General features: G+C 38.6%; 3 protein-coding genes and 1 pseudogene across 3 annotated transcripts; 1 reads left to right on the plus strand and 3 right to left on the minus strand.

Moving 5' to 3' along the window:
• Positions 1–2,882: 2,882 nt before the first annotated feature.
• On the plus strand, positions 2,883–3,293 carry LOC149198297 (uncharacterized). Its single transcript, XM_089408997.1, has one exon. It carries the CDS (start codon positions 2,883–2,885, stop codon positions 3,291–3,293), a length of 411 nt encoding a protein of 136 aa, XP_089265123.1.
• An 894-nt stretch (positions 3,294–4,187) lies between these two features.
• On the minus strand, positions 4,188–5,119 carry LOC149198298 (uncharacterized; annotated as a pseudogene).
• A 17,052-nt stretch (positions 5,120–22,171) lies between these two features.
• On the minus strand, positions 22,172–22,690 carry LOC149198299 (uncharacterized). The gene has a single exon (XM_089404115.1). It carries the CDS (start codon positions 22,688–22,690, stop codon positions 22,172–22,174), a length of 519 nt encoding a protein of 172 aa, XP_089260241.1.
• Positions 22,691–41,063: 18,373 nt separating this feature from the next.
• Positions 41,064–41,618, minus strand: LOC149198300 (uncharacterized). Its single transcript, XM_089408998.1, has 2 exons — positions 41,441–41,618; positions 41,064–41,344 (listed from the first exon to the last, which is right to left on the minus strand). The coding sequence occupies exons 1-2, from the start codon at positions 41,616–41,618 to the stop codon at positions 41,064–41,066; spliced, it is 459 nt and encodes a 152-aa protein (XP_089265124.1).
• Positions 41,619–72,089: the final 30,471 nt, after the last annotated feature.

The raw sequence follows: 72,089 nt of genomic DNA on the forward strand, positions 1-72,089 counted from the left end.
CTACAACCCCCTACTTCTTTTCTTACAAGGACCACTTTTCATAAATTTTCAAACTGGATCCATAAGCATCAAATGATCATAAAGTATAAGAAAATCACCCAGTCAACTGTAGTAACCAGATCAACAATAATAGAACCAAACCCAAAACACAATAATGATAAACAAAGATCTTAAGAGAAGTAAGCACCCTGTTCAACTGCTCGCCTGCTTACGTAAGCACCCTGCTCAACTGCTTGCCTGCTTACAGTACGCACCTTGCTCAACTGCTTGCCTGCTTACAGTACGCACCCTGCTCAACTGTTCGCCTGCGTACCTCGCTCTGAGTCCATTGAACTGCCTGCGGACCTCCGCACCTGCAACCCTTCTGTGCCTGCGTACCGACGCACCTGAAACCCTTATGTGCCTGCGTACTGGCGCACCTGAAACCCTTCTGTGCCTGCGTACCGGCGCACCTGAAACCCTTCTGTGCCTGCGTACCGGCGCACCTGAAACGCTTCGTTCCTGCGTATGCACGCACTTTTCTTTCACTGTACCTGCGTACCTTCGGGCATAGATGATTTCAAGACTTCAGAAATAACCCAGACAGTCAGATCTACAGATCTGAACATGCGCCGAAGAGATCTCAGTCCATCAATAGATTCGCCTTATTTAGATCTAGAGCAGATCTAGCCTTCATAAGATATTCAACCCAAAACATGCTCAAGCCAAATGATCTCCTTTGCTTTATATAGGAAAGCTCTTCCTTAAAACATGGATCAATACCACGAGCCGACACCATAATAACCCAATACCGTTGGCTAAATACCAAGAGTAAAACATAAGAAAACCCCACATGTGAATTTCTTTGCCTTGAAATGTGTGCACTGGGGGTACGCACCTCCTGAACGGGATAACTGTGGGTATGTACGCACTTTATGTAACACTGACCTGCGTGTACGCACCTTATGTAAGGTGTACCTGCGTACCCCTTATTTTCTTCAATATTTGATAGCTGATCATCAATCTCTGCTGCTGACTTGAAGTACTGTGATCTATCACCTAAATGGGTTGCCATCAAGGACAACACTTTAGCCATAATGCCAACACACATCTCTTCTCAGGGATAAGCTACCATCGCCCTAGCTGGTTTATTTCCATTACTGTTTGTAAGCATATTTCAGTATTTTACATTAATGAAATGAAGTATTATTTCCGTTGCATATTTGTGTTTATGGTTATCTCTGTAATTTGTTGTGTTCCTATTTAAGTCCGAATCAATAAATATTTAAGTGTTATTAACACAAAAAGAACTAAACATATAAAAAGATATCACCTAATACCAACGTTCATATTCAAAATTTTAAATTAAAATATTAAAATCCAAAAACTTCACAATAATAATAATAAATTTGTTTTAAAAAACTATAATTTTACTCATGAAAAACATTAACCATAAAAACTTTGTTGTTGATTATTTTATTATGTTTAAATAAAACTTGAAACTTGAAAGAAAGAAAATAATAATAATAATAATAAATCACAACAAAAGCTTATCTTATATATATATAAATTGCATAATTTTGTTGTTGATTATTTTACCGTGTTTAAACAAAACTAAAACTACAAAAATTTGAAAAAATAAAATTGAATCAACAAAAACTTATTTTATATATATAAAAACTAGCTCATTATTCTAAAATATATAATTTTCATTTCACTATATTATGATTACATACTTTTTACATCTTCAGAAATTATTGCTATTTATGGCTTGTTTTAAGATTGACTTGAAACAAACTCACAGATGCTATTTGCCTATGTATCATAACAATCACCATGTGGAAGGTCTCATGCACAAATTTTAGAAAGCAGTTACTTTTGGTGCACGTTATCAATGATTTTACAACAATATACGTGATTATTGATTTTAGAACAATACTATAGAGGTTGTTCAGCTCTCTAAATTTGAGATTTAAATTGTAATGGTTAATTTTATCCAAAGTTGTTGATAAGTATGTTATAGTTATGCTATTTAAAGTTTAATTATTTTATATTAAATAATTACTTTATTATATTTTTTTTAATTTAAAATATTTTAAAATTTAAATAATATAAATAGTAAATTTAAAAAGTTTAAATTCCAATAATATTATTTCAAAATATTGAATTTTATTTTTCCACTCATAACATTTTTTATTTTTACCAATTTTTGACCCATGAAATATTCATCTTCAAAACAAAATAATAATTATTTTACTACTAACTCGATATGCTCTCTGTAATTATGAGGATGGCCCCCCTGAGCGAACGACAAAAGTGCGCTATGAATTGAATCCCACTTTCTTTCATTAAAACGCCACGAAAATTATGGGATGACAACTGCCAAATGTCTTGTCTCGATGCAACTCGAACCTAAAAATAACGGAAATAAATAAATTGAGGACTCTTTTTTTTTTTTTTCCGAAGGTGGCAAAAACTATCAAACTCAGGTGTCAAATCAACAGTGAGGACAGCCATCTCTGGCTGCTATCCGCGAATGTTGGTTTGACTCATCACTGTTATCAAGGAAAACCACCCCACCTGTAATAAATTGAGGACTACTTACGACCACGTCACATAAAAAATAAATCCATTATTATTATTAAAGATAGAAAATTTTAAATGTGGTGGAGGAATTGTCCACGCGCTATTTTTAAGATTCCCACGACAACGTTATCGCCAACTCCAAAAGTTTGGGTATCACTTCCCTTCTGCTGCCTTCGGCGTTAAATCCCTCTTCTTGATTTGACCACCCCTATAACATTCATCTCATATCCGGCTCTCACATACACATTCATTGAATATTTTCCAAGTCTCCACCACTCGCTCTCAGAGTCTTGGATAAGTTTTTCTCAATTGCAAAGATGGGGATTTGCGTTTCTTCAAATGCTACTTCCCCTGTTCCACCAGCGACTGCAAAGCTCATATTGATGGACGGGAGCATCCAGGAGTTCTCTGAAGAGGTGAGAAGCCAAGAGATTCTGCGAGCATATTCGGGGCACTTCATCTGTAACTCAGATGGCCTTTACGTAGGTCAAAACATCTCCCAGGTTCTGGGCGATCATGATCGATTGCAGATTGGGCAGCTTTACTTTCTTCTTCCTAACCGGAAGTTACAGTTTTTGTTGACAGATTCAGACATGGCTTCTCTTCTTTTGAAGAGCAACAATGCTTGGCTATCAGCAGCACAAAAGAAGAAGCGGCGCAGAAAATTATCATATGGGTTTGGTAAAGAGCAAGCTCAAGTGCAGCCCTTTTTCGACATCTGTAACTGACATTCATAACATTAATAATCCAATTTCAAGGGGAAGAGGGCCACTTCAGCGGCAATGTAAGTCGGAGAAGATTGTGGAGACAGTGTGATCGATGGTAATTGTGATATTTGTATGGATCAATTATTTATAAATCAACAAACAAGACTGATCTGGTTATACATAAATGAGATTTCTACTTCAGTTATAGTCATAGGTTCGGATGATTGGGTACATTAGTAATAGGTTCGGATGATTGGGTGCATTAGTAATGGGATATAATGTTCATATTTTTAATGGAAAGAATAAAATATTTGGTAAGATTATTTAGCCAAGAACAGAGGCAATCACTGAATATATGCTCAATTAAATTTTAGAATTGGAAATTAGATACATAATTCCAGAAAGCTTTTAATAATACAAATAACCAGAAAGTCATCACTAATTTAATCAAGAAAACAAATAAAAGCTAAACCTTATCTTCAATTTGATCCTTTAACAAACACAAACAACAATTCTACACTAAAATAAACTATTTTAAAAAACACAACGAATTTCAATTAATTATATAGTGATCACTCTCCTGTACAATTAAATCCAATCAGACATTGAATTATGTACATTACTGAAAATCAACCTAAAAAATTTCATGCTTATGAAAAGAAATACAGAGCAAAAATGTTGAGTGTAGGTTTTTTTGGAAGGTTGTTTCAACATAAACCACCCATTTTTACTGCTAGGAGGTATTCCTTCACGAGAATATTGTTGTCTTCTTTCAAGTAAGACCATTATTAGGTACACTGAGAATGGAACCTGGACCAATTGAATAAAATCAGGCCGATTATGGTAAACTCTGATTCAACTGATCATTTTGATTTTACTAAGGTGTAAGATGGGTGCATGATCTGGCCAGTTAAGTTATGTATTTGTGTCAATTAAGTTATGTATTTGTGTCTTTGTTTTATAGATCTCTTCAAACAGTGGATTATTTTGTTAAAAAATTTAGGAATAACACTCTTACACATGTCCAAACTAAATTATGTGTTATTCCAGAAATCTGTAACCATATAACAAGCTATAAAAATCTTCCATCACTCACAAGATCATGTTATTATTATTTGTTTGCCAATCCAATGGAACTGCATTACTGTAATAACTACTATATGAAGTAGATGTTACCGTCGCTGCAGTCAAAATTATTACTGTTGGACTCTTCTTCGAACAAAGAGGCCAGTTTTTGTTGTTGCTGTAACTTCCACTACAAATCCGCAAGTGCAACCAGCAAGATTCAAACTACCAATCAAATCGTCGAACGAGCACGAACTGGAGTTTAGCAAATCTCCCAAATTGAGAAACTCAGGGTCTATATGGATTCGTTGATCCATGGTGTCCATTGATCCGTAGTCGAGAGCTACAAGGCCGGTAAATGGCGTTTGGATGAGGAGCGTGCTGCATTTCTCTGCAGGAACGCTGCAATGCACCTGTTTTGTTAAAACCTCGTGTAATTCTAAACTAAATCCATAAAGGCTAGCAGTTCCGTCTACAGCAGCAGGGCATTGACATGCAAATTCTAAGAAGAAGAAAGTGCGCCGGTGACGGTCGAATTTTCGCTGTTGCTAGCAGCGGCAAGGGAAATAGAAGAGGATTTCACTGGGTTAGGGTTTCACCGCCGACGGGTATGCTTCTTGAAAAACTACCAAAAATTGTATGCTAGTGCATTTGATCTAAATATCATTTATCATTAAGTATGTTGTGGAATAGGATTCATAGTTCAATTCATGCTTTCAGATATTCGTAACTCCAGTATTGTCGCAACCCTTACGCACCAATGTCGACTGTTTCAAACACATTGCAGAAACCGAATTATTAGACGCCAAGGATTCCAACAAGTTCGGTGTAACAAGTGATGACCAGTGATGATAAAACGATTGTACTAAAACAAAATAAAGATGAGTCGCTGATAAATTTCCCACGTACAATTCAGTAAACCATTGTTTCAAATTCAAACTATCACTCACGAATTTAATTTTCCTCAAAGAATGGGAACACGTGTTTGATTTGGTGGTTAGCAAGTGGTGTTGGCCAACTAGTAAATCACATACCTAATCTTCAATGATATCATGCCCCTTATAAACATGCATCTGGCAACAACATAGATCCCATGAGCCAGTGGGTGTGACTAAGTGGGTGTGACTAAGTGATTAGAATGTAACATTGCCTCTAGTGATTCACCAAACTTCTTTGCATGATGTTATACACACACCATTCTGTGCTTGTAAGCCACTAATAATTTCAACGTGGATTAATGAAGAAAATGTTTTAAAGGAGCGAAGGTTCAAACCGAATTTTAGAGTAGGAGTTTGTTCCTATTTTTTAAGGTGTTGTTTTAACTTCTCTAAATTTGTGTTTCAGGTATGCCGTGGTGCAAATCCGATCAGCAAATTGAATGGATCGCTGGCGGGTTTTTTGGATCGGCGTGGAGACTACAGGAGGCCAAGACTGTCGAGGAAGAGGTCGCTGCTCACGCCTGTGTGAGGGAAGGATTGTTTGTTTTTGTGATCCGTGATCACTGCGTCCTTCGAGTCACGGAGGGATCGATAGCAGCGGATGCGTGGTAAGTCACTGCTTCTGCTATTTTCGCGTTTTCGAAGAAGAGAGAGTGCCAAAACCAGAAGCACCGTAACCCCCGAGCACCACTGTCGTGAGCCATTCTGCGATCCGAGCTGCTGCCATCCGATTTGCTTATGGGCAGGAGAATTGTGGCAAGAACGCAGCCTTGGAGGTAGCGTGTGTGTGTGAACGCGCAGATCGGAGCAATTTGTATGTGTTGTTACGGTGAATAATTTGTGTGTGTTGCATGCGTGTTAAGTTGTTATCAGAGTTGTTGTCACAGCGGAAGCGTGGGGGTGGAGAGAACACACACAGCCAGCGTGAGCGGCCAGCACAAGTACTTGAGCAGCCAGCATGAGCGGCCTGCCAGATCAACACCGATGCGATCAGGAGATTGACGTGAGTTGCACCACCTGGTGAGAAGGGCCCACGTGATCCGAGGCCGACACGAGGAGTGAAATTGTTCGCTGCTGTTGGAGGAGGCCGCACTATGTTCTCGGACTGTGTGATCAACATCGTGCTGCTAACAATGTTTTTTAAGACAGACTGGAGTTGGAGGAATGGTGCCCAACATGATTATGATTCTGATTCTGATTCTGATTTCAGTGAAAGGAGATTGGAATTTGTTTTTTAATTGAGTTTTTTAATTAAAGTTTTTAAATTAAAAAGTTTTTAATTTAATTTTTTAAATGGAAAAAAGCTTATTATTTGATAAAAGGGGCATATTTTAGTTTTTTAATAAGGAATTGAAGTGATTTCTTAAAATATAAAAGGGGATTTGGGCTTAGTTTTTATTGGATATGGCATTTGTAGTAGTTTTGAAGATCTTGGTTGTTTTTTTTAATTTTCGAGGTTGAAGTTTTTTATTCATTCAAGATGAATAATCAGTTAGCAGAAGCATACCTCAATGAGAATAACAAGCTAGATGGATCCAATTACTTTGGTTGAAAATTTAAATTGCAGACCCTGCTTGAGGGACACAATGCATGGGCCATTGTGAATAATGATGAGGTGAAGCCAAACCTGATTGCAGGAGGAACAACAACAACAATCCAAGATTGGGACAAGCGGGAGACTGAGGCGAGAATGCTCCTGAAATTGTCAGCCAAATATTGCGTTATTCCCCTATCCGTGATTGCAAGACTGTACCAGAAATATGGAAGACGCTCAAGGATCTCTATGAGGTCAAGAAAACCAATCGATTGTTGTTCTTGAAGAGCAAGATTATCTCCATCAAGATGGAGGAGAATGAGAGAGTTGTAGCATTTATTTCGCAGATCAAGGAGCTCAAGAACAAGCTGGGTGACATCGGTGAAGCTGTGTCAGATACAGATTTGGTCACGATTACCATGAATGGTATGACTGACGAGTATCAAATGTTTATCACTCGCTTTAATGCAAGAGAAAAAACCCCCTTGTTTGAAGAATTGACTGGGATCCTCATGCAAGAGGAGGAAAAGCGGTTGACTCATAAACCTCAGAGTTCAGATCTGACCTTAATGGCGAAGAAGAAGCCCTTAAGAGGAAAGCCAAATGCACCACAGAAGAATAGTGCAACCCCATAGATAAATATGCCCCTACCTCAAGGTATCTCTTTCAATAGAAATGACTATGACCAAATGTTTTTATTGTGGTAGAACCGGACATATAGCTAGATATTGCATGAAGAAGAAGTTTGATGAAGGTCGCAAGCGACATAAACAAAATGCAGGTCATTTTGTTGATGAGGAATAGGGTCAGAACCTCAGACTGTTCATATCTAACTCTGCGCTCTCGGCTAAGGATGATGAAGCAGATACCTGGTTTGTGGACTCGGGTGCATCCATCCACATGACATGGAACATACAGTGTTTGAAAACTTCAAAGAGACTAGCAGTGGAGCAAACATCTAACTTGGAAATGATAAAGGTTACCAAATCAAAGGTTATGGTAATATTCCTGTTGTTTTTCCTGATGGAAATATTGGACATATTCATAATGTGATGTATGTACCCAGGATAAAAAAGAATCTGATCTCTGTTTCTACTATAACTGATTAAAATCTCAAGGTAGAGTTTTATAAATCATATTGTGTCATTAAAGACCTCTTGGATTGTATGAAGCATATTGCATCAGGTATTCCTGTGGGAGGATTGTACAAGTTATATGTCAAAAGTGCACCACATCAGGCATTGACATCAACTGCCATGACTACAATTGACTTATGGCATTAGAGGTTCAACCATATTAACTTCAATGATCTGTTGTTATTATGGAAAAGAGGTATGGTCGAAGGTATTCCTGTTTTAAAACCTGTTCATATTGATTGTGATGCATGTGCACTAGGAAAGTTGCACATAGATGAATTTCTTGTGAATACTAATAGAAGGAGGAGATATATACTTGAGCCGGTACACACAGATCTATGTGGGCCTATGCAGACAAGGTCGTTAAGCGGTGCATACTATTTTTTATTGTTTATTGATGACTGTACTAGATTTACTTGGGTGTATTTCCTCAGGAAAAAGAGCCACACTTTTGAATACTTCAAGGAGTTTAGAAGTATGGTTGAAAAGAAGACAGGTAAATGCATCAGGATTCTCCGCTCGAATCAAGGGGGACAGTACAAGAAATCTTGTGTCATCAAATATTGCAAGGATAATGGGATACAATAGTAGTTTACAATACCTCACACTCCTCAACAGAACGAGGTTGCAGAGAGGAAGAACAGAACCCTTGTAGAGTGTGCTCGTAGTATGTTAAAAGGTAAGAATCTTTCTAATGGGTTTTGGGTTGAAGCAATTAACATTGCAGTGTATCTAAAGAATAGGAGTCCAACAAGAATTTTAGATTTCAAAACTCCTTTTGAAGCTTTATTTCGCTATAAACTTGCAATTAAGCATTTGAGAGTTTTTGGCAGTAAAGCCTTTGCCCGTGTCCCAAAGGAAGATAGAAAGAAACTGGATTCAAAGGCCATCAAATGTATTTTTGTTGGGTATTGTCCAGAATTTAAAGCTTACAAACTATTTAATCCATTTACTCATAAAGTTTTTGCGAGCAAAGATGTAGTGTTTCATGAGCAGGTTAATGATGGAATCCATGAGAGTGCTAATGAAGAATGGGACATTGCCTTGTTGGTGGAAGAAGGAAGTGATGAATCACGTGACAACAATGAGCAACAATAGTAGGACGGGAAAGAAGATGATGTAGCTGTCAAGCCAAGTCCAGAAAATGATGATCAAACAAGGTTTTGAAGCTACCCCACCACTCAAGAGATTAGGTAGGAAGGTTTAGTTGCCAGCAAGATATAGGGAAAATTCTTTTACAACTAGTATGATGAATGCTGTTGAACCCTCTAGTTATAAAAAAGTCAATCAATATAGTGAATGGAGGGCTGCTATGGAAGAGGAATATTAATCAATCCTCAAAAACAAAACTTGGGATTTAGTTAAAATACCTAAAGGCAAACAACCCATAGGATGCAAATGGTTGTATAAGCCTAAATTTAAAGCAGATGGGAGCATAGATAAGTACAAAGCTAGGCTATTTCCAAAGGGGTATTCGCAACAAGAAGGCATAGATTATGATGAAACATTTTCCCATGTAGCTAAACTAAACACAATCAAAATGATAATTTCTTTAGCTACCAAACACCATTGGATGATTCACCAGTTAGATGTTAAATCTGCATTTTTAATGGGGACTTAAAAGAAGAAGTCTACTTAGTGCAACCTGAGGGGTTTGTCAAACAAGGTGAATAACATTTAGTTTGTAGGTTGAAGAAAGCGTTGTATGGACTAAAACAAGCACCCAGGTCATGGTATGACAAAATTGATTCATTTTTCCTACAACATGGTTATATAAGGAGCAAAAAATGACCCTAATCTTTATACCGTGTTTCATAAAGGGGGAAGGATTGTTTTGATTTCTTTATATGTAGATGATCTAACCATTACAGGGAATGTTGATAATCTCATTAAGGAAATCAAGGAGCAGATGTCACAATTCTTTGAGATGAAAGGCCTTGGAGAGCTACATTACTGTTTGGGTTTGGAAGTCTGGAGGGATTTTGGACAAAATTTTCTGTCACAGAGTAAGTATGTCAAGAGCTTACTGGAAAATTTCAGAATGGATCAGTGCAAAGATGCAGCAGTACCTTTACAACAAAACTTAAAACTTCAGAATGATGATGGATCTAAGGAGGTAGATGTGACCTTGTATAGACAGCTGGTTGGGAGTCTAATCTACTTGACTACAACTAGGCCAAATTTGGCTTATGTAGTCAGTTCATTGAGTCAATTTATGTCAAAGCCCCTTGAGAGGCATTGGGTTGCAGCAAAAGGTGTTTTGAGGTATCTCCAAGGAACCTTAGATTTTGGTATTGTTTAGACTGATTCATGAGATGTTAGATTGACAGGTTTTTCAGACTCCGATTGGGCTGGAAATGTAGATGATAGACGATCCATAACAGGCTATGCATTTAGCATTGGATCCGGGGTCATTACATGGAGTAGCAAAAAGCAGAATAGAGTATCCTTGCCTTCTGCAGGAGTTGAATATCAAGTTACGTGTGCATCAACATGTGAAGCAGCTTGGTTGAGGAGACTTCTCCTTGATGCTGGAGAAGGACAAAAGGTTGCAACAGTGATCAAATGCGACAACCAGAGCTCCATCAAACTTTCCAATAATCCAGTATTTCATAAGAAAACAAAGAATATTGATACACAGTTTCATTTTGTTAGGGAGAAAGTTCAGTCAAAAGAAATGCATATTGAGTATTATAATAGTTGTGACAATGCTGCTGATATTTTTACCAAACCTCTTGGTAGAATCAAATTTGAATTGTTTAGGGAAGTCTTAGGCATATGTGTGAATCCATTTCTCTATTAAGGGGGAGTGTTGAGATTAATTAAGAAATGTCTTAATAGAGCGACGGTTCAAACCGAACCTTAGATTAGGAGTTTGTTCCTGTTTTCTAGGGTGTTGTTCCAAATTCCTTATATGTGTGTTTCATGTATATATTTCTCATGTAATCAATTGTAAGTGAGTGTGTGTTCTGCAGAGGCAGTGTTACAGGTGGTGTTCCACACTTGTGAGCTGCTTAGGTTGTTTAATAAAGTTGATAATGATATTTTTGACATTTTCCAATTAGTAAATCACATACCTAATCTTCAATGATATCATGCCCCTTTTAAACATGCATCTGGCAACAACATAGATCCCATGATCCAGTGGGTGTGACTAAGTGATTAGTATGTAACATTGGCTCCCGGTGATCATAAATTCAGTCGAAAGTCACTAAAATTCCTTGCTTGATGTTATACAAACACCATTTTGTGCTTGTAAGCCACTAACATTCTCAACGTGGATTGGGAGGTCTGCTCAAGAGGCTCATGAATTTTTGATCATCAAAGTTCATATGTTTACAACATCACTCTGCTAGTCTTAGAGGTTATCGTCGAAATTCTCTTTGTTGAGAATATTAACGGGATGCTTCCAGGGAAACGATTTTATTTTTATTCCTGTATGTTTTTTGCAAACTGTGTTGGGAACACTTTTCAAGCTCAACCACTTTTTTGTGAGAATTCATAAAAAAATTCGTCTACTGTACTCCTCAAAAGAATTACTGAAGCAGGGCAATATTTTGTGGAAATAGTTGATGATAACTTGGATATTAAAAAATATACAGATTTAGTAAGGAGTCCAGTAGCAGAAGACATAGCTACCTTTATTGGAACAACAAGGGATGCATTTGAGGATAATCAAGTTCTGGGCTTAGATGCAAGGTTTATATCCCTATGGCCCTTAGATAACTCAAAGCCATATGCTCTATAGCTAGAAACCAATGGAAATTATTGAGACTTGCATTGGCGCATCGTCTGGGCATTGTACCTCTTAGAGAAGAAAGTGTTTTTGTTGCAGTGTCCTCTATCCACATGAGAGATGATCTTGAACCCTGTGATTATGTTATAGATGAAATCAAAGCATTAGTTCCTATTTGGAGAAAGGAAGTTTATACTAATGGTGAAGTCTGAGAGGAGAATTTCAAGTTTTTCTTGCGAAAACCAGAGGAAAGTGGAAAGGAGTCAAGTCTGAAACAACATAAAGATCATCAACATTCTAGGTGTTGTGGTTGTAAAGAAAGAGTGTTTGAGAATGGTACTGATGACAATAGCCATTCCATATTCGAAGTTGTGCAGGAGACTGAAAAGGAACCAAACGGAGATTCACATTGTGCAGGGGGGTGTTATTTTAAATAGTCATATAGAGAGGCAGAAAGCTGATGCTTTTGAACTTGTAACTACCTTACTGTTGCAACCCTTATGCACCAATGTCAATTGTTTCAAAGAAATTATAGAAACCGACTTATTGGATACCAAGGATTCCAGCAAATTCGGTGTAACAAGTCTGAGCAAGACAAATGTCATTGATGTACCAGAAACTGACTTATTGGATGCCAAGGATTTCGACAAGTTTGGTGTAACAAGTATTAGAAAGAAAAATATCATCGATGTACCATCAAACACATGCCACTCAATAAGAAAAATGTAGACTCACAGTAGACAAGTTAACCCTGGAAAACCAAATTAGTGGTGATAGCCCTATGATGGAAAACGAAAAGGTAGACGGTCTTAGGTAGCTAACTGATTCAAAAAAGACACTTTTTGTGTAAATATCTCCAAGGAAAACCATGCTAATGAGCAACGTATTACACTATGTAAATATCTCCACTGAAAGTCATGGTAATGAGCAACGTATTACACTACTACATATGAGAGGTGTTTAAAACAATTTTTGGGTAAATTGTCAACTTGAGACCAAACAAAAAAAAAATGTATTGTCTTTAAGCAGGTGTCTCAAATTATTGTCTTAAAAAATTGTCTCTATAAAGACAATATATAACACAAGCATTATTGTCTTTTAAGAGACAATTTCATTTTTGTCTCTCTAGAGACAATAGTTGGGATTAAAGACATATTGTCTTTTATAGAGACAATACATCTTTAATCCTAGCTAATGTCTTTCTAAGGACAATAAAAAATATATATTTAAAAACAATACAATATCACTTTTATCTCTTTAGAGATAATATAAAACAATGGATTTAGAAAAATTCTCATTATTAAAATAAATCAATATAAAAAGTATTTAATTTAAAATTAAAATACAATATCATTCATTAATGCATATTAGGGCACAGTGGAATCGAACCACCAATCTCCTGATTATAAGGTAGGTGCTCTTCCATTGAGCTAGCACCATTGAAAGAATTATGTGAGGAGTTATGGCAATCCTTGAAATTACATACATAGACATTGATTTTGAAAAGAATGCTTGATATATAATGGCATAATCTTTATAAAATCTATAATCATGCAACCCCTATTTTTAACTTAATAAAAAATAACTCAATGGAGTTAGTTCAATGTCACACACCTATAGCATGAACCACACAACAAGCTAATAATATACAATAATCTACAAGCAATTTAATCTAATCCTACAAAGAAAAGTAACTAGAATTAGCACAAACTATTAATATCTTGCGACAACTATTAACTTTCACATTACTTTCGTATCACCGTTTGTCAATAAAGAAATGTAGAAAAAGGCCCCAAAAATGCTTCACATGTCTTCATTGACACCATTACCACTTTAGATCTTTTAGCCAATTTTAAATCACTCAAGTATGTATGAAAACCTCATTTAGCAAGTTGAATAGCTCCTTTAGCCCAACCTATGCTCCTCCCTACCAAGTCTGTATGAAAACCTCGATTATGCATATCATTCAACTGATTTTAATATAAAAAGGAAAATAGTGAAAAGTATCGTAGATGATCTTAGAGATCCAAATTAATTTAATTAAATGCTTTAGACGAAATATTAATTTCGTCTTGATTAATTTTGTTGAACAACCCCCTATGTAGTAGAGCGTAAATCTTACATATTTGTGTCTCCTACTACTACTATTGCTACAATTGGAACTACTCAACAGTACGTGGTGAGGATGATCATGTGCCTAGATATTTTTCAGCCTTGGGCCTGAATTTTAGTGGAAGTCCTTATTTGGGAACAGGGATGGGGCCATATTGAATTCTACTCTCGGTGCCCACAACATCCCACCTTCATGAAGTCAAAAAACAAAGTCTTGATAGATCACCATTAATGATAAACAAACAAGAAATCCACCACCATGGCTCCGCCTGACAATATTCTCCTATATGATTCTCCTTACAGTGAAGTATTTTCATGAGTACATATTCATTTGTTGATAACCTTGTACTTCTAGGAAAATTTCTATAATATTTGTGAAAGGCCTCCCAAATCTAGGCAAATATTTACAAAATATAATGCCTAAAATATTGTCAACATATTCCTTGCTACTCTATCCACCTTTATATACATAACGTAGCAAGGTATGTGTGCAGTGAACTGATGGGGATGGGTGCAACAAAAAGTTGGAATTTCTTTGTATGTATGTTAGCCGAAGCTCAAATCTAGTTCTCATCTTGAAAACTTTAGGATTGAAATGATATAGAAATATGATTTCGTAGCTTTTATGTTTTTCAATAGACTTAGGGAATCAAATACTAGTAGAAATGGTACCTGTACTTGGTTGTGGGATTGTGGATCAGGATAAGCATGTACAACTTTGTGAGTTCATTCCTAGGGCATGAATGGACTCCACTGCTAAGGGGCAGAAATGTGTTTCGTTTTGGAGGACTCTACAACAACAAAGACATAACATTAATCTGTTTGAAGTAAATAATATATTTGTAGATCTTGAAAAGAAGAGAGTGAAAATCACAAATGTTCATTAATGTCCATTGCAAACCTTGGACAGTTAAAAAAAAAATCATTAATGCCCACTATAAACCTTGGAATATATATATATATATATATATATATATATATATATATATATATATATATATATATATATATATATATATATATAGATAGATAGATAGATAGATATATCAAGAGAGAGAGACCATTGATCCTCCTTAAAATACAAACATTCTGGAATCATCACATTCACTAACCTCAAATCTGGAAGGATCAAATGTATGAGGATTTGGAAAGAATTATGGATTATGATGAAAAGTAGCATGACCTTCCAGCCCTTGGGAATGAGGTAGTATGCACAATATATGTTATATTGATATAAAGTCATTTTAAACTTGCAAGTGTAATGCATTTTTTGGGAAAGGGCCATTTTTATCTTGTTTTGGATTTTAAAACATTTTGGAAATTTCATGTACATGAGAGAAGTCAAACCATTGACTTCGCTCATTTCTATAGAATTGTCTAAATATTCCAAAATCTACAATCTAATTACACTTGGGTTTTAAGGAACAAAATTAATTATAAAAAGTTCAAAAACTAACGTGCCTATTTTTTTTGGAAAGGGCCAGCCTTATCTCAATTCTATATTTCAAAATATTTTGGAAACTCCACTGACATGAGTGAATACAATCCATTGACTTCACTAATTCTACACTTTCCTATATTCCAAAATCTGCAATCTACTTACACACAAGTTTTAGATAACAAAACCGACTCTAAGAAGCTCAAAATTTTTTATCACATACAATAACACTATACTCAACAAAATTTGAGCCTACAGATATTAGGTTAGACTCCAAAGCATGAGCATAGACAGAGGGTCATTTTTGCTCCTAAATAGAGGCATAGGTCAAAGGAATATAAACCCTACTGCATACAATATAAAGTTGTATGGGAAGGCCAAGTAACCACATTAAACATTGAATTTGAAACTCAACTATCCGACATGGTATCACATTCACATAATTAGAGGCTAATATAAAAATTATATGAAAAGTTTATGCAACTCTAGAACACCAGCCTAAAAGCATATCAATTAGAAAGTTGGTATCAGATATGTAATAGAATGCAGGGTTTTATAACTAGATTAATTTGCAATGTAATATTCCATGATAAAGGATAAACTAGATGGTAATGTGCTTTATGTATTTTGCATGTTTTATATCACACATTTGATTCAACATTAATTGCTCCATAACAGAACATACGAGTGCGTGTTTAAGATCCCATATAGGAGCAAGAAATTATGTTCTCATACAGAAACAACACCAAGTGGTCTTAGGTACAATGGAATACTACTGCATATTCTACTTTGCATAATTTTTTATAACACCCAACAACTAATTACCTTCACATACTGAAATATATGTATGCCACAACCTATAATTTTTTACTGTAGATGGTCTTCGTCAACCAGGCCAAACTGCAATGGGGCCTCATTTCACTAGTGGGGTCAAAATCCACCACGGTTAAGGAAACAATTGGTAGGCATTAAGATGCATATACAACAAGAATATATAATACAAACTATATCTCAGGGGTTTACAAACAAAATGATTTACTTAGAATGGTTCACAAATTGGAGCACTCGATGCCCTACTTCATCTCTCCATTTTACATGGAGTGCTTGTTTTATGTTGAGAACATTCAAAGGTCAATAAATGATAGGAGAATTAACATTAAAAAGGTGGATTACGAATGTACAAGATGCTACAACATGAAATTCTTGGTAAATTACATACAAACAGAACTACATGAGATTATTGATTAATGACCTAAAAGGTGAATTATGAATGTACAAGATGCTACAACATGAAATGCTTGGTAAATTATGTGCATATAGTTGTCATGCTTTGTTTTGGCCTAACATATATCTTGAAGTTCCCTAACCTTTACTGAAACAAATCCTTTAAACAGTTCTTAATAGCACATGAACGCAACGGTGGATTTAACAATACGTATTTGGATCAATATACCCATAGGATCCAACCACATTTGTTGAAGCTTTGGTGTAATTGTTAGAGGAATTAAAGAGCTTGGAAAGGATGGAATATGAAAGGTCATGCTTGAAATGAAAACCCAACAATATATTGTTAGCTTTGACATCATAGTGAATGACTTTAGGGATCAAGTGATGATACAAATACTCAATCCCTTATGTTGCTCCCAAAATGATGTTGTATTTGTGTTCCCAGTCCAGTGATCCTCTCATCTCATGAAACAAACCACCCAAGCTTCCGTTGGGCATGTAATTATACATGAGAATCTTGGTTGTGTTGTTGGAATAAAAACCAAGAAGTCTCACAATGTTTTTGTGCTTGATAGAGCCCAATGTCTTCACTTTTGCACCAAATGAGTCTCTGATCTATTGTCCTTCCTTCTATGAAGCTTGAATCTTCTTCACTGCAAATACATCTTTGTTAGACATTTTAGCCCTATAAACAACACCAGAACAACATTTTCCTATGATATTGTTGTCACCTAGACAATCAACAATATCTTCTAAAGAGAAATTAAGTTTCTGGAATAGTGTCATCTGCCATGACCACCCATTTATGAATCTTCAAACTCTTGCTGAGGCATTTTATTAGCTTTTATCAACACAAATATCTAGAAACAAAATCATTCCTATATCACTAAACAAAATGCTTATGATTATCTTAACATTAAAAACTCTAGAACCCCCTTTAGGGGACTCAACCCCTAATTGTTCAAAACAATTATCAGTCCATGAAGTACAAAGACCTACATTTCCATATAAATTTCTTAGAGGCAATTCTATGAAAAAAATCATGTTTGGAAGATAGTTGGAGAAATTATTGTATGAAACATTTAAAGACACTTGATTTTGGTAGTTGGCCAAGAATACTCAAATTCTTAACCATCATATTGTGAGATATATCCAAGGTTGCCTATTTTGTGAGTCTAGAAACCTTTAATGGAATGGTCGCCAAGAGATAATTCCAACTGAGATTAATTGCAATGTCCAATCCTTCTATGCTTCCAGTCTTAGAAAATAATTCCACCAATCAATTTTTTGATGCTCAAGTCTAGGTACTGTAATTTAGTGCACAACAAAATCTCTCTTGGTATCACTCCAAACAATTCGTTTCCATTCATTGCAAACTTGTCGAGTGAAATGATATTTCCCAATGTAGAGGGTATGGAACCCACGAACATATTCATTCATAAATCCAATACATGAATATTTTTCAGAAAACCAAGCGTGCTTGGCAGATTACCTGTAACTCTGTTTCCATGAAGATATAGCATCTGAAGTGCATTGCATCTTCCTATCTCTGGAAAAAGGGTTCCTGTAAACTGATTATCTACCATTTCAAGGAAGTTTTCTAGTTTCCCAACCTCTTTTTGGATTTCCCCAGTAATCTTATTGTCGCCCAGCTAAAGCCTAATCAAAGCTTTGCAACTGCCGATATTGGGAGAAATAGAGCCAATGAAATCATTTGACAGAAGAATCAACTTTGTCACATTTTTCAATTGCAATATGCTTGAAGGAATGCTTCATGTTAGCCTATTGTCAGTAAGATCTAAAGCCTGAAGTGCTTTGCAGTTACCTAAACTGGAAGGAATTATTCCATTCAAGCTATTCTTCCAAGTAAATAAGAACATCATATTCTTAAGTTTTCCTATTTGTTGCGGCCTCAGAATTCTGTTGCCGAAACATGGGGGATAACCACTCGGTCTAGACCTTAAGACAACTCCTTTTTCGTTTAAAGTGGTGGCTTCGACTGGGGATAATGGGACCAGTTTCCCAGTGTGGGTTTTGAGATGAGAGTGGGTGGTTCATGAACGTTTGCAATAGAATAATGATAATATAAATGACCTATTCTATGATGCAATTCTCTAACTAACTTATTCTAATATAAACTCGAGTATTCCTATGTGGTATGCGATCTACAAAGTTATATGTTTAACATGTGATAATAAAGATTGAACACAACTAAACAGAGATGATCACGTAAAAGAGAATTCCTTTGACTAAATAGTTAGTCAAAGAAATCTATAAAATATATCGCATATATGATGAGTTATCTATGAAAATCACAATTTCAGCTAGGCATCATAAAAAAGTGCAAGTAACGCTTAAGAAAGACAATAAATCTCACATACAATTCATGAAAGTAAAGCTTTTTCACTAATTAAATGTAAACAAAATCAATCATACAAGATAATAGTACCATATGTGTGAAGTCTTGCTCATTTGACAAATGACATAAACTAACTTCTTTCTTCAAATCAAATTGTCTCCCAAGAATATAAAAGTGCATCAACAAAGGAAAGTAGTTTAATATCTAAAAGAAACGATCATGTTCCATAATTTCACCAAAGCATTACAAACTTATCTAAATGCATGAGAAGGGTATAAATGAAATTCTAACTAATGTGAAAAAATAGATTGTAAATGCTATTATGGTGTTTAAATCGTTAAACTTAGTTCTCTGGTCGATTACTTTATCTGTCAGCTGGTCGCTAGTAGTCAGATAAGGAGTAATGTGTGACATCTTGTGGCATAAATACTCCTGGTGTTTCACCAGAAAGGAATTTAATTCTAGTGCCTCTTTAATAAACTCCTCAATAGTGGGATCATCCTTGTATCTTTCCATGGATTGCTGCATTTCTTGGAGTTGCATGTTTTTGGCCGATATATCGGCTTCATGGTTTATTTTCAGGACCTCCATGTCTTGCTGCAATTGTGCGAGCTTCTCAACCGCTTGCCTGTTTACGATAGCCTTCTCTGCTTTGAGCTGTGAAATTCTCTCCTCTTTTTCCCTTAACAAAGTAGAGACTTCAGTAGCCTTGTCCATAGTGGTTGATGCGTATGCTCCCGTGAACTATGATAGTCTATTCAAGTTCTCAGTCGGATTGAGAGGAATGTCCTTCCAAACAACGACCATCGGCTCGTTTCTAGGTGGGAATTCTGGTGTATCTACCCTTCTCCTTTTTCTCTACCTTCTTACTACAACCTTGTGGAGAGGGCTATAGAAAACATCAAGTGGAGGTATTTCAGTTACTTTCAAAACAATTTCTGATGTGGGCAGAGCAGGGATAATTTCAGTATGCTGGGACATTGTCACTTGTTCCTCCATAGGCTTGGATTGTTCGCCGATAGGCTTGGGCTCTGTATCCTTATGAACATGCAGAGGAGTTTTACATTCCACTATTTCTTGGGTATTTGTGGCTTTGGGAGTGCCTTGCAATTTCTGATTAAACTGATCCCACTCCTGCTCCAAACTACTGCCTTTGACCTTTGAAAAATTGCTCTTTCCAGTGAATTTCTCCACCTCGAATCTTGCATTCGACATCTTGCCATTTTTCCTCCTTCCTAGGGTTTCAGTCTTTCTAGGAATTATTTATAATTTTGTTTGTCTTTCTAAAAAAACTGAAAAAAAAATAAAAAAAAAAAATAAAAAAATAAAAAAAATAAAAAAAAAAAAAAACAAAAAAAAAAAAAATTAAAAATAAAAATTAAATTTCCCAACTCAACAGTTTTTTTAATTTCAGATCCTTTGTTTCCTTTCCCCCTTTGTTTTTCTTCAATTCAAAAAATAAAATCTTTCCTTCAACTTACTCACATCGACCCTTTATTTTTTTTAAAAGAATTTTACTTTCACTGCTTTCTGAAAAAAAAAGTTCTGAGACAAAATTTCTTTCAAAAAAAAACTTGGATTTTCCGAACAAGTTCTGGTCGCCAACACTGAAAACAAAGGTTTTTCCTCTTCCGAACAGGTTCTGGCAGCCAACATAGGCTCAGTACGACAATCACGCAGAGGGTTTGATAAAACACGCAGCTGGCAGCACGCAACAGCACCTTCAGCCTTCACACCCCCTTCAGCCTTCATGCAGCAGGTTGAATTCTCACGCAGGTTGGCTCAGTAAGGCAATCACGCAAAGGGTTTGATAAAACACGCAGCTGGTAGCACGCAACAACACCTTTAGCCTTCACGCAGGAGAAACAACGTTCTGGTTTCTGGTCGCCCACACTCTGGTCTTCACACATGAGAAACAACGTTCTGGTTTCTGGTCGCCCACACTCTGGTCTTCACACTGTTCTTCAAGCTGCAGGAGAAACAACGTTCTGGTTTCTGGTCTTTATACGCAGGTCAAAGCAGCCCACACTCTGGTCTTCACGCTGTTCTTCAAGCTGATATACAGCCTTACGCTCAGGTTTTGGACTCACGCTGATACAACCACCACGCCTCCTTTTCTTCAACGCTCAGCCACCTTTCCTTCAACGCCCATGCTCACCGCCCTCGGAGCTCTGATACCACTTGTTGAAACAATAATTAAAATAATGAAAGAAAACAAAGAAACCCAACAGAATAACCAAGATAAGAAACTGAATTAGAACTGAATTTGTTATTCAACAATGATTCTCCGCATTACATTTCATGGGCATTTGATAGTTTTTATATCATCAACTGTTTAAAGGGTTTGCTCGATGAGATTGGAAGGACGCAAGAGAAAGTGAATGTACTTTGTGACAGTCAAAGCGTTATTCACTTGGCTACAAATCCTGCTTATCACAGCAGAACCAAGCACATTGATGTAAGGAAGCACATTGATGTAAGGTATCATTTTCTGAGACATGTGATCGATAGCAGAACCAAGCACATTGATGTAAGGTATCATTTTCTGAGACATGTGATCGATGGCGGAAAAGTAGCTCTTCAAAAGGTCCATACACGAGAGAATTGTGCAGACATGTTCACAAAGCCAGTTACAATAGAGAAGCTGCGGTGGTTTTTAGCTTCTCTTGGCTTGCAGAAAAGATGATGAATGCACATGGGCAAGAAATTAGGAAAATTGTTGTCAAGGTGGAGTTTGTTAGTTTGACAACGAATTAGTAACTTTAGGTAAAATGTAACTAGAAAGTTTTATACCGAAGAGTTGATGATATAAAAACTATCCAATGCCCATGAAATGTAATGGGGGGAATCATTGTTGAATAACAAATTCAGTTTCTAATTCAGTTTCTTATCTTGGTTATTCTGTTGGGTTTCTTTGTTTTCTTTCATTATTTTAATTATTGTTTCAACAAGGTGACCCCGGGCTAGGGAAATCTACTCATTTTACCATCGAACCACAGAGTAACTCATGCCAAAGGTGATCGTGAATGTGATGCACAAGAACTCGATGTAATAATACTAAGGGCCTCCGAGGGGCAGTGATCAATAGTGGCTTGTAGTTAAAGTGAATATTTTGAAAGTATTCTAATCATTTAATTAAAGTGGAGGACTTCTGTGTGACTCGGATATAATACGTTGATCATTGCCATGGCTTTCCCTGGAGATATTATGAACATTATATCCAATTGCTAATGCATACAATCATCCGAACCTATGACTATAAATGAAGTAGAAACCTCATTTAATGTATAACCAGATCAGTCTTGTTTAATGATTTATAAATAATTGTTCCATACAAATCATAATTACCATCGATCACACAGTCTCCACAATCGTCTCCAACTTACATTGCCGCTGAAGTGGCCCTCTAATTCCCGTTGAAATTGGATTATTAGGGCGCCAGCAGTTCTCGTGTTTACATTCATGTTGGTTATGAATGTCGAAAAACGGCTGCACTTGAGCTTGCTCTTTACCAAACCCATATGATAATTTTCTGCTCCGCCTCTTCTTCTGTGCTGATACCCAAGCATTGTTGCTCTTGTAAAGAAGAGAAGCCATGTCTGAACCTGTCAACAAAAACTGTAACTTCCGCTGAGGAAGAAGAAAGTAGAGCTGCCCAATCTCCAATTGATCATCATCACCCAGAAGGTGAGAGATCTTTTCACCAACATAAAGACCGTCTGAGATACAGATGACGTGGCCCTCATATTCCCGCAGAATGTCTTGGCTTCTCACCTCTTCACAGAATTCCTGGATCCTCCCGTCCATCAATATCAGCTTTGCAGTCGCTTCTGGCACAGAAGAAATGGCATTTGAAGAAACGCAACTCCCCATGTTGTGTACTATTCAGAGAAACTTATCCTAGGCTCTGAAAGCGAGTGGTGGAGACTTGGAAAATATTCAATCAGTCTGTATGTGAGAGGGGTATGAGATGAATGTTATAGGGGCGGGCAAATCCAGAAGAGGGAATTAACGTGGAAGGCAGCAGAAGGGAAGGGAAGTGGTACCAAAACTTTTGGAGTTGGTGGTAACGTTGTCGTGGGAATCTTAAAAATAGCGCGTGGACAGTTCCTCCACATTTAAAATTTTCATCTTTAATAATAATAATGGATTTATTTTTGATGTGACGTGGTCGTAAGTAGTCCTCAATTATTCAATCTGTTTTTGGATTTCAAGTTGCATCCAGACAAGACATTTGAGTTTTAATGAAAGAAAGTGGGATTCCATTCATAGCGCACGTTTGTCGTTTGCTCAGAGGGCCCATCTTCATAATTACACAGAAAGCATAACTCATATCGAGTTAGTATATTAGTATTAAAATAATTATTATTTTGTTTCGAAGATTATTTATATCTCATTGTTCAAAATTTTGGTAAAAATAATTTTTTTTTAAGTGTCATGAATGGAAATATAAAATTTTAAGTATTGAAATATTGATGTTCTAATTTAAATTTTAAATTTATATTATTTAGATTTCAAAATATTTTAAATTTAAAAAATGTATATTTCAATGTTATTATTTTAATGTTATTGGTTCTAAGCGCTAATATGATTTCTTGTGAAATTGTTTCTAAATTAATATATATTTTTTAATATATTATTTTAACTAAAAATACAATTTGTTTTAAAAAAAATTAAATTTTAAATATCATAATTATAACATACCTATCAACAATTTTCGATAAAATGAATCATAAAATTAACAATGGCAATTTAAATGTCAAATTCAAAGAGGTGGACAACCTCTCTAGCATTGTTCTAAAATCAAAGATCACTTGTCAAATCATTGATAACATGTACCAAAAGAAATTGCTTTCTAAAATTTGTACATGAGACTTTCCTCATGGTGATGGTTATGACACATAGGCAAATAGTGTCTATGAGTTTGTTTCAAGTCAATCTTAAAAGTTATAAATATCAATAATTTCTTAAGATGTAAAAAAATATGTAATCATAATATAGTGAAATGAAAATTATATATTTTAGAATTAATGAGCTAGTTTATATATAGATGATAAGTTTGTGTCCTAATTCAATATATATTTTTTTAATTTTTTATAATTTGAATTTTGTTTGAATGGGATAAAATACTAGACAACAAAGTTTCTATCGTTAATATTCCTTATTATTAAAGTAAAATTATTATTTTTATTTTCAAGTTTTTTGGATTTTAATATTTTAATTTAAATTTTTATTAAGTATAGTAGGCAGGTTTATGTATATTGGAAATATTGAGAGGTGCGTGAACCAATATTTCTTTACATTTATTATATTATGCCAATTAAGATCATTAATTGAACTAAAACACAAGGTGTATAATAAGAAAATAATTTTATTAATGAAAATGATGAGGACTCCAATCCTCATACAAACAATTAGGCTCCAACATGTATAGTAAAATTACAACTCCTTCAAGGCTCCAACCTTGGTCTCAATGAGGCTCCAACCTCTTATGAGGACTCCAATCGTCAAAGACAATCTAGGCTCCAACCTAGTTTCCTCCAAGGCTCACACCTTGTATGAGGAATTTAATCCTCTAGAGCTCTAACCCTCTCTACTTGCTTCAATCGTTTAAGGTGGCTTCAATATTCCTTCAAGTCCACCAAAACATTCTTAACAATACTTGAAAGATCTCTTCAAGAAACTTCTAATAATACTTCAAGCGTGTTTCCAAGGGGTCTTTAATATCATCCTCAGTAAATTATCCATATTAGCTCTTTGTCTACAAGAAGGGGTCTCCAAAACTACTTCTACAAATTTCTTCAAGACTCCTCCAAAACGTGCTCCAAAATTTCCTTCAAAACTGCTTCAGGATGTCTTCCAAATATTCCTTCAAAGTTGCCTCAGGTTTGCTACAGAAACTGCTTCAAAATGCCTTTTGATTTGCTCAAAGCCACCCTTTAATACCTACTCCAAGTCTGCTCCCAAATCTTCACACACAATCCAAGAGTGTTTTTATAAGATTTCTCCAAAAGGGGTCTTCACATGTGCTTGAGGTGTTGCTATAGGAAAACCCCAAAGGATATTCAAAATTTCCTTCAAAGGACTCCTCAAAACGATGACTTCATGTGGCTATAGATTCCTTAAGGATTGCTTCAGATATATCCCAAAATTCCTTTCAAGAAACTAATTCAAGTCTTTCAAAAGGATGCCTCCAAGTTTTCTTCAATAAAGACCTTCAAAGACTATTAAGGACAAAAAATTTTATTCATAATTTTTTTGAAAGGTGCATCAAATAATTTACTACAAAAAAAAAACTATTCAAAAATTGGTTTGAGCAATTTAGTCAATGTCACAACAATCTTTACTGCACCTCCAAGTCTAGTCTAGACATCACTCTTAATCCAACTCAGGTTTCAAAACTAGGCCAAGGCATAACTCTGATATATAGCACGAGAATTACAGTCAAGTGATTTGTCCATTTTCTAAGAAGTATAGTCTAAGCTAAAGGCCTAGAACAAAAGTTGCAGGTTTAAGACTTCATGTGTCAAGACTAATATGCGCTTTCTCACAAGTCCAAGGCATATTATCCAACTTGAATAGGTTTGATCAAGGGTCAAGTAGGTATATTACCAGGTTTGGTCCAAGGGCAATGTTTTGGTCCTAAATGTTGGGTTGTGTTAGAGGGGGGCGTTCACAGGGGGTTTGAGGGGGGTGGTTAGACCCCCTCTACGGGGTTCGGGGCAGCATCCTGGGGGATTTTTTTTTTTTAGACCCATGGTTTTGGCGCGATGGTTTTCGGTCCATGGTATTGGATGCTTTGGCATGTATATATATGTATTGTAACATTGAAAGGAACATAATGAAAAAATCAATCTGGTAGTCCCGGTTTTAGGATCTAATGGAAAAAATCTGTGTATATTTGTTTTATGTGTTATGCTATCGCTATTGTTTATTTTCTGTTTTTAGAATTCATATGCAGTTAATTTCTGTATGGGGTTAAAGCCTACATTTGGTATCAGAGCAAGTTTGGCTCTAGGGGGACGTCTTTGTTGCTGAGGGGTTTCACTCGAGCCTGTGGTAGACCCTGTTCAATGGGAGATTTGCGGGATCAATTCTGGTGGTGAAAGAAGATGGCGAGCAGTGGAAAGATAGAGATTGAGAAATTTAATGGTCAGGGTCTTGAGTTATGGAAACTCAAGATGGAGGATTTGTTGGTGGATAAAGATCAGTGGATCATGGTAGATCTGGGTACTAAACCAACGGGAGTGTTCATTAAAGAATGGAAGAAGTTGGATCAGAAGGTAAAGAGCACAATATGACTGTGTGTCTCAGATTTAATATTTTCGAATGTATCATGGGAAGCTATGGTGAAGCCTTTGTGGGACAAGTCAGGGACTTTGTACCAATCTAAGTCTTTGGTGAATAAACTGTTCCTACGGAAAAAGTTGTATAACCTGAGAATGAAAGATGGAGATTCAGTGACAGAGCATCTGAATGCATTTAATATTGTGGTAAGATAGTTATTATCTGTTGATATTAAAATTTCAGATGAAGATAAGTGCATCAATTTATTGTGTTCTCTACTAGATTCATGGGATAGCCTGCTTATTGCAATATGTAGCAATGCAATTACCTTACAGTTTGATGAAATAGTCTCATCCTTACTGACAGAGGAGATGAGACAAAAAAATATGGAGAGACAGAATGGTGATTCCTTGTCTATACGAGGATGGACCCTGAACAGAAACAAAAATAAGTCATCGAGTGGGAGATCTAAATTTAGAAGGAGATCTAAATATCCAAAAAAAAGGTAAAGGTGTGCTGGAAATGCAGAAAGGAAGGGCACTACAAAAGGGACTGTAAATCTAAAGCTCCTAACAAAGGAAAGGGATCTGGTGATGCTCCTTCTGTAGAGGCGAAAACCACCTCAGATGAAGGTGGGGATGTGTACTTGGCTTCTTCAAGTACACATGTAGATCATGAGGCATGGTTGATTGATTCAGCTGCATCCTTTCACTTCACTCCCCATAGAGAGTGGTTGTGCGAGTATGAGAAATATGATGATGGTGATGTCTTCTTGGGGGATGACAGGAAGGCTGGAATCGTTGGTCACGGAAAAGTCAAGTTGAAGTTGCAAGGTGGAAGGATTAGAATACTTTCGAGTGTTCTACATATTCCTGCATTAGCCAGAAATTTGATTTCTGTAAGCAAACTGGAATATGCATGTGTAAAAACAGTGTTCGAGAAATATACCTACAAGATGGTTCATGGAGCACTGGTATTTATGTGGGGAGTTCGGATTAGAACTTTCTACAAGATGCAAGGTGACACTGTTATTGATGGGTGCAACAGTTCTGTGGTTCTTGAAAGTGGAGAAAAAAATCTAGTGGTATTTGGAGAAAAGACCATGTTATGGCATCAAAGGCTTGGAAATATTGGAGAGGAGGGCCTTCGAGTACTTCATGGTAAAGGTATGGTAGAAGGTATGACTAATAGCTGTCTCGATTTTGATTTCTGTGAAAATTGTGTATATGGGAAGCATAATTGGGTGAGTTTTCCCTCTGGTGGTAAGAGGGCGAAACAAATATTAGAGCTTGTGCACAGTGATGTGTTTGGACCTGTGAAGGTTCCATCACTGGGTAAGTCTGTGTACTATGTATTATTTATAGATGACTTCTCAAGTAATACATGGATATATTTCCTTAAGAAGAAATATGAAGTCTTTGACAGGTTTAAAGAATTTAAGGATCTGGTGGAAAACCAAACAGAGAAGAAGATAAAGGTGTTGAGGATAGATAACGGTGGAGAATTTTGCAAGAAAGAATTTGAAGAGTTCTATAAGAAGTTTGGTATAACATGATAGAAGACTACTCCATACACACCTCAACAAAATGGAGTTGCAGAAAGAATGAACAAGATGTTGATGGAAATGGAAAGAAGGATGCTCAATGGTGTTGGGTTAGGACACAAATTCTCAATAGAGGTGGTGGAGACAGCATGTTACCTGGTCAACATATCATCTTCATCAGCGTTGGAGGATGACTCCATAAGAGGTATGGACTGGTAAGAAACCCTCTCTTTCACATCTGAGGGTATTTGGATGTGATGCATATGTACATGTTCCAAAGGAGAAAGAACAAAGTTGGATAGTAAATCTGAAAAGTGCATCTTTATTAGGTATAAGGATGGTTTAAAAGGCTATAAGTTTTGGAACCCAGTAACAAGGAAGGTTGTGTACAACCGAGATGTGGTTTTCAGAGAGGTGAAAGATGTTATTAAAAATGAAGTCCCATCAAAGGAACCTGAAAAGATAGAGTTTGAGCTAAAGGAATAAGAATCAGACTCTACGGCGGAAGAGGAATCAGAAGATGAAGAGCCACAAACTCCGGGTGTGAGAAGATCAGTTTGAGAAAGAAGGCAGCTAGAAAGGTATAGTCCATCTGATTCCTGTTCAAATTTTTCTTTATCTATTACTGATGATGATCCCAGAACTGTGAAGGAAGCAATAGATTCAGAGGATCGAAAACTCTGGAAAGTGGCCATGGTTGATGAAATGACATCTTTGCACAAAAATGAGGCTTGGGATCTGGTGGAGTTGCTGGCTGGAAGGAAACCCATTGGCAACAAATGGGTGTTCAAGAAGAATATGAATGCAGAAGGAAAGGTGGAGAAATACAAAGCTTGGTTGGTAGCAAAAGGTTATTCCCAGGTGTCGGGAATTGAATTTGTTGATATTTTTTTCTCCTGTTGCCAAGGTAGCTTCTGTTAGATTACTTTTATATGTTGTTGTTGCTTTTGATTTTGAGATAGAACAGATGGATGTGAAAACAAAATTTCTTCATGGGGATCTAGAAGAGGAGATCTACATGAAGCAACCTAAAGTATTTGCAGTGAAGGGTAAGAAAGAACTAGTATGCAAGTTAAAAAAGTTTATGTATGGGTTAAAATAGTCACCAAGGATGTGTTATCAGAAATTTGATACATTTATACGGGGACTTGGCTTCACCAAAAGCAAAGAAGATCAATGTGTGTATTTTAAATTAATTGGTGATTGTGTTGTTTATCTGGTCTTGTATGTGGATGATATGTTGCTGGTTGGAAATGAAAAAGAAATTATCCAGAATTTGAAGACCCAATTGTCCTCCAAATTCGACATGAAATATCTTGGTGACTCAAACTATATTTTGGGCATGGAAATTAAAAGAGATCAGGCAAAGAGGAAGCTTTGGTTAAACCAGAGGAAGTATGTCGAGACAATACTGCAGAGGTTTAATATGCAGGATAGTAAACTGGTGAAGGCTCCTATTCCTATAGGTGTAACGTTATCTGGTGAACAGTGTCCCAAGACACAAGAAGAGGAAGAGGACATGTCCCGTGTTCCATATGCAAGTGCAGTTAGTAGCCTGATGTATGTGATGATCTATACTAGACCAAACATTGCACATGCAATGGGATTAGCAGGTTTATATCAAAACCAAGGAAGGAGCATTGGACTGCAGTGAAGTGGGTTTTCAGGTATTTGCATGGCACTAGTGATTATGGTTTGTGCTACCAAGAAAGACCAGGATTGGACAGAGTTTTGGATATCATTGGCTTTGTTGATGCAGACTGGGTTGGAGATCTAGATCAGAGAATATCTACAAGTGGGTATGTGTTTAACCTATTTGGGGTTCAGTTAGTTGGATGAGTAAGAAACAATTTTTAGTGGCACTATCAACTATAGAGGGAGAATACATGGCAGCTACTCATGCAAGAAAGGAAGCAATTTGGTTGCAGAGATTGTGTTCAAGTATGGGGTTAGTTGTTAGGGTCCCACCCTAACACCCTTATTTATGTAATGGGATCACGTCATAGTCAAGAGTCAATAAAGCCCATATTAATAATTGTAAGTGGTTAATCCACAATTAATGACGGGACCACAGTTAGTTGCAAATGGGCCGTAGTATTAGATAGATGGTATTAATAAAACCCACGGTATTGGTCTGTGGTATTGCATGTATGAGTCATATATAAAGGATAGAGACTCCCTGCGAGGAGCATTGTGTCTTATTTTGTAATCGAGCTCTGCTCTATTGGAGGTTGCCCCCTCGAAGAGGCAAGTGAACATTACTCTCTGAATAATAAAATCATTGCTATTCTGTGTTCTGGGTATCTTTTCTTCGCATATTCTGTATTTGGGTATCATTTTGCAGGTTAAGAGCATAACAAGTGGTATCAGAGCACTTTCCAGGGCCGGTGGGATCTCCATTTCTTAGCAAATTTTTTTTTTTGGCTAGAGACGTGTTCCGGCGTCTTTAAACCACGGGATCTGTCGTTGAGCGCATAAACCTGCGGATTTGGGGAGGCATGCACGCAGGAAATACAAGAGGTGGTCACGTCTGTTGGACTCCCTTGTAACCCCTGTGGGTACCCCTTCGAGTAGTAACGCATTAGACAGAACCGTGCACGGACTATCTTCCACGTACCCTCTGGGTATATCGGAAGCCCCCTAGGCTCCCTTGAAACCTCGCCATAGATAAACCGTCGGCCATCTTGCGGCTACAGTACACCGAGAACAGCACTCGGAGAGATTACTCGCCCGTACGATAGGGTAGTCGGGTTGTACGGCTAAGGGTACGGTCGATCCTCCTTAGTTAGAGCCCTGAAACATTGGGCCGAGTACTACTGCAAGACCCTTATGTATATTGCGATTTATAGCACCTGACACTCCTCAAGACCATAGTTCCCTTTTCTATCAGGGGATCACACATCATCTCTTCCAGATCCGCTTGTGCAAAGGGGTGCAGTAGCAGTAGACATCAGTCCCGCAGTCTCGAGTTCGCAGATCAGCCATTCCGATCTATTAGATCCATCAGATCCGCAGAAGCAGTCTGTTCCGCCGCCCAGAGCTATCAGATCTGCCATTCAGATCTCTCAGATCCACCAGATCGGAGTCGTTGTGAAGGGTTCCTATACCGGGGTATAATTTTCGCAGGACTTTTGGCCGCATTGACATTTTGAGGATTTGGCGACTGCAGTATTGATAAGGAAGGAGTAAAACTCTGTTAGGAGTTTTCGGGGCGCTTATTGGTGATCTAGCCCATCAGAATCAGGACAACGAGTTGAGCACGGTGGTACCATTCACTTCTTAGTGAAATTTTTTTTAGGCGGTCCCAATTTTCAAAAAATCAGGTTGGTGTATGGTAGAAACTAGAGCTCAAGTGATGGCCAATGAAAGGATGGACAAACTTGAAGAATCAATGCAAACCCTCCACATTCAGCTTAGCGGGCTATGTAGCATGGTCGAGAAAATAATCCCGAAGGGCAAGGAGCAAGCCCACGAGGAGGCGTATAATGGCAATGGACATAATGAGGGTGAGTCTAGCCACTCTCCTCACGTCTGGCACACCCACCAACAACCCAGTCAGCGACCTCCCAAGTTGGATATGCATAAATTTGACGATCCTTACCCGTCGGCATGGATAGCACAAATGGAGCAGTATTTCAAACTGAATCACATCTTAGATGATGAGACTCAGCTTATGTTGGGGAGCATGTACTTGGACAATGAAAGGTGGCAATGGTGGGAATGGCATCAACGTTGCACTGGACCTTTTAGGACTTGGACCAAATTCACCAAAGCTATTCAAGACCGCTTTGACCAGGAATCATCTTTTTTGGGTCATCTTACTAAGCTCCGACAGACTGGTACAGTGGATGAATATATTAAACCTTTTGAAGCCTTAGCCTTCCGCACTTGGGGTCTCTCAGATGTGTTCTACACGGAATTTTTTATCAGCGGTCTTAAAGAAGCCATCAAAGCTCAAGTCCTACTGCACCACCCTCCCACATGGACGGAGGCTTGCAAGGTAGCTCGTAACGTGGAACTTGCATTAGCAGCCCAATACAGTCGCCCAAATTTCTCCTCTAAAGGTCGCCCCCCACAGGCTCACAACACGACTCAAACACTTAAGGTCCAAAAGGTGTCACCTGCGGAAATGGCTGACAGAAGAAAGCAAGGACTATGTTACTACTGTGATGAAAAATACTCCCCAGGTCATAAATGCAAGTAGCCCAAATTTTTTCAAATAGATGCCACTGACTACAGCTCAACAGAGGAAGATCCACCACTTGAGGAACATGAGGCGCTAGAAGACGACAACCAAAAGGACAATGTCTCTGACGAACCAGTTATTTCGCTGCATGCGTTGGTAGGGATTTCTTCCCCTCAAACTCTCAAAATCAGAGGTTTTCTTAAACATCGCCCAGTAGTAGTCTTGATTGATAGTGGAAGTACACATAATTTCATCCATCAAAAAGTCGCAGAAGCAGTGCATTGTTTTGTACGAGCAGTTTCTAACTTCCAAGTTCAAATTTCCGATGGAGGCACAATGAAATGTGAAGGCCGCTGTGAAAATGTCAAACTTCAAATGGGGGATTATCAGTTGAAAACCCACATGTTTTCCATACACATGGGGGGTTGCGACATTGTCCTCGGCGCTGAATGGCTCCGTACTCTTGGGCCAATCACAATGGATTTCCAGGAGTTATATATGAGTTTTAAGCAGAACAACTACACACATACCCTCCGTGGACTCCAGGCGGGAGCCCCCTCTATCATCAGCTCGCATAGGATGGAAAAATTGTTAAAAAGGGCAATCATGGAGTTGTAGCTCAATTTAATGCCATCCAGGCAGTCGAAACCAAGCCTCTGCCAATTCATCCTGAGATGCAACAGATTTTAAATAACCATCTACTGGTCTTTGACAAGCCTCATGAGCTTCCAGCCTCGCGAGGGGAACATGATCATAGCATCACCTTGGTTCCAGGGGCCCAACCCCCAAATGTGTGCCCATACAGATATCCGTTCACCCAAAAGAATGAAATAGAAAAAATAATCAAGGAACTTTTGGAAGCAGGTGTCATTCGTCCCAGAATTAGTCCTTATTCATCCCCACTGGTCATGGTGCTCAAGAAAGATGGGGAGTGGCGGATGTGTCCCGACTTCAGGGCCCTCAATAAGTTGACAGTCAAAGATAAATTTCCCATCCCGGTGGTTGACGATTTGCTGGATGAACTCAATGGGGCTCAATTCTTCACTAAGCTGGATCTTCGCTCAGGCTACCACCAAATTCGCATGAAGGAAGTCAACATTCCCAAGACTGCTTTCAGAACTCATGAAGGCCATTATGAATTCCTGGTCATGCCATTTGGTCTTTGTAATGCGCCCTCTACTTTTCAGAGCCTTATGAACCACATTCTCAAACCATATCTCAGAAAATTTGTCCTTGTCTTCTTCGATGACATCCTCATCTATAGTTGCACTTGGGCCGCACATCTTCAGCATGTAGATCTACTGTTGCAACTGCTCCGCAAGAATAAATTATTTGTCAAGATGTCCAAGTGTTCGTTTGGCATGACAAAAGTGGAGTATTTGGGCCACATTGTGGGGCGTGAAGGTGTCAAGGTGGACCCCAAAAAGATCTAGGAAATGCAGGAATGGCCTCAACCTAAGACCTTGAAGAGCTTGAGAGGGTTTTTGGGTCTCACAGGCTATTATCATAAATTTGTCCGCAACTATGGTCACATAGCGAAGCCCCTCACCCAACTCCTAAAGAAAAATTCATTCTTCTGGAATGAGGAAGCACAACAGGCCTTTATAGCTCTAAAAAATGCCATGTGTTCCACTCCAGTCTTAGCACTACCTGACTTCACCAAATCTTTTGTCATTGAATGTGATGCTTCGGGTACAGGCATTGGGGCAGTCTTAATGCAGGAAGGGCGACCTTTGGCCTTCACAAGCCAACAACTAAGTGGGAGGAATCTGGGCCAATCTACCTACGAGAAGGAAATGATGGCCATCTTACATGCAGTCGAGACCTGGCGACCTTACTTATTGGGGCGACGTTTCCAAATCCGCACAGGTCATCACAGTCTTAAATATTTTTTGGAGCAACGCCTATCCTCCCCACAACAAAATAAATGGCTAGCCAAAATGCTGGGATATGATTATGAGATCATTTACAAGAAAGGGAAAGACAATAGTGTAGTAGATGCATTATCTCGCCAATTTGAGGAGGAAAGTACTCTGCTAGCAATTTCCCTCCCCATTCCAGAATGGATTGAAGAGGCTCACAAGGAATGGTTTTCACACCCCGGACTCTCCCAACTCATTTCTCAATTGCAGGTAGATCCAAATTCCACCAAGGGCTACTCATGGTAGGATGATATTCTTTGCTACAAGGACAGAGTCGTAATATCACCAACATCCACCCTCAAAAGTCGCATTTTGGTAGAATTGCACTCATCTCCCATTGCAGGACATTTGGGCTTTCAGAAGACATATGCTCGCACTAGAAGATCATTTTTTTGGATAGGCATGAAAAATGACATCCTTAATTTCGTAGCAGAATGCGATGTGTGTCAACGCCACAAAGGGGAAACTGTCAACACACCAGGCACATTACAACCATTGCCCATTCCAGCATCAATTTGGACGGAGGTTTCTATGAATTTCATTACAGGTCTTCCAAAGTCAGGGAACAAGTCAGTCATCATGGTGGTTGTGGACCGACTGTCGAAGTATGCTCATTTCTGCACCCTACCCCACCCGTTTACACCAACTTTGGTCGCTCAATCTTTCATGGATCAGATCTTCAAATTGCATGGCATGCCCACTTCTATTGTGTCCGACCGCGACCTGATCTTCACCAGTAATTTTTGGCAGGAACTCTTCAGGATACAAGGCACTCAACTAAAACTCAGCACTTCCTATCATCCGCAAACATATGGTCAAACCGAAGCTGTCAAAAAATGTCTAGAAACCTACCTTAGGTGTTTCACTTTAGAAAAGAAACACCTTTGGGTACAGTGGTTACCTCTGGCTGAATGGTGGTATAACACCAACTATCATGCCACCACCAAAATGACTCCCTATGAAGCAGTATATGGTCAACTCCCGCCTTCACCTACTTCATATCTCAAGGGGTGCTCAAAAGTACAAGCAGTGGATCAACTCCTACAACAACGCGCAACCATGCTTGCCCATCTGCGAGAGAATATTCATCAAGCTCAGAACCGCATGAAGAAATAGGTAGACCAACATCACTCAGAGCGCCAATTTCAAGAAGGGGATCAGGTCTTTTTACGGCTACAACCATATAAGCAAACATCACTCAAAGACAAGGGGTGTCAGAAACTATCTCCCAAATTCTACGGACCATATCAAGTACTTCAGCGCATTGGAGAAGTGGCTTACAAGTTGGCCTTGCCACCTACTGCAAAAATCCATCCAGTTTTCCATGTCTCATGCCTCAAGAAAGTGATTGGGAACAATTGCAGAATTCAGACCAGTCTACCTGAATTGGACGAAGAAGGGTCCATCTGGCTTCAACCCGAACAGGTCCTAGACACATGATACAAGCAACTGTGCGGCCGCATGATTAAGGAAGTCCTCGTCAAATGGAAAGACACCTCTCCGGAAGATGCAACTTGGGAACCAACCACTATTCTTCAGCAGTTTCCGCAGCTTCAGCCTTGAGGACAAGGCTAGTCTTAAGGGGGAGGGCATGTTAGGGTCCCACCCTAACCCCCTTATTTATGTAATGGGATCACGTCATAGTCAAGAGTCAATAAAGCCCATATTAATAATTGTAAGTGGTTAATCCGCAATTAATGACAGGACCACAGTTAGTTGCAAATGGGCCGTAGTATTAGATAGATGGTATTAATAAAACCCACAGTATTGGTCCGTGGTATTGCATGTATGAGTCATATATAAAGGATAGAGACTCCCTGCGAGGAGCATCGTGTCTCATTTTGTAATCGAGATCTTCTCTATTGGAGGTTGCCCCCTCGAAGAGGCAAGTGAACATTACTCTCTGAATAATAAAATCATTGCTATTCTGTGTTCTGGGTCTCTTTTCTTCACATATTCTGTATTTGGGTATCATTTTGCAGGTTACGAGCATAACATTAGTACAGGTTTCTGTAAGGATAGATTGTGATAGCCAAAGTGCAATTTTATTGGCAAAGAACCCTGCTTATCATTCAAAGACAAAGCACATTGATGTTCAGTATCACTATGTGAGGATACGATAAAAGACAAAAAGGTGTTGCTGGTAAAGGTGGACACTTTGAAGAATATGGCTGATGCATTGACAAAATCTGTGAGCTCTGAGAAGTTCTCTTGGTGTAGAGAAAAAAAGAGTGTTGTAGGGCTAGAAAAATGACTAAGCTCTCATGTGGCCCCGTGTGGAAAGAAAACAACAAGTGGGAGAATGCTGTGTTGTGTTATATTCTTTCCATGACTAGCCCTAGTAGTTATATCGGGGGATTAGAGGGGGGCGAAGCCCCCCCTTCGTTGCGCCGATTCCTAGTGGGGGGGTCATATACATATACATATACATATACATATACATATACATATACATATACATATACATATACATATACATATACATATACATATATATATATATATATATATATATATCTATCTATATCTATATATATATATATATATATATAGATTGTAACATTGAAAGGAACATAATGAAAAAATCAATCTGGTAGTCCCGGTTTTGGTATCCAGGGGAAAATATCAGTGTATATTTTTTTTATGTGTTATGCTCTCGCTATTGTTTATTTTCTGTTTTTAGAATTCGTATGCAGTTAATTTTTATACGAGGTTAAAACCTACACTGAAAGGTTGCTCCAAAGGATAAGTTTTTGAAGAGGACTAAGTTTTGTCCTGCCTTAGGGCCAAATCTTTTGTTCTAAGGATTCACAAAAAAAGAAAAGTAATCTAAGGGATGAAGCACATGTTCCTAGAGATTCGAGACTTCTGTTATATAAAGCTGAAACTTCTTCACAATCAGGGTAATGAATCCAACAAAATTGTCTCCAAAGAAAATTTGAACAATGATCTCTAAAAATGTGATCCAAAAAGGGATAACAAACATGAAAAGAATTTATTTTTATCCTCTCTCCATGTTCATGAGATGTGAATTAATTGTTTTTTAGGAAAAATAATGGGGGTGGGGGGGGGGGGGGTTGGGGTGAATCAGTATTTTACACACATCAATTTCAATTTCTTATTCTAATTATTATAATCAATTGTGTAAAGGGAACTAGCATATGTACACGACTGTTACTACAAAAACCCATGTATATCTAGATAACTTATTTGATCATTTGTGCAGCATTAATCAATGCATTATTATTCCAGTATTCATCAATTAAATAGTAAGTATGAGCAATTGAGAAGAAGATAGAATATTAACGCACACAACCATATGAACACCGAGATTTTTAGGTGCAAACCCAATGTGGGAGAAAACCACCATTATTGTCATCTCTATCTTCTTCTTTTATTAAAAAATAATATTTTTACAGTCTTGTACTGGCGTAGACTTTAACCAGTACACATACTCCTACCCACAAAAGGCTACAACTGTTTCTCATTTTCCATCTCCTACTGGAAGGGCGCTACAACCCCCTTTCTAAAGACTATTATCCTCAGCCCTTTCTAGAACACTTTTCAGAATGTTTCAAACTGGATCCATTCTCATCAATTTTGAAATCAACTATTCAAATATTGGATCATTAAATCTACTAATGTAACAAGTGCAACTAAATAAGAACAAATCATACCAATGCATAACCACTCATCAATATGCCAAGTCAAACACTGTTACTCATCACGGAAACCAACTGCTTCCACTAGAAACCTTGATCAAGCATGTATCAGATTGTATACACTACTATTCTTCATCATACTTGCGTGTGTACGTGCTTCTCTTTAAGATTACTCGCGTATAGATCTCAAAATATTGATAAATAAATCTAAATCATCATTCCATTATATCATTCACCCAAACAAATACTGAAGCCATCATAAATCACGGAACCAAATACAAATTATCATAGAGTAGTTTCATCACTTATTCAACTTCTAATTCATAATCAATTCGTCCTAATCAGTATTGTCAAACATAGAGTATTATAAGAGATACTTCCGCAACAGACAACAACAAACATAAAATAATGGATTGTTAGGTCCTTATACTACTAGGGCAACCCCTTATTGTTATTAGTACAGCCCCCTTATTATATTGTTGTGCCCATGTAGTCCCCATATTGTTATTACTGTGCCCCATGGAAGCCCATTATTGTTATTATTGTGCCCTTACATTATTATTGTTATGTCAGCTCTGATTATATTATGACCCCTTAGACTCTTATATATAGAAAGGAGGTCTTTTCATTTGTATCATCTAAGAATTGTTCATTTTTGTAATGTAAAGAAGGTTGCCCCCTCGAAGAGGCTTATTTCTAAGGCGTTTATCTCTCTTTTCTATCATTTTGTGAGTTGGTTTCATAGCATTTGGTATCAGAGCTTTGGATTCTAGGGTTTCGCTGCTCCAAATAGGTCATCGTGGCATTTTCGCTATAACTTTTTTCCTGCAACGTTTCAGAACCAAAACAAAAAAACCGTTTGAGACGCAATCATGCTACACCTTGGGTCTGAATTTCATAGCTTGTCTCACTATATGTTCGGAGATATGATCTGAGGAAGTTAGGATTTTTACAAGCTCCAGAATTTAAGCTAAAACAGATCATCATGGGATTTTCGCTATGAAGTTTCAAAAGCTAAAGAAAAACCCATTTGAGAAGAAATTAGTCTAAACCTCTGCTCCGAATTTCAGATCTTGTCTTGCTATATTTTCAGAGATATAGTCTGAGGAATTTAGGGTTTTTGCAGACCCTTGAGTTACATTCCAAATAGGTGACCTTGGGAAAATTGTCATAGCTATCTCTCTAAGCATCAGATTGAAATTTCGTAAGAAGTTACAAAAAGAGGACAGGTTGTAGTTTCCAGTGTATATTTTTCATAACCAAAGGTCAAAACAGTCACACATGGCACTACATACAAGTTCTCTCTTCTGAAAAGGTATATAATCAGGTCATCTTGGGAGATTGTGCATAACTCTCTCTTGGAGAATCCAAATTTGATAAGACTAGTGGCATTGGAAAGAGGACACAGAGGGCTACTTAAATTCGCAATTTCAGAACTAGAAGAGCCAAAATTATAGAGTTATAGGCATTTCAAGATTGAGCTCCTGAAATCAAGAAAAGACGATATGAGGAAGTTTGATGGAAAGGATCCAGTAAATTGGATACTACAGATGGGGCAATATTTTGATCTACATGGTGTACCACTGTTACAAAAGGTATGTATTGCATCTTCATATTTAGAACCGGATCAATTTTTATGGTATAAAGGGTTTTGTTCTCGTAAACAACTTGTTACGTGGTCAATTTTCATGGAGGAAATGATAGCACATTATGAGGATACAAACATAAACACCTTCTTTAGAGAAAAGCCACAACAATTGGAAGAAAAAATAGAGAAAAGGCTTTGTTACAAAGTGGAAAGCAAAATTATGGCAACAAGGAAGTCTACCCCTCACAACTATAAAGATGGAAGTGTTGTTTCTCCTAGCCTTCCACAACCTACAAGGGTTACACCAAAACAATTGGAAGAAAAAGAGAAAAAGGGCTTTGTTACAATTGTGATAGAAAATGCACTAAAGGTCATAAGTGTGTTGAGAAGAAATTATTTTACATAGAGTATGAAGAGGAGGAAGAAAAGGATCAAGAAACATCAAAAGAAGAGAATATATGCCAGGACCCAACCCTAGAGAAAGAAGAAATGAATCCGACCATATCTTGTAAACCATTGGTAAGAATTACCACTCCTCAAACTCTCAATATAGAAGGACATATCAAGAAGAAAAAGGTTCAAGAAGTGAAATATCACATCAAGAAAGAAGAAATGAATCCGACCATATCTTGTAATGCATTGGCCAGAATTACCACTCCTAAAACTCTCAAGATAGAAGGACATATCAAGAAGAAAAAGGTTCAAGTGAAAGATCACATCGAGAAAGAAGAAATGAATCTGACCATATCTTGTAATGCATTGGCCAGAATTACCACTCCTCAAACTACCAAGATAGAAGGACATATCAAGAAGAAAAATGTTCAAGAAGTGAAAGATCACATCGAGCATCAAGAAATGAGTCCGACCATATCTTGTAATGCATTGGAAGAAATTACCTCTTCTCAAACTCTCAAGCTAGAAGGACATATCAAGAAGAAAAATATCTTCTAACTTCGTAACCGGAGAACCCACAGTAAAAACCATTTTTCTGTCAACGTTTCAAATCCCAACAGGGATCCATCATCAGGACTATTATTGAATGTTGATAGTAGAAGAGCTCAATTGCGAGATATAAATAGTTATGAGGTAAGTTGTTTTGATTAAAGAAGGTCGGCTGTTTTGATTAAAGGAAAAAATGAAGGTCGGCTGCTTAATAATTAATATTATCAAATATTTAATTAAATTAGGTTTATTTTAATTCTAATCATATAATATTTAATTTGATGATAGATTAATACTAATAATAAATAGTAAAGGTGGAATTTCTTAGTAATATATTTTCTCTTAATAATTAAAAATTTTCTCATAATAAATAATAATTTTTATATATAATAATTTAAAATAATTTATAATAACAATTTTTTATAATTAAATTTATTAATATAATAAAATAAAATAATTGATAATAATAATTTATGATAATTTATAAGAATAATAACAATACTAATAATAAATAATAAGTATTATAATTGTTATGGATTATTATTATTTATAGTTATTTATAAATAATAAATATTAATAATAATTAATAAATGTTATGTTATGCTATAATAAATATTAATATTACAATAGATGAGATTATTTATTAATTTGAATATAAATGAGATTATTTTAGGGGTTGATGGGATTTATTTTTATCTTTTTTTTTTTTTTTTTTTGAATTAATGATAATACTAATAGTTTATAATAATCTATAATGATAATTAGTGATAATTTATAATAATTTTTATTAATAATAATAAGTAATAATTTATAATGATAATAATTAATACTAGGTAATCAATATTATAATATAAAATATATCTAACTAATTTAATTAATAGTTATTTACAAATATTAATAAAAATTAATTTTAATATGAATCATAATAATACTGACACTTAATAGTCATAATTAATAATTAATAATAATAGTACATCTTATAATTTTTATTTACTACTTAATTATTATTAAAACTTTAATAGATTAAAAATTTTATTATATTTAAATATTAATTATTAATGTCTTGAGACAGATTTTAGGAGATAAAAAGGGAAAAAATACATATTGCGGGCAAACCTAGGAAGCATTGGAGGTCTTGATTTCTCTGATTAAGGGAAACCAGCTACTACTGATCTCGATGCCATTGTCCCTGTTGAGATTATGTGGATGTTTCATAATCTCAAGAGCCTCTCTAATTTTCCGCTTATGATGATGTTCTTCTCTTGCAACAATTGAGGCATTTTCCACACAGAGATGGTGCCTAGTTTTAGAGGAATGCTCTGCCAGGGCCGAAGTACGAGACCTATCATTCCTAATATCCGCTACATGTTCTTTCAGTCTAGTTTGCAAGGAACGACCTGTTTCACCAATGTAACTTTTCCCACATGAACAATCTATTTTATAAACTCCTTTAAGTTGGTGTCTATCAATATTATCTTTGACAGACCTCATACTTTGTCTAATTGTTCCGGGTGCCGAGAACTGGGTAATTATGTCTTTCTTTCTCAGGATTCTTGCAATCTTGTCTGTTACCCCTTGAATATAAGGTAGAAACACCTTCCCACACTGAGGTTGGTCTTGAGCTTTAAGCTCCTGAGATAACACCCTTCTTTCAGCCCTTTCTATAGCCATTCTAATTTCTTTTTCTTTGTAGCCTATACTTTTAAACACTGATACTAAGTGCCTCTTTTCTTCGTCTAAATGATCAGAATCAGAGATTCTAAGAGCTCTGATAGCCAGAGTGTTCAGAATGCCAAACTTCTGGGATGGGTGATGGTGGGAGTCTGCGTGAAGGTAGCTCTCTGTGTGGGTTGACTTCCTAAAAACCTTATGCCCTAAGGAGCCATCCTCCTTCCTAATGATAAGAACGTCTAAAAACGGGATCCTCATGTTTTCTTCCATCTCCATGGTGAATTTTATTTCAGGGGAGATAGAGTTAAGGTGAATGAAAAACTTATCAAGCTCTATTTTTCCATGAGTCCATTTTATGTTTGTGTCATCAACGAATCGCTTCCACCAAGCTGGTTTCAAAGGGTATGATTCAAGGGCCTTCTTTTCGAAATATTCCATGTAAAGGTTGGCCACAATTGGCGAGAGGGGTGATCCCATTGCCACTCCAGATGTTTGCTCATAGTATCCACCTTGGAAGGTGAAAACAGTTGATCGTAAACAAATCTCAGCTAGTCTTGCGGTTTGGGGATCAGTAACATCTTTTATAACCTGAATGGCTTCATCAAGAGGAATCTTGGTGAATAGGGATACTACGTCAAAGCTCACCAGGATGTCATCCTGGTTCATCCTCTCATTTTTAATAAGTTTCACAAAGTCATGGGAATCTTTAATGAAAGAATCAGTGTTCCCAACAAGAGGCCTAAGGATCTTGGAAACATATTTAGCGAGTTCATAGGTTGGGGAGCCAATGGTATTAACTATTGGTCTAAGAGGAACTCCTTCTTTATGGATTTTAGGTAAACCATAAATTCTTGGGATAGTTTCACAAGAAGGTGTTAGTTTTTTCTTTAATTTTTCCTCGAGGTTGGATTCTGAAATTGTCTTTTTTACTTCTCTCATGATTTTGGGAATGGGATTTTTGCTAAGTTTTTTATAACTACCACAGGCTAGGTGTTCATTCATTTTACAGACATAGTCTTCTTTGTCTAAGATTACTGCTGCCCCACCCTTATCAGCCTTAAGAACTACAATTTTATCATTATTTCGAAGGGCCTTAAGAGCAAGAAGTTCTTCTTTCCTTAAATTTCTTATTTCTAAGGCGTTTATCTCTCTTTTCTATCATTTTGTGAACTGGTTGCATAACACAAGTCATTATCATCAACTCATACTGCAAAACCCTAGCAGATGTTTGCAAATCTTATAAAGCACTTGTACATATGTACGTGCCTTTCATATTTGACACCTACGTACAGATATGTCCATACTGCAGAAAATATATGTGACTATTCAGAAGAAGATCTGCGTATGTACATGATCTTTCAGAGGAAAACCAACATATATATTTGAAATCACTAAGTCATGCTTTCGTTGCAACCACCAAATATACTTCGCAACGCTTAATGTCTCATATTGATGTCAGCGTATCATCAACACGACAAATCTATCACAGTTAGATATTTTCAACAAGAAAATCAACCAAGTACATATGATACCTTACTTCAGATTTTTTGGATCTGTGTCTTTTCCTTGCTCCCTGGTGCACACCTATTTCAAATCAAATCATTCATAGAAAACACAAAACTTGCACACCTAACACTTTGATCTCCATCTCCTTACATGGCTTAGGCCTTAGCCAATACCTTAGGGAAATCCCTTGGTAATGTCGATGGTATTCTTTGAAAGGATCAAATATCTGTTTTCATGCTAATTACTATGGATCAATACCATGGTAAAGACCCCTAGTATTGACAATACTATGTTGTGGAAACTTTAGGCAACTTTTTTCACCATACCTGTGTATGTACACAACCTTTATTCATAGGACCTGTGTATACTTTCCAAACTTCACCTTTATTATTCCTCTGTCTCTAAACTAGTATTCCTTTGTCTATATCACATGTACTATCTATGTAACCATCATGCAGTAGGTTTCCATACAGAACGACACATTAGTCATAATGCCAATAATCTCCCCCTTTGGACTTGATGGAAACCACTTTCGTGTTTGGTCACCACTACCTGTAGATACCTATAAACACATCTGTAGATGTACCAAGATTCTCTCCAAGCATTCTAACACCAAGCTACTCTCCCCCTTTGAAATCAACGACAAAGGGTTGATCAATATTGAATGAAGACTTCTTGCAACCTTTGTAGAGAGGATCACTGTAGGGTTTATATGTTGAATATGAACATTGACCATGCTCCCCCTGAGCATATGATGAATCTTTTGGAATTTTTTCAAGGAAGTACATGACTCTATAACTCAACCAAATATGAAATTTCCTGTCACTAAGGACTCATGCTTACATGAATTACCCAACACAATGGGGCTACATATTTGACTCAACATTACATAAAATGCCCAAAATAATGGGATTACATATAGAATTGACTTGACCTCAATAGTCAAAACAATACTAAGTATTAAAATTATTACATCATGGGTCTTTACACAACCTTTACATCAAGAAACATATATGACATTTATGACCAAAATCAAAGCAAGACCATGAGAGTCTTCAGCAACCATCACATACCATATAGGATCCTACATAATCGTCATGTATCACCAATATATAGGAGAACCAAGGAAAGAAACACAACATAATCAACTTCTTAAGAAACATATAGTCATCCTCCAAAAGTTCAACAGTAAATGTGTCATCAACAACATCACCAATAATAAGCATTATTATGTAATAAGGAATTCTCAAGAAATCATAATGCCAACAATGTACTTCTAGAAATATAGCAAATTCTCCCCCTGAACCTATGCCAACTATTCACATGTCAGGTCTAATCAAATCCAACTCATAAATTAGTAAAGTCAAAATAGCAGAGCAACTCATAACCATCATAAGCCAATATCACTTGTAAATAGCATCTGAATATCAACATATTGTAACCAATCAATACCAGAACCAGAGGGCCAAAGAAAAACTGACTGAAATATACCAGAACCAAAGGGCCAAAGAAAAACTGACTGAAATATACCAGAACCTATCCTTGAGACTGCCCCATTATTTCTTCATCATAGAGAAACATACACTACTATCTAGGACCAAACTCACATATATATGCAACTGTCCTTCTTGAGATCTGCATAGAGAAAGTAAACTGTAATAATTTACAGTCTCAACGCCCCCTAAACATGAAGGGTCTGTCAGAATAATTAACAAGTGATGAAGCAGAGATCACTCTTAGTTTATGTCTGAGATATTTAAAGGAATCACGTCAAAGTGGCTTTGTAAATATATCTGTAACTTTTTCCTTTGAAGGTGTTGGATACCTATATTAATAGGTTTCATATTTCATGATTGGCCAAGGAAAATCCAAATATGCTCTGCTTTGGTATTACAAAGATCCCATATTTCCTAGAGAACAAGAGGTGTGTAAAGTGTTTCAAATATTGATGACCTTATTCCAATTTGGATGGATGATTCAACAGTTTAACCTGGATCATGCCATGTTTCAATTTTGATGTTATAGAATAGAGAAAGAAGTCTGTCCAAACTGCTTAATCTTGGCAGACAAGTAGTTTAGGTAGAAAAGTAAAGGTTCCCAACAGTTTAATCTGGGACCTTGGAAGAGATAAGGCTAGAAGTAGATAGAAAAGAAAAAAGAAAAGCCAAAGAAAAGAAAAGGCAAGTAAGGGTTTGCAAGTCCAAGTGCACCCTCCAAGGAGAAACAAAAAATGCTAGGAAAATAGCTGGGTAAGTAGTTGTGGTTGCAGAAAGGGTATTTTCACCATTTTACACATGTCAAGAGGTGTTTTGCCAAGGCAAAAATCTATCAATGCACAAAGTGGTTAATTCCATCGAATTGCAGCAAGGAGCATGACTAACCTCCCTCTCCCCCTTCATTCCATTACTAACACTCCCTTTCTTTTAGCTGAGATTTATGGAGAAAGATCATGGTTTTATGGTGGTTCTAGTTCATTCAGAAGCCACATTTCTGGTCTAAGATCTTTTCATTTTGATCTACTCTCAAAACTAAATCAATTTCAGATAAACTCAGTAAAATCCCCTTCATTTGCTTCCCTCATTCATATTAACCTCTAATTCTACTATATAGCTCCCTTATCTTACCCTTCCCCTAATAATACTAACACTATGGTGTATAAAGCCCCAAAATCTTATAAATACTCCTCCCCTTGGCATTATAGCCATATGTTCTCCAAAAGGGACCAAAGTGACCTCTCGTCACCTTGGTGAACCTATCACATCCCATTCCCCCTTGCTACAAGCCAACTTGCTCTTCAAACCACCATTTGCATTGAAAAAACCTTGTAAACCCTCTTTTACCCTTAAAAACCTTTGCAAAAATTACCCAAAGTCTAAAAGGCTAGCGCGCTGTTTGTTTCAAAGGAAAAACATTGAAAAACCTTTAAAAAACCCACAACCCAAAGTTTCCGCCAGCGCATATCACCCGAGCATGTTGTTGCTCCGCCCACCGTCGGATCAGGTCCCGAGGATCCGACGATCCACAGTGATATCGGAGCAGCCCCCGCAGCCGTCCTTTACCGCCCGAGAAAGTGACGTTGCGTCACGTCAGGGCCACTCCACGTGTCGCGCAATGAAGGCTCTCGGAGCCGGGCCTGACACATTCGGCGTCGTACCTAAACCGCCCCGAGAAACCGTAGCGGCTAGCCCTAACCGTAACCGCTACGGTCCTAACCGCCAACTGTCTTCCACTAATACTTCGCCACGTCATTTCCGCTGGTCCCCGCCCTGTTATTCGTCCACCTGGCCGCTGACATGGCAGCCACCTCATCGCCCCCATGGACCAACAGTGTACTGCCACGTCACCCGATGACGTCAGCTGACGTCACCTCACCTTGACCCACCAATGACGTCATGCTGACGTCATCACTAAAAAGCGCCAAAATGGTAAAAAGGTCCATACTAACCCAAAAAACCGTGTTTTTTCTCACTTTTTACTCCTGTCGCTATTTCGGCTCTGCATGCCTGTTTACGTCCAAATTTTCGCCAACCTGCTCGATTGACCGAGGCGACCTCCGCAGCTCCAACCCTGCGCGCCCATGCGACTTTTGTTCGTCATTTAACAGGTATTTACCACTTGCTGCCCTCCATACGCCTGTTATTGAAATTAAAGTCACTCAGAGGGCTAAGGAGACCATAAAAATTATATTTTCACCGGCCATTTCCCTCTGCACATCCACATTTGCAACTGTGAAGTCCAAAGACATCGGCCGAGCCTTAATACCTGCAATTTCGCTCAAAAGCATCATTCACTGTGTATTCCCGGCAAATTTCTTGTCAAACTCATTTCTCCCGCTAAAAGAGGACACAGTGAGACCATAGAGAAGCCCTGCTCCTAAAACAAACAGTATTTCAACTGCTGTTGTGTAAATTCCTCCTCTGGTACCTGAGATACAAACTGTTTTTACAGAAAATCACTTCTATTCTGTGTTGCTTCCATTAAACAACCACCTGCAATTGTTGAACTTTGAAGAAGATCATGGAGACTCCCATTGCTCTCAACATCAAGCCCCTCAATGCCCCTCACCAGGAATTGGAGTGGAAAGCCCTGGGAGATATGAATTTTCAAATGCTGGACTGGTTCCCTATGGGCTCCAAATACAATATCCAGATGATGAATGAGTTGAAGGCCCAGCACCTGAGTGGAGCAGACATCTTGGGGATTTAGGACTCAAACCTGCCAATCTACAACCTCCCCCAGGTAAATTCTATGCCAGAGTTGATACACAGCTGCCAGGAATGCTATGACCCAAACCAAAGAGCTGTCATTAGCCCCTCAGGCTTAGTTTTGTTCCACATCACCCCAGAGAGTATAAATGAAATGCTGCACTTCCATACTGCTAAGCAATTGACCCCACTCCATATTCAGAATTTGATAAAGAAAGGGAGCAAGCTGTCAAGTGACCAACTCATTAAAATCAATCAGCTGTTTGTAAGACCAGGCTCTGAATCTGTCAGAACTCTTCCTATTGGGTATCAATATTTAAATGAATTGGGCAGGATGTTAGTGGATTTAATCAGTTATGTCCTAGGATTCAGGGGGATGGAGGATGTGGATGAAACCATAGTAGCAATGTTGTCTCTATTCTCTCCTGGTAAGCCCCCAGCTGTGCATTATGATTATGCTACATACATTGCAGATAAAATCCATGAGCAGTTTATGAACTTGAAGAGGGAAAGACTATTCAGGTACACCTCATACATATACCACCTCTTCTTGTTTTATCAGCCAGCCACATTCTCTTTTCCTTTGAAGCAACTCAATGCCCAGGGAAATCCAAGGTCAGTTGTGTTCTGGACCTCTGTTTTTCATCGTACCTCTGTATCACCTTACACATACACTGAGTTTATTGACTTATTCATTTATCCAGTCATGACAGTATTGCATGGTACTCCTCCTCCTAGACTAACTGATGATATGAGAAGAATTCTCCATTTGAATAAATCCTACAGCATTGGCAACTGGTACCTCTACCAGAACCACACAGTCATCAGAATATATGGCTGTGAGTTGACACCTTTTAGATTGCCAAGGTATGTCCCCATGAGGCTTTTTGCCTTGGAATATTTCAGACAGTTTGGCAACTCAGACTACCTCCATTTTCAGAGCAAGAACAAGAAGTCACAGCTAAAGGTAAGGAGCCAGCTGGGTCCTTTCCTATACAATAGAAAAGAGGAGGGGTGGAAAGAGGCAGACGGTATCCTGGAGGGCCTCAAACTGCAAACTAGTTTTGAATGGATACCATATGACCCCAATCATTTTGTCTCCCTCAGGAGGATAAAATATAAATTGGGTAGTTATGCACACAAGAGACAACCCGAGATTGAACAATATGCCAATGCATTAAGCTGGGAAGAGGGTACCTTAGAAGAAGAAATAACTGTTGAAGAGCTTCTAGAAAGAGAAGCTAGAAACATTCAAAAGGAAGCTGACTTAGAAACTTGTGGACAGGTTCCCCTCTCATACAAAAAGCGGCCTGGAGCAACTACTACAACATCAACAACATAGCAGCAAGCTGCCGGGAAAACACCACAAACAGCAAGCAAAGATAAAGGGAAGCAGGTGGAGCAGCCACCTCCATTAACAGAAGAGCAAGTAGAGACATTGGTGCAGCAGCAAGAAGAAATGGAGCAGCAGGAACAAGGGCAGCAACAAGAAGAGGTACAATATAGTGAACAGCAGCCCTTGCAGCAAGAAAAAGTGATTGACACTCCTAGTTCCACAGAGCAACAGGCTCAGACAATAGTGCCTCCTAGGGCAGAGACTACTGTTGATACCTCGCTCCTCCAAACTCCACAAAAGGAGGACTTAACCAGGAAAAGAGATAGAGAGACTCCCCTGACTTCATCCATCAATCGGGGAGAGAAAAGACAAAGACTAAATGACTTTCCAGAGGATGACATAGCAGTGAGGCAAGCAATGGGCATGGGCCCACCCAGCCGAGAAGTTTCAGCCAGTTCATTCCAGCATGAACATGATAGAGCTATAGGAGGAGAGGTCAGTTCCTCCAGCCAGCACAGAGAAGGACAGTCAAGCATCAAACAGCAATTTATTGACATTAAGAAGAGAAGTGATCCTATAAAAGTACAGCTGTACAATCATTTGCTGAACCTGGCTCCTACCAATCAGCAAAGACTCATGTCCGCCTTTGATGTGAGTGAAGGCAAGATGATCATGAGTCACTTCATGCCCACAACGCTGCATCCTCAATCTACCTCGGATTATCTAAGAACCAACATGGAGGTTATGGCCAAAGATATACACCCTATGGATAAAATCGAACTGCATAAACAAACTGGTGAAATGGTGTATGCCTCCTTGGCAGATGAAACATTGGAAAACTACAAATTGAAGAGCAGCCTTGATAACACAGCCTCTCAGCTGGAATTGGAGAGAGCATCATCACAAGCCAAGGATAACAGAATCAAATCTTTGGAAGAGGTAATTATAGAAATAGGACATGATCCTAAAGATGTTAAAGGTATCCAAGAACTCTTGAAGCTAAGGGATGCAGACATGGCGGCCTTAAGAAAGAAAATCAAGCTCCCAGCTACCATCCATCCTCAAACAGACGAAGTTGCCCAGCAAAGGCAGGAAAAGGATGCTACAGACCTACTGATATCCCTGTACAAGGAGCTGGTTCGGACTCAGGAGCAGCTAGGACAATCAGAAGCTGCAAAGGCAGCATTACAGACAGCATTGAAACAGAGAGAAGAGGGCCAAACTTCCCAGCCCCCTCCGGAAGTAATCAATCTTGAAGAAACTCCTCCAACAACTACTCTTCCTCCTCAGCAGACAGGAACTACAGCACCATCTACAACAACATCTACGCCAACAACTGAGCAGACTCCTAGTCTAGACATGCAGAGGCTGCAAGCTGAGATCCAAGTTCTTGAATCCCAAATGAAAGAGCTTGATGAAGTCAAAAGGTCTTTGACTAAGGTGAATGAAAGATTTGACAAAAGCAAGCAGAATGAGGCAGCAAAGGAAAGAGAGGTAAAAGCTCTAAAAAAGAGAATAGCTGAACTAGAAAAAGAGCTTGCACTAGAAAAAGTAACAGCAGAATTAAAAGCAGTCCTCTGGGGCAACATTGGTCGATCCATCACCAATCAATGGCAGTATATTGAGACTATGGATGAGCAAATAGCACTCATTACCAAGGCAAACAGGGAGGTACAGAGAGCTAGAGCAAGCCTGGGCCACATGCCAGATGCTGCCAACAGAATGATCACTATTTTGAACAACAAAACTAGCTCTCAGCTGGCCACAATAGGAATTACCAACAGGACTGAAACAATCTCAGTAGCTAAAAGAGTCTTGACACTGAGAAACCTAGTTGGAACGCTGGAGAGAAGAACACAGGATATGCAGACCGAGATCAACAAATTCCTGGACAGATTTGTGGCATTACAAAACAGAGGCCTCCCCAGCATATTAAGCAGTGTAGGAAGACTGCTTACCCTGGAAAATTACATCAAAAGGGTTGATGCACATGCTGCAGCACAAATAGCAAAACAGCCCAGTACCTCAGCAGAAACAGGGCCAGCATCAGGGCAGAATTTGTATGATAGGGTGGATAACCTGTTTTTCATTATGAATGAAATTGATCACCTGTTTGATACACCACCAAATTTCTTTAAGTATACAGAAGCAGATGAAACTCTGGGGGCAATCATAAGACACCAATTGCCCACACAGGAAGAATGGAGGAATTTGACACAGGTAATCTTATCAGGCCCGAACCTGTAGCGATAGTTTTCTCCAGTTTATGAACAGTCATGCACAGGCAGAATTTTGATGGATAAATCTACAAGGAAGAGACAGATGCTGAGCCATTTCAGCAGAGCTATTTACTCACCACAGCAGCAGTCACAATCACAGGTGACAAACCCAGAATACAGCGTACAAGCCATAAAGTCGGGTTCTCCAGCATTTAATCAAAGTATCTCGACCGACTCAGCAGATCCCAAAGGCCAAAATATCTTCTGACAGAACATTAAGACGCCTTCATTTTGTATTCAATGCTGTAATAAATTTCGGATATTAATATCTCAAAAGTTGGTGAGAATATTAAGTCTGAGATAACTTAGAACTCAGATATTTTGTAAACAATCGCAAGTATATATTCACCCCTGGCGAAGCTCAGGGGGTTGTTGTTGTTTTCATTTTGGGCATCTCATTTGCTGTAAAATTCTCAGAGAAATAATACAAAGGGTGAATGGAATTTCCGAAGCTTGGCGTGCCTTGATGCATTGTGATGAATGGTGAACGTTGCAGGATTCCAGAGTGCTTCATAAAACAATAAGTCTTTCTTAAGTCTCTGTGTTACATGTTTCGAGTCTTTTGTTCTCTTTGATTGTTTAAATGTTTTACACTTAATAGCTAAAGTAGAAGAATAGTTCCAGGATTTAATCACTGATTACCCTGGACTCAAACTGAGCTATTATCCATGTTTTCTTCAGATACAGTGTATGAAGTGTAATTCTTAACTGCTGCACTTTAAACTATATCTTTTGTAGTGATAGACATTCCCAGGGATTCAAGTTTTGCCCCTGAGACATCTGTCCGTTGTTCATGCCTAGTTTGGTGGAAATACTTAAATACCTTTAGTGAAAATTCTTGATTGCTTTCACTGGTGTTTTCACCTGTTTGTGTTATAAATTAAAAAATTTTGTTGTATGAAATATCCAAATGGCCCTGTAAGTTTCACCAGTTCACCTCAAGGTTTCTAGACACCTACAGCCATAGACTCCATTGCCCAATGATATTTGACTCTTTGAATACTACATCAAAGGACCTGAAAGAAACTCTTCAACCAAAACATAAACAAAACCAGTGCATAATACCTAGCCTAAAACCCTATCATAAACAGATACAAATCATAAAGAGAGAGCCCTCTCTGATCACAGTTTGGCTAGAAACAGTGATCAAAAGATTGGTTAGTGGTTACCCCGGCCGTATTCCCTTGGGAGTCATAGGGAACAACCTGGGTGTTAACATAATTGGCGACTCCACTGGGGACTTCTTAAAGATTTTTCAATTACTATCTATCTTCCAAAGCTACCATCAAGCCTGAGATTAGCCAAGAGGCCTTAGAACTGTTTCTGTAATACAGGGACAGCTTTAGGGAAGAGCTAATTGGGGAATCTTCATCCTAGCTTTGGAACATATATAGCCATTCCAAAATTTTCATCCAGTCCTTGCATATACAGCAGCTTCCGGTACAAATTCAAAAGAAATTAGAAGCTGGCTCCCAAAAGAAACCCAAGGCACACTAGGGCAAACCCTGACCCTAATCAACCTATCATTGTTGATAATCCGAATATCATTCCAAAGAACATTAGGAGACAGCAAAAGCAGGAGAAGCCTGCTGATTCAGACAGAAGTTCAGATCGACCTATCCTTATTCCTACTCCTTGCAAAGTTCTTTTCCGATCCACCACTAGTTCCCCTAGTTCATCATCAACACCTCAAAGCCCTCCTCTCCCATCTTCACCATCTGCACATACTCTCTCAACCAGTTCCACGCTTGTTACCCATACCATTAACCCTGTCACACCTGTAATCCCTGTTGTTCCATTTGCTCCTGTTAACCCTCTAAACCTCATAAACATGGCTAACAGGTATGCACCTCTGCAGATACCAGCTAATGCTCCAGCTCTACCCCAAGACTACCAAACCAAAATCTCATTTTTTGACTCACATGGCCCTTTGACAGCTGTCCAGCATGCTAAGAAGATGCAAGACCACTTTGAGACCTATGAAATAGATGATAACAGTGTCAGGATGAGAATTTTTGTTCAAAGTTTAACTGGGGATGTTAGAACTTGGTTCAGATCCCTCAATGCAAACTCCATTGCAACACCTGATCAGCTTTACGAAGCTTTTACTGAGAGATGGGAGAAGAAGAAAGATCCACTCCACATACTCGGTGAATATAACACTATTAAAAGAGGTCCCCAAGAAACAGTTTTGGAATATTGTGCTAGGTTTAACAATGTATATAATGCTATCCCACAGAACTTAAGGCCCCCTCCTGATTTGGCCCTGTATAACTTCCCTGACGGTTTTGATTCTGATATGGCCTATCAGTTGAAAGAAAGAGATCCTCCAACCCTTGCAGAAGCTCAAAGGGTTGCAGTCACTGTAGAGGCTAACCTAATTGCCAAAAGAAACAGGGCAAAGTTGGAAAAGAAGGCTGGCTTCAGAGAAGAGCCCTCAGGCTTTGATCAAAAGCTGGATGCAATACTAAACAGTATGAAGAGATTGGGTGAAAGAGTGGAATCAGTGGAAAGAAAATCATCATGGGAGGCATCACAAAGTAACCCTCCTAGAAACCCGAATTTTAGGAGAACTCAGAACCCAAACATAGGAAAAACAAGTGCTGACCAAGATATTAGACCCCCTTTTCAAGAAAACTATGCAGAAACTTCCACAGACAGCCAGCTCAATGAAGATCCTGAAATTAACTTAATGGGTTTGGATGGTAAAAGCCATGTCTTTTTAACACAAGAAGACCATGAGGAGGATGAAAGCAAAACATTCCAAACTAAATCAGGAGAATCCTTTGACTTTAAACAAGGGTATGATACTGCTGTCTATGAAGTCCATAAACAGTATAAACTCAGGAGTAGGACTGTGAATGTAAACCAGCCCGACAAGATAAATGATAAACAGAGGTCTAAAGAAACCATGGTCACAGAAACTAATGACAAAATAAACTTTCCTGCAGAAGAAATTGTAGTTGAGGAGGTTACTGAACTGCTGTCCCCACTACAACAGCCCATGGCAACTTCGTCCTCTCACCCTGATTCAAATTTTACCCCTCAAAACATGAGTAAAAGGGGCAGATCTCAAAATCAAGATGAAATCCAACAAGAAAATTTAATGAACAAAGAAAAGGCTGGTATCCGTGACCCTAAAACCCAAATTGACAAACCTTTTGACCTAGGCTCAGAGATTGGCAAACTAAAGATAGCCATTCCTCTCTCAGAGCTAGCCAAGCATGACATATACAAACAACAGATCAAAAAATCCCTTCAACTCACTACTAGCAAAGATGATGTAAATGTGCTAGATGACACTCCAGAATTACTGTTCGGCCCAGAGGTAGATGGAAAAACAGTAGTCACAGGGGTTTTACCTTTTTATGTCAGCTTGCATATACATGATAAAGTACTGCATAATGCAATGTTCGACTCAGGTGCCTCTCACAACCTTATGCCAAAAGCAGTCATGGAAAGATTGAACTTGGATATAACAAGACCATACAAAGACCTGTTTTCTTTTGATTCCAGCCAAGTCAAATGTTTAGGCCTAATAAAAGATTTATGTGTGTCTCTGGTTCAATATCCCAACAAAACCATTCTAATGGATGTTGTAGTCGCTGATATCCCACCCAAGTATGGGATGCTGTTATCAAGATCATGGGGAGCCAAGCTCCAAGGCTCCCTGCAATTAGACATGTCATATGCCACTATCTCTGTTTTTGGGCAACCAAAAAGACTTTATAGGGAAACACTCATGAAGTATATGGTCAGCAGTGAAGAAAAGCCTCAAAATTTTCCAATATATGCTGTCCATTCGTACATAGACTCCTTCATCCTCTTCAATGATAGCACAAGCCTCTCAAACAAGGACATTAGGACCGAAACACTCATACAAGAACAAAACATTGATCAAACAAGTATCATCTGCCAAACATCAATCAGCCCAACAATACACAGTATCCCTCCTCTAGTTGTCAAAGATTGTCAAACAAGTGATGAAATTATCCTAGAAAATAAATGGGAAAAGAAACCCCAACTCATGCTCACATTACCATCCCATGAACAGAATTTTAAATCTCCTGTTCAGCAAGACATCCTGTGGGTCCTAGAATTTGATGGCTCAGTTAACAAACTAGGAGCAGGAGCTGGAGTGTGGATACATAACAAAGAGAAAGATTATGCAGAAGGCAGGGCTTACAGATTGAATTTTAGATGCACTAACAATATCGCAGAATACGAAGCTCTGTTGCTGGGCCTAAAGCTAGCAAAATCACTACAAGCTCCTAAACTTTCCATCATGGGAGACTCTGATCTAGTAATTCAACAAGTAAAAGGAAATTTTGTCACCAATGACAAAAGATTGAGGTCCTATAGATCTGCTGTAATTGAAATATTAGAGACCTTCTCTGAGTTTGTCATCACAAAAATTTCAAGGGGCCACAATCTCCATGCACACAGCTTGGCAACCTTTGCCAGTACCTTTAAATTCCCATTAGAACCCAATAACTGTTTCACAGCCGAGGTCAAATACAGACCCTCCACCCCAAACAATGTCAAAGAATGGCAAGTATTTGAGGATGACATGCAAATAAACAATTTTTTAACCTTGCAACAAGAATTCACAGGATTGAATATTGATATTGATGGAGCAAGTCAATCACAAATACTTGATGGAGCAAGTCCATCACAAATACAGTTTCAACAGTCTGCTCACCCAATGTCACCTAGAACAGCAAAACAATTACTGAGTCCAACCATTTTCAACAATGAAAACATTCAGCAAATTCACCTAATTGGCTGTGAAGAGATGAGCAGCGCTGAAGCTGAAATCCTACAACTCAAAGACAATTTCCTTCCAATAGGCCTTACCCCATTAGAAGACATTTTTGATTCAAATGATGTCCCCAGGAAACCAAAGATGCAGCCATTAGATGCTGCAATTGAAGAATGCAACATTGGTACTGCAGACAAGCCTAAAATAATAAAACTATCTGCTGCTTTGCCCCCTGATCAAAAACCCAAATATATTGACCTCTTTAAAGAGTTTCAAGATGTTTTTGCTTGGGGATATGAGGATCTAAAGTCTTATGATACCTCTGTCATCCAGCATACCATTCCCCTCAAGCCTAATCAAAAACCATTCAAACAGAAATTGAGAAGAATCAATCCTGTGCTCCTTCCTTCCATTGAAAAAGAATTACAGAAAATGTTCAAAGCTGGTATCATAGCACCAATCAGGTTCTCTGAGTGGATTTCAAATTTGGTCCCTACAAGAAAGAAAACTGGTGAGATTAGACTCTGTGTAGACTTAAGGAATTTGAATCAAGTATCACTCAAAGATAACTACCCTTTACCCAAAATGGATCACATTCTTCAAAGAGTAGTAGGGGCTTCAAGGATATCATTACTTGATGGATTCTCAGGCTTCAACCAAATTCTAGTACACCTTGATGATCAAGACAAAACTGCATTTACAACCCCATGGGGAACTTTCAAGTATGTGAAAATGCCCTTTGGATTGAAAAACGCAGGGGCAACGTTTCAAAGAGCAATGGACATTGCTTTTGCAAAAGAGATCCATGACTTCTTAGTCATTTACTTAGATGATCTCACACCCTTTTCAAAATCTGACCAGGAACACTTGAAACATTTGAGACAGATTTTCATAACATGCAGGAAATATGGTATTTCCTTAAACCCCAAGAAATCATTATTTGGCTTGGAAGAAGGGAAACTCTTAGGACACATTATTTCAAAAGATGGCATAAGAATTGATCCAGATAGGATACAAGCTATCCTACAAATGCCTCATCCAAGGAATGTCAAGGAGTTGCAAGGATTCTTGGGAAAAATCAACTTTTTAAGAAGGTTTATCCCTAATTTAGCAGAATTAATCAGGTTACTAAACAATATGCTAAAGAAAGATTCAAAGGTCAAATGGACTGTTGAAGCAAAACAAGCCTTTGAAAGTATAAAATTGGCCTTGACTCAAACCCCAGTGTTAACCAATCCTCAGTTTGACAGAGACTTTATCATTTTCTCCTTTGCCTCCCAACATACCATCGCTGCTGTTTTATTACAGAAAGATGACCAAGGGAACGAGAAACCTATTGCCTTTTTCAGCAGAGCTCTCAGAGATGCCCCTCTAAAGTACCAAATAATGGAGAAGCAAGCTTATGCTTTGATCAAAGCTATTAAAGACTTTAGGATTTACATCCTTTACTCCCATGTTGTGGCTTATGTACCAAGTCCTATTGTCAAAGACATTCTCACCCAAGAAAACTTAGAGGGCAGAAGAGGAAAATGGATTGCCAATATTCTAGAATTTGACATTGAAATAAAACCTACAAAGCTGATAAAAGGGCAAGGTTTGGCCAAATTAATGACAGAAGCAAATTTCCAAGCCTTAGATATTAACCAACTGGACAGTGAAACAGAGCTGGCGACTCCAAAGATCAATGTGGCCTTTGAACAATCTCCTTGGTACTTCGACATCTGTTATGTGTTACAAAACCTGTGTGCTCCCCCAGGACTGTCCAGAACTAAGTGTAGGTTCCTAAAAATGAAAACATCTAGATTTTGTGTGATGGATGGAAATCTACTTTGGAAAAACCATGAAGGTATATTGCTGCACTGTCTAATAGAGAATGAAACTAACAATATCATGCAAGATTTCCATGCTGGAGACTGTGGTGGACATTTGTACTGGAAGTCCACTGTGGACAAGATATTGAGGGCTGGTTATTACTGGCCCACCATGTTCACCGATGTTAAGAAATTCACAGCCTCATGCCACAAATGCCAACTGTTTGAAGGCAAAAGACAGTTGCTGCCACTTCCTTTGAAGCCCATTGCAACAGAGAGACCTTTTCAACAATGGGGCTTGGATTTCATTGGGGAAATTCATCCCTCATCTTCGGGACAACACAGATGGATTTTAACAGCAACAGACTACTTCACCAAGTGGATTGAAGCTGCCCCATGCAGACAAGCAAATGATTCAGTAATTATTCAGTTTTTGGAAAACAATATACTGGCTAGATTTGGCTGTCCAGACAAGATAATAACAGACAATGCTGCTGCTTTCAGATCCAAGAAAATGGTGAACTTCTGCCATAAATTTCACATTACTTTGGGCCATTCTACAGCTTACTATCCTCAAGGAAATGGCCTTGCTGAATCATCAAACAAAAGTTTAATAAATATCATAAAGAAAGTGCTGGAGGAAAACAAAAAGAACTGGCATAAGAAACTAGTAAATGCTTTATGGGCAGATAGACTAACAACAAAAAGATCAATTGGGACCAGCCCATATGAGTTAGTCTATGGATTAGAAGCCAGATTTCCTTCATCACTAGGAGTACCGGTTATGAAGCTACTGCAAGAAAGCCAAGCAGAGCCAAATGATATGCAAAGGAGGATCAATCAGATAATCTGTTTACAGCAAACTAGAGAACAAGTCTTCAGCAGAGTGCAGATATTGCAAGAAAAATTGAAAAAAGCCTTTGATAGAAGAACCAAAGCAGAAGATTTCAATGTGGGGGACAAAGTCTTAAAGTGGGATGCAAGAAGAGAAGAGAAAGGAAAACATGGAAAGTTTGATTCTTTATGGAGAGGACCATTTACTGTCCAAGCAGTACAAGGTAACAATACCTACTTCCTCAAAAGTCTGACTGAAACTGACTTGGATGAGGGTCCTGTCAATGGCAGGATGCTGAAGCACTACTTTGACTATTCACCATGAGCAGAATCCCAGGGATTCATTGTATATATGCAGATGTACATATTGTTTTCTGTTTTAGATTGTAAAATACAGTTTTCCAAGTAATTCACCAACCGGCAAGAGGCAAATAGAATCAGAGGTTTTCCAAGAAAGAGGCACACTATTTTGACACATTTGACAGCAAATTTCAAAGATTGAGATGGGCAGTCAAAGAAAAAGGCAATCTGACCTGCTGTTCTTGGTCTTTCAAAAGAAAAACCATCCCCATGTGGAGCCACTGTTGGATACCTATACTAATAGGTTTCATATTTCATGATTGGCCAAGGAAAATCCAAATATGCTCTGCTTTGGTATTACAAAGATCCCATATTTCCTAGAGAACAAGAGGTGTGTAAAGTGTTTCAAATATTGATGACCTTATTCCAATTTGGATGGATGATTCAACAGTTTAACCTGGATCATGCCATGTTTCAATTTTGATGTTATAGAATAGAGAAAGAAGTCTGTCCAAACTGCTTAATCTTGGCAGACAAGTAGTTTAGGTAGAAAAGTAAAGGTTCCCAACAGTTTAATCTGGGACCTTGGAAGAGATAAGGCTAGAAGTAGATAGAAAAGAAAAAAGAAAAGCCAAAGAAAAGAAAAGGCAAGTAAGGGTTTGCAAGTCCAAGTGCACCCTCCAAGGAGAAACAAAAAATGCTAGGAAAATAGCTGGGTAAGTAGTTGTGGTTGCAGAAAGGGTATTTTTACCATTTTACACATGTCAAGAGGTGTTTTGCCAAGGCAAAAATCTATCAATGCACAAAGTGGTTAATTCCATCGAATTGCAGCAAGGAGCATGACTAACCTCCCTCTCCCCCTTCATTCCATTACTAACACTCCCTTTCTGTTAGCTGAGATTTATGGAGAAAGATCATGGTTTTATGGTGGTTCTAGTTCATTCAGAAGCCACATTTCTGGTCTAAGATCTTTTCATTTTGATCTACTCTCAAAACTAAATCAATTTCAGATAAACTCAGTAAAATCCCCTTCATTTGCTTCCCTCATTCATATTAACCTCTAATTCTACTATATAGCTCCCTTATCTTACCCTTCCCCTAATAATACTAACACTATGGTGTATAAAGCCCCAAAATCTTATAAATACTCCTCCCCTTGGCATTATAGCCATATGTTCTCCAAAAGGGACCAAAGTGACCTCTCGTCACCTTGGTGAACCTATCACATCCCATTCCCCCTTGCTACAAGCCAACTTGCTCTTCAAACCACCATTTGCATTGAAAAAACCTTGTAAACCCTCTTTTACCCTTAAAAACCTTTGCAAAAATTACCCAAAGTCTAAAAGGCTAGCGCGCTGTCTATTTCAAAGGAAAAACATTGAAAAACCTTTAAAAAACCCACAACCCAAAGTTTCCGCCAGCGCATATCACCCGAGCATGTTGTTGCTCCGCCCACCGTCGGATCAGGTCCCGAGGATCCGACGATCCACAGTGATATCGGAGCAGCCCCCGCAGCCGTCCTTTACCGCCCGAGAAAGTGACGTTGCGTCACGTCAGGGCCACTCCACGTGTCGCGCAATGAAGGCTCTCGGAGCCGGGCCTGACACATTCGGCGTCGTACCTAAACCGCCCCGAGAAACCGTAGCGGCTAGCCCTAACCGTAACCGCTACGGTCCTAACCGCCAACTGTCTTCCACTAATACTTCGCCACGTCATTTCCGCTGGTCCCCGCCCTGTTATTCGTCCACCTGGCCGCTGACATGGCAGCCACCTCATCGCCCCCATGGACCAACAGTGTACTGCCACGTCACCCGATGACGTCAGCTGACGTCACCTCACCTTGACCCACCAATGACGTCATGCTGACGTCATCACTAAAAAGCGCCAAAATGGTAAAAAGGTCCATACTAACCCAAAAAACCGTGTTTTTTCTCACTTTTTACTCCTGTCGCTATTTCGGCTCTGCATGCCTGTTTACGTCCAAATTTTCGCCAACCTGCTCGATTGACCGAGGCGACCTCCGCAGCTCCAACCCTGCGCGCCCATGCGACTTCTGTTCATCATTTAACAGGTATTTACCACTTGCTGCCCTCCATACGCCTGTTATTGAAATTAAAGTCACTCAGAGGGCTAAGGAGACCATAAAAATTATATTTTCACCGGCCATTTCCCTCTGCACATCCACATTTGCAACTGTGAAGTCCAAAGACATCGGCCGAGCCTTAATACCTGCAATTTCGCTCAAAAGCATCATTCACTGTGTATTCCCGGCAAATTTCTTGTCAAACTCATTTCTCCCGCTAAAAGAGGACACAGTGAGACCATAGAGAAGCCCTGCTCCTAAAACAAACAGTATTTCAACTGCTGTTGTGTAAATTCCTCCTCTGGTACCTGAGATACAAACTGTTTTTACAGAAAATCACTTCTATTCTGTGTTGCTTCCATTAAACAACCACCTGCAATTGTTGAACTTTGAAGAAGATCATGGAGACTCCCATTGCTCTCAACATCAAGCCCCTCAATGCCCCTCACCAGGAATTGGAGTGGAAAGCCCTGGGAGATATGGATTATCAAATGCTGGACTGGTTCCCTATGGGCTCCAAATACAATATCCAGATGATGAATGAGTTGAAGGCCCAACACCTGAGTGGAGCAGACATCTTGGGGATTTGGGACTCAAACCTGCCAATCTACAACCTCCCCCAGGTAAATTCTATGCCAGAGTTGATACACAGCTGCCAGGAATGCTATGACCCAAACCAAAGAGCTGTCATTAGCCCCTCAGGCTTAGTTTTGTTCCACATCACCCCAGAGAGTATAAATGAAATGCTGCACTTCCATACTGCTAAGCAATTGACCCCACTCCATATTCAGAATTTGATAAAGAAAGGGAGCAAGTTGTCAAGTGACCAACTCATTAAAATCAATCAGCTGTTTGTAAGACCAGGCTCTGAATCTGTCAGAACTCTTCCTATTGGGTATCAATATTTAAATGAATTGGGCAGGATGTTAGTGGATTTAATCAGTTATGTCCTAGGATTCAGGGGGATGGAGGATGTGGATGAAACCATAGTAGCAATGCTGTCTCTATTCTCTCCTGGTAAGCCCCCAGCTGTGCATTATGATTATGCTACATACATTGCAGATAAAATCCATGAGCAGTTTATGAACTTGAAGAGGGAAAGACTATTCAGGTACACCTCATACATATACCACCTCTTCTTGTTTTATCAGCCAGCCACATTCTCTTTTCCTTTGAAGCAACTCAATGCCCAGGGAAATCCAAGGTCAGTTGTGTTCTGGACCTCTGTTTTTCATCGTACCTCTGTATCACCTTACACATACACTGAGTTTATTGACTTATTCATTTATCCAGTCATGACAGTATTGCATGGTACTCCTCCTCCTAGACTAACTGATGATATGAGAAGAATTCTCCATTTGAATAAATCCTACAGCATTGGCAACTGGTACCTCTACCAAAACCACACAGTCATCAGAATATATGGCTGTGAGTTGACACCTTTTAGATTGCCAAGGTATGTCCCCATGAGGCTTTTTGCCTTGGAATATTTCAGATAGTTTGGCAACTCAGACTACCTCCATTTTCAGAGCAAGAACAAGAAGTCACAGCTAAAGGTAAGGAGCCAGCTGGGTCCTTTCCTATACAATAGAAAAGAGGAGGGGTGGAAAGAGGCAGACGGTATCCTGGAGGGCCTCAAACTGCAAACTAGTTTTGAATGGATACCATATGACCCCAATCATTTTGTCTCCCTCAGGAGGATAAAATATAAATTGGGTAGTTATGCACACAAGAGACAACCCGAGATTGAACAATATGCCAATGCATTAAGCTGGGAAGAGGGTACCTTAGAAGAAGAAATAACTGTTGAAGAGCTTCTAGAAAGAGAAGCTAGAAACATTCAAAAGGAAGCTGACTTAGAAACTTGTGGACAGGTTCCCCTCTCATACAAAAAGAGGCCTGGAGCAACTACTACAACATCAACAACACAGCAGCAAGCTGCCGGGAAAACACCACAAACAGCAAGCAAAGATAAAGGGAAGCAGGTGGAGCAGCCACCTCCATTAACAGAAGAGCAAGTAGAGACATTGGTGCAGCAGCAAGAAGAAATGGAGCAGCAGGAACAAAGGCAGCAACAAGAAGAGGTACAATATAGTGAACAGCAGCCCTTGCAGCAAGAAAAAGTGATTGACACTCCTAGTTCCACAGAGCAACAGGCTCAGACAATAGTGCCTCCTAGGGCAGAGACTACTGTTGATACCTCGCTCCTCCAAACTCCACAAAAGGAGGACTTAACCAGGAAAAGAGATAGAGAGACTCCCCTGACTTCATCCATCAATCGGGGAGAGAAAAGACAAAGACTAAATGACTTTCCAGAGGATGACATAGCAGTGAGGCAAGCAATGGGCATGGGCCCACCCAGCCGAGAAGTTTCAGCCAGTTCATTCCAGCATGAACATGATAGAGCTATAGGAGGAGAGGTCAGTTCCTCCAGCCAGCACAGAGAAGGACAGTCAAGCATCAAACAGCAATTTATTGACATTAAGAAGAGAAGTGATCCTATAAAAGTACAGCTGTACAATCATTTGCTGAACCTGGCTCCTACCAATCAGCAAAGACTCATGTCCGCCTTTGATGTGAGTGAAGGCAAGATGATCATGAGTCACTTCATGCCCACAACGCTGCATCCTCAATCTACCTCGGATTATCTAAGAACCAACATGGAGGTTATGGCCAAAGATATACACCCTATGGATAAAATCGAACTGCATAAACAAACTGGTGAAATGGTGTATGCCTCCTTGGCAGATGAAACATTGGAAAACTACAAATTGAAGAGCAGCCTTGATAACACATCCTCTCAGCTGGAATTGGAGAGAGCATCATCACAAGCCAAGGATAACAGAATCAAATCTTTGGAAGAGGTAATTATAGAAATAGGACATGATCCTAAAGATGTTAAAGGTATCCAAGAACTCTTGAAGCTAAGGGATGCAGACATGGCGGCCTTAAGAAAGAAAATCAAGCTCCCAGCTACCATCCATCCTCAAACAGACGAAGTTGCCCAGCAAAGGCAGGAAAAGGATGCTACAGACCTACTGATATCCCTGTACAAGGAGCTGGTTCGGACTCAGGAGCAGCTAGGACAATCAGAAGCTGCAAAGGCAGCATTACAGACAGCATTGAAACAGAGAGAAGAGGGCCAAACTTCCCAGCCCCCTCCGGAAGTAATCAATCTTGAAGAAACTCCTCCAACAACTACTCTTCCTCCTCAGCAGACAGGAACTACAGCACCATCTACAACAACATCTACGCCAACAACTGAGCAGACTCCTAGTCTGGACATGCAGAGGCTGCAAGCTGAGATCCAAGTTCTTGAATCCCAAATGAAAGAGCTTGATGAAGTCAAAAGGTCTTTGACTAAGGTGAATGAAAGATTTGACAAAAGCAAGCAGAATGAGGCAGCAAAGGAAAGAGAGGTAAAAGCTCTAAAAAAGAGAATAGCTGAACTAGAAAAAGAGCTTGCACTAGAAAAAGTAACAGCAGAATTAAAAGCAGTCCTCTGGGGCAACATTGGTCGATCCATCACCAATCAATGGCAGTATATTGAGACTATGGATGAGCAAATAGCACTCATTGCCAAGGCAAACAGGGAGGTACAGAGAGCTAGAGCAAGCCTGGGCCACATGCCAGATGCTGCCAGCAGAATGATCACTATTTTGAACAACAAAACTAGCTCTCAGCTGGCCACAATAGGAATTACCAACAGGACTGAAACAATCTCAGTAGCTAAAAGAGTCTTGACACTGAGAAACCTAGTTGGAACGCTGGAGAGAAGAACACAGGATATGCAGACCGAGATCAACAAATTCCTGGACAGATTTGTGGCATTACAAAACAGAGGCCTCCCCAGCATATTAAGCAGTGTAGGAAGACTGCTTACCCTGGAAAATTACATCAAAAGGGTTGATGCACATGCTGCAGCACAAATAGCAAAACAGCCCAGTACCTCAGCAGAAACAGGGCCAGCATCAGGGCAGAATTTGTATGATAGGGTGGATAACCTGTTTTTCATTATGAATGAAATTGATCACCTGTTTGATACACCACCAAATTTCTTTAAGTATACAGAAGCAGATGAAACTCTGGGGGCAATCATAAGACACCAATTGCCCACACAGGAAGAATGGAGGAATTTGACACAGGTAATCTTATCAGGCCCGAACCTGTAGCGATAGTTTTCTCCAGTTTATGAACAGTCATGCACAGGCAGAATTTTGATGGATAAATCTACAAGGAAGAGACAGATGCTGAGCCAACTCAGCAGAGCTATTTACTCACCACAGCAGCAGTCACAATCACAGGTGACAAACCCAGAATACAGCGTACAAGCCATAAAGTCGGGTTCTCCAGCATTTAATCAAAGTATCTCGACCGACTCAGCAGATCCCAAAGGCCAAAATATCTTCTGACAGAACATTAAGACGCCTTCATTTTGTATTCAATGCTGTAATAAATTTCGGATATTAATATCTCAAAAGTTGGTGAGAATATTAAGTCTGAGATAACTTAGAACTCAGATATTTTGTAAACAATCGCAAGTATATATTCACCCCTGGCAGAAGCTCAGGGGGTTGTTGTTGTTTTCATTTTGGGCATCTCATTTGCTGTAAAATTCTCAGAGAAATAATACAAAGGGTGAATGGAATTTCCGAAGCTTGGCGTGCCTTGATGCATTGTGATGAATGGTGAACGTTGCAGGATTCCAGAGTGCTTCATAAAACAATAAGTCTTTCTTAAGTCTCTGTGTTACATGTTTCGAGTCTTTTGTTCTCTTTGATTGTTTAAATGTTTTACACTTAATAGCTAAAGTAAAAGAATAGTCCCAGGATTTAATCACTGATTACCCTGGACTCAAACTGAGCTATTATCCATGTTTTCTTCAGATACAGTGTATGAAGTGTAATTCTTAACTGCTGCACTTTAAACTATATCTTTTGTAGTGATAGACATTCCCAGGGATTCAAGTTTTGCCCCTGAGACATCTATCCGTTGCTCATGCCTAGATTGGTGGAAATACTTAAATACTTTAGTGAAAATTCTTGATTGCTTTCACTGGTGTTTTCATCTGTTTGTGTTATAAATCAAAAAATTTTGTTGTATGAAACATCCAAATGGCCCTGTAAGTTTCACCAGTTCACCTCAAGGTTTCTAGACACCTACAGCCATAGACTCCATTGCCCAATGATATTTGACTCTTTGAATACTACATCAAAGGACCTGAAAGAAACTCTTCAACCAAAACATAAACAAAACCTGTGCGTAATACCTAGCCTAAAACCCTATCATAAACAGATACAAATCATAAAGAGAGAGCCCTCTCTGATCACAGTTTGGCTAGAAACAGTGATCAAAAGATTGGTTAGTGGTTACCTCGGCCGTATTCCCTTGGGAGTCATAGGGAACAACCTGGGTGTTAACAGAAGTGCAATATTCCAGTTTGACCTTTTGTTCAAGCACCTTTTCTCTCCGAAAGTGATATTTGATGGGAATATGCTCGGTTTTTGAGTGCATGACAGGATTTTTAGAAATAATTATGGCACTAGTATTATCACATAGAATAGGTAGAAGTACGGGCCTTCCAATTCCATACTTCCTTGCACAATTCTTGAGAGAATAAAACCATATTTAATTGAGAAATACTTCCTCCATAACTGCACAATCCAAACTTAGGCCCTCCATTAATTGCATGCACCATCTGTACAACTCGGAAAATTATACAACTAATAGTACATTGTCCCTGCTCTCTAGTATCAATTGGGTCTTCTTCTGAACTAACATGCATGAGCTATTATTGAGTGAATCTTCAGTTAGTTGGTGTGGCACTAAGGATGCAATGGTGCACTGACTCACTACTAAAACTCTACTAGTTCCTCCAACAGTTAGAGCTAGTTTAACTACCTATAACTCAGTTAGACAGAGTTATCTAATTACAAATCCAAAGAACTCAACTTGGACCCCTAAAATTTAGGGATCACATTGACATGACTGCATATAGACTTCCAACTTGGAATTCCTAAGTCAATTAAGTCAGTTTAGCTTAATTAACTATTTACAAGTTGCTATGAGAATATGACTTTATTTTAATTCACAATTTAATTCAAGGACAAATTAAATTGGAATTTCTTGTTGTTATTTTTAACACTCCCTCTCAACAAGAAAGGGATTGTCATCTACCCTGATCCTATCCCTATGAAACTTGAATTTACATCTTGACAATGTGTTTGTCAAAATGTCAGTGTCTTGTTCCCCTGTGGGAATGTACTCCAATAACATAATTTGCCTTTGCACACAATCTCGAAGATGATGATACTGGATATCAATATACTTGGACCGATCATGAAAAACTAGATTTTCAGAGAGTTTGATACAATTCAGACTATCACTATAAATCACATTTGGATCCATTTACTGACCAAACAAAACAACCTGAGTCTTCCTCATCTAAATGGACTCACAATTTTCTTGACTAGCATCCATGTACTCTGCCTCTGCTGAACTCGGTGCAACTGATGTTTTTTTACTGTTGTACCAACAAATAGTTACTGACCCAATACTGAATATCCCCCCTGATGTTCTCTTCCTATCGGATGGACTCCCTACCCAATCTTCATCGGTGAAGCCTTGAAGCTTCACTCCCTCTGTCATTCTATACCACAATCCATACTGAGTAGTGCCTTTGAGGTATCTCAACGCATTCTTGGCCAATTTCCAATACATCTTGGTTGGTGTAACCATCACTTGACTAATCTAGGTAACTGCATATCACATGTCCTCTTGGGTGTTCACCAAATACATGAGTGAACCCACAAGCTACCTGTAAATGGTAGCTTCCACTACTTCACCAGAAGTAGCATCCTCCTTTCTCTAGTTACCTGCTAGAGGAGTCGTCGTGGTTTTACTTCTCTCCATGTGGAACCTTTTCATTATCTTGTTGGCATACTTTCCCTAAGATACAAAATGCTGCTAATCACCTTGTCATACTTCCATGCCCAGAAAGTAGTGCATGTGCCCCAAGTCCCTGAGAAAGCCTCCTCTAGTGTACTCATCCCAAGAATTCGATGAAGGATTCTGTTCTGAAAATAAAAAGCTATGTTGCATGCCTCTGCCCAAAAATGTAGTGGTAGGCCCTGATCATGCAACATGACTCGTGTTGCCCCTACAATTATTTTATTCTTCCTTTCAGCCACCCCATTCTGTTGTGGGTTATGGGGTGCTATCAACTCCCATTTAATCCCTTCTGCCACACATAAGTTTTTAAACTCATTTGACACACACTATCCACCATTATAACTCTTGAGAGCTTTAACCTTCTTACTAGTATCTTTCTCAGCCAATGGTTTAAATTCACAAAACTTTACAAAAGTTTGATCTTTCTTCTACATGAAAAGATCTAGCATTTACGAGAAAAATCATCAACAAATATAACATAATACTTGTGTTTGGTCATGGATGTTGTCGTATGTCTTTGTTGTGAAAGGAAGCTTTGGTGAATTTTCCTAATGTACACCCTTTGCATGTGTCAACTTGCTCTAGTGTACCTTTGGGAATACCGGTAGAAATTTGCTGCATGATTTTCAAAGCACCATGATGCAAGTGACCCAACCACCTAGCCACAACTCACCGATGTCTCGACTCTGTACCTTCTCTACTTTCATGCTCAAGGTAGCAAAATCTTCTACCTCCAATTTGTAGAGATTATTCACCTGAATCCCTATCCTCTTTACCTGTCCCATGGCTATGTGACGAAGGAACACCTTTCCCTTACTAAAGATCACATCATAGCCTCTATCCTCTAACATGGAAAAATATACCAAATTCTTCTTCAAACCAGGAACATACCTAACATCTTGCAAAGTGATGGAAGCACCTGACTCCCTTTGAAAGGTAACTGTACCCAACCCGGTAGCACTATACCTCACGTCATCACCCATCTCGATATGCATATGGGGATCCTTCTCCTCCAAGTCACTGAAGAGCTCCTTGTTACCATTCATTTGGGAAGAAGCTCCACTATCTATGTACCATACACTACCCATCATCGAGGACACCATACATGTGACAAGGGTAAATTCCAGTTCGAATTGTGAGGAAAGAGCCTCACCTTCCGCTCCTCCTAATAACTTATTATTGGACTTATTGAGCAGACAATTTGTAGAAAAATGTATCAGCTTGTGACAATGAAATAACTTGACTTTCGACATGTCCTTCTCCTTGCCTCCATGATAAGGATCTGATTTGGAATGGGATTCCTTCCCCTTCCCTTTATTTTCCTTACCCGCTAAGGCACAATTTTCCTCATCACCAGTCTTTGATGAGGATTTGTCTCTGGTGTTCCTATGAATCTCTTCCTACACCAAATCCAACCACATTCATTCCCAATCTGTCACCTTCTCCTTCCCATTGATAGAGTCCTGATAACCATGCCAACTCTTGGGGAGTCCTAGAAGAGCTAAGCTTACCATATTATCCTCGAAAACAGTGATCCCAACACTTCCAATATCATCACAAAAATGAGTGAACTTGGTCGAGTATTTCGGAATTGAGTCACCCTTCTCCATCTTGATCTTTCTAAGTTTTTCCTTTAGTGCCAACTTCCTATGGTCACTGCTATTCTGAAATATGTTCATCAACGCCTTCCACATATCATACAAATTTTCCTTGCCATGGAGACTTGAGACAATGTGGTCTCAAACTCCCTCAAGGATAATCCACCTCGCCTTTTCCACACACTTTCTCCATTTAGCCATACCTTGAGCATCTGATGTTGGAGACTTAGGAATGTCCTGATCAATGAATTCCTTGAGGCCATTGTACTCCAGCACTTCTTCCATCTTGTCCCTCCATGATATGTAATTCGAGTTACCTTCCAAGGAATACTCTAGTCTTAACCCATAGAAAGGCATATTGATGATCTAAAGTGTGAAATGAAAATTTGATTTTAAACTGCACAACAAACTCGAAATCTCCTCTCCTATACTATCTTTAAATCTAATACCATGTAGATTTTTCTGTAGATTCAACATCTCATGTGATGTACTAAAACATAAGACAAGAATCTACGCTACTCTTTACAGCGAAAACCAATAATGATCGATGAAAACAATAATCAAAATGAGGAAGAATATCAATCACACATAACAAAATATTTCTCTGGGGAAAGCAACTGCTCAAAACCTTGACTATCTATATTGCATTAACTAGAATATCTGAGAAGAAAATACAATGCTTGTTCTCACTAGAACAATCCCTACACAAGTATGATCTAACTCCCTGCCTCACAAGCCCGTTCTAATCAACACTTAGAAAATTTTGCTGCCTTCCAAGCCCCTACTTCCTTGCGCAATCCCTGAGAGAATCATCCCATATGTAATTGGGAAATCCTTCCTCCATAACTGTGCAAATCCAAACTTAGGTCCTCCACTGATTGCATGCACCACTTCTACAACTCGGAAATTATACAACCGATAGTATATTGTCCCTGCACTTTAGTCTCAATTGGGTCTTCCTCTAAACTGTCATGCATGATTTATTATTGAGTGAATCTTCGGTTAGTTAGTGTGGCACTCAGGATGCGCTGGTGCACTGACTCACTACTAAACCTCTATTAGTTCCTTCAATAGTTAGAACTGGTTTAACTAGCTATAACTCCAAAGAACTCAACCTAGACCCCTAAAGTTTAGGGATCACACTTACATGACTCTAGATAGACTTCCAACTTGAAATTCCTAAGTCAACTAAGTAATCTTAACTTAATTAACTATTTACAAGTTGCTATGAGAATAGAATTCGATTTTAATTCGGAATTTAATTCAAGGACAAATTAAATTGGAATTTCTTGTTCCTATTTTTAACATACTTATCCTTTCCATTTCCTGGATAACCATGGTGTTGTGGGTTTATTTCTTTATTTTTTTAGTTGGTTCTCATGTTTCTTTTATCTTGGGTTGAGTTACTAGTTCCTGGAAACCTTGGTTGGACAAATGCTCTGGGAGCCCTGTAACAACTTGGGTTGAGTTACTAGTCCTGGAGGTCTTGGTTGGAAAAACGCTCTGGAAGCCCTTGGTGGGTTGAGTTATTAGTCTTGTAAGCCCTAGTTGGAAAAATGCACTGGAAGCCTGACGACAGTTGTGGGTTGAGTTACTAGTCCTGAAAGTCTTGGTTGGAACAAATGATTTGGAGCCCTAGAAGGCTTGGGTAGAGACCAATATGGTGATGGTTTGTGATGTCTAACTGTGAGGTGGAATCACGATTTGATGGGTTGAGGTGGTGTGGCCTATGGAATGCTTGGTTCAGTTTTGATGGATTATTCCATGAGATCCCACATTCATGCTTGGAATATGCCACAGGGGTGACTGGATGAAGAGATATTTGGCTTAGCCATGTCTATGGTCAGGTGGTTCGTGGAGTTCCACACTTGGTTGGCATTTGAATCATTAATATGAGGTTATTTCTCCTTTTTAATTCACGAGTATTATACTAGTTTTTATGTGGATGATATGGTTGTTTTTTCCTTGGTATTTCTATTGTTATTATGCTAGTTATGAACATGTATTATGATAGTGGCTATGTATGGCTCTCATCATGTTTTTTCTTGTAAATATGTGAATAATGTATCTATGGCCTAATAGATGAAATTGAAGCTAATCTGTCGAGGCATCAATGCTTCGTAGTGATTCTTAGATAAGTATGAAACCCCTATACTCAGTTCTATTGTTAAGACTTGTAGCTTTCACATGTGTGACATGTTTGATGAAATTCCTATCATGGCTAGTAGGGTCTAGTCTAGTCCTTGTCAATATTTTTGCAAAGGTACCATTTTATCATTTTTATGTTGTGTAAATTCATCTATGAAGGTGTCATCGAGTTCTGGGTAGTGACCTAGGCTCTGGGCCTAAAAAAGTGGCACAATTCCCAGAGTCGCATGCACAACACTAGGGGGAAAAGTCCTAAGATGCTCACTTGCCCTTGTTGTGGGAGCATCTGGAGCCTCCTAGGTGCACGCTGGTCTATACCAAGGGAGCATCCATGGGTTTGATGCACTAAAAATTCAGTGGGACTCAGGGGTTGGTTACCTTAGTGGTTGGGGTGGATCCTTAGAGTCATATTGCTAATGTGGCAGGTCTGTGTGATGTGTTCCATCGGTTCCACTTCCTTAATTGACACATAGGGAGTCAGATCATATCATAGTAACTTCTTGTCACACGTTTACACTGTTTAGCCGATTACTTGGGTAGATGTGGGAGGAAGGTGTTACAACCACACAGGGTAATTCTTTGTGGTCCTATTATCTTCCTAATCTGTTCCAGGAAAACCTAGGAAACAATTTAGTAATTAGTCTATAGTCAATGTTAT

The sequence above is a fragment of the Pinus tabuliformis genome, chromosome 2_2 (genome assembly GCF_031772625.1).
Source record: "Pinus tabuliformis cultivar Carrire ecotype Pingquan chromosome 2_2, CPIR1, whole genome shotgun sequence".
Classification (NCBI taxonomy): domain Eukaryota; kingdom Viridiplantae; phylum Streptophyta; class Pinopsida; order Pinales; family Pinaceae; genus Pinus; species Pinus tabuliformis.

What these genes read in the sequence shown, in the direction of transcription:
- LOC149198299 (XM_089404115.1), bottom strand. Translation starts at nt 22,690, where the DNA reads ATGGGGAGTTGCGTTTCTTCAAATGCCATTTCTTCTGTGCCAGAAGCG.
- LOC149198297 (XM_089408997.1), top strand. Translation starts at nt 2,883, where the DNA reads ATGGGGATTTGCGTTTCTTCAAATGCTACTTCCCCTGTTCCACCAGCG.
- LOC149198300 (XM_089408998.1), bottom strand. Translation starts at nt 41,618, where the DNA reads ATGGCTATAGAAAGGGCTGAAAGAAGGGTGTTATCTCAGGAGCTTAAA. An exon ending in ACCCGGAACAATTAGACAAA is followed by an intron (nt 41,345 to 41,440) that starts GTATGAGGTCTG and finishes TTGGTGAAACAG; the next exon opens with GTCGTTCCTTGCAAACTAGA.